The sequence below is a fragment of the Pelophylax lessonae genome (genome assembly GCF_965119305.1).
Source record: "Pelophylax lessonae genome assembly, chromosome: 4".
Lineage (NCBI taxonomy): Eukaryota > Metazoa > Chordata > Amphibia > Anura > Ranidae > Pelophylax > Pelophylax lessonae.
Window position 1 is genome coordinate 293,505,022 of NC_138771.1, and position 72,089 is coordinate 293,577,110.

Sequence of the window (72,089 nt, forward strand, 5' to 3'; positions counted from 1 at the left end):
GACTGGAACAGTGAAAACCTCCACCACACACAAGGTAGCCGCTTGGCCTCTTACCGAATAAATATGACCACTGCTCTCACAATGGTCATCAGACGCCTTATGCTCAAAATGGAAGATCAGCCCCGGAAATTGCCAATGGATAATCCCAAGGGATCCAGGTATCACATCCCAGAGACAGGAACAGTCATACAACACCTCTCCCGGATATTTGAGATGCAAAAAAGGGGGAAGACCATAGTAAAGGACGTTCCAACATATGAAAGTTTATTTAAAATGGATACACTCACCGAGTATATATATATATATATAAAAGACCTTCAGTAAAACATCAGATGCAAACAAAAACTGCTGTGAAGCGGCAAGTCCGTTCCGGCTTGTGACGTCGACGCTCGCTGGGAACTCCGTCAACTTTTACTTTCAAACATCGCCTTTTGTTTGAGATTGTATTTATTCTACATTTTTAATCAAGAGACACACTGTTATATTTGTTTTCTAATTTTTATTATTAATATTTTGCTTTGGCAGTGTTATACATGTATTTAATATTGTTGACAACTATATTGATGTAATTGCTGCTGTAATCCATAGTTACGTAAGCACAAACCATGCAAAATAAACCTTTGGCAGTTAGCAACTACTTTTCATGATAAAGTTAAAGCCAAGATGCATTACTCAGAAACTGTTACTTCCAAAGAAAAGAGTGCATCTGAGGTATATTAAATAGGTTATACCTCAGCCAAACAAATGTTCTCATACACTAAAAATTAGCAAAACGTTAGTCACATTGCTCTACATACATAACTCACTAACAAAGTTTCATGACCCCCGCTATTTGACATCACTGAGAATAGGAAAGGGAACTTTAACAATGCCAAATAAAGTCCACGCTTTGTTAGTAATAAGCATCCATCGGGAATTCTAGTGTGTTTCCAATTAATATTGTCTCGGAGTGTGTAAAATAGAACCCGGAGCTGCAAAGCTTTGATGTGTACAGTATTACGTCTCTTCGTTTTCAGTCCTTACCGCAGTAGAGTTTGAAAGGCCAGCATGCTGTGCCAGCCAAATTTTGCCTGGCCAAATATGAAAGCTGTTCAGATGAGGAGGATGAAGGCACTTTCAAGCCAAATGAAAGATATTGTTCCTGTAGAGTTTTGGGTCTTCATTTTGTTAAGATTTCCTGAAACAGATGAAATATATGTCTAATGGCTTCTTCAAAGATAGCAGTTTTAATTCAAGATGCTACTGAACCACAGAATGTCTTACTCTACAGCCAATGAGAATCTTGACAATCTTTTGTATCTTCTGTCTACTGCTGTCAACAAAAGACTCTTTCCACTTCCACCATTGGGATCTGTATATGCTGTGTGTTTATCTCCTGGCAGTTTACAGCTACAACATTCTTCACTAATTCAACCATGCATACGGGTACTAAAGCAGCTACAAACCGGAGAATGTAATTCATGTTGACTGATAAAATATTGTTAATATTTTGAATTGATCAAACATACAACTTATAAAGCTTGCCCATGGTTATTCAATAAAAGAAACCGTAACCCTGTTAGAATTTATTGTTTTCAGCAGTAACTATAAAGTTATTGAAAACCACAGAAATGCAGTGCTCTGAATTAATTTACCAATACTGTAATTATTCATTCAATTAACCACTTTACCACCGGAGGATTTTGCTGTCTTACGTATGGGCCACTTTTTGCGATTCGGCACTGTGCGAATTTAACTGACAATTGCGCGGTCATGCAACGCCGTACCCAAACAAAATTTACGTCCTTTTTTTCCCACAAACAGAGCTTTCTTTTGGTGGTATTTGATCACCTGTGCGATTTTTACTTTTTGCGCTATAAACAAAAAAATAGCGTAAATTTTGAAAAAATAACAATATTTTTCACATTTTTTTATATGAAATTCCCCCCCAAAAAATGTAAAAATCAAAATTTTTTTACATTTTTGGCCAATTTGTTTTATGCTACCTATTTTTGGTAAAAAAAAATCACAATAAGCGTATTTTGATTGGTTTGCGCAAAAGTTATTGCGTTTACTAACTAAGGGAAAGATTTCTGTCATTTTTGGTGTTTTTGTTTTTAACGAGTAATGGCGGCGATCTGCGATTTTTTTTGCGGGACTGCGACATTGCGGCGGACAGATCGGACCCTTGACTGACATTTTTGACACTTTTGGGGGTACCAGTGACATTACTACAGTAATCAGTGCTATACATATGCACTGTTACTGTAAAAATGACACTGGCAGGGAAGGGGTTAATTTTATTGGAGAGGGAGGGGTTAATGTATGCCTGGTGCTTACTGACATGTGTGGGGGGAGGTGACTGAGTGACACAAGGACAGGTCGCAGGTTCAGCTATGCTGAATCCTGCAATCTGACCCTGCCTGTCACTTAGGAGATCCGCCCACCCTGTTTACACAAGCGGGCGGATCTCCACACTCGACTCCCCTGGCCCGACTCCCGTTGTGACTGAATAAAGCGGGAGCGAGCCTCCGGCGGCGCGCGCGCGCCGCCGAGATAGGGGAGTGTCTGGCGACGTAGGTCTACGTCGCCAGACGATAATGATCCACTTTGCCGCAGTAGAGCTCTAGTGAGCAGTGGCAAAGTGGTTAAAAACCTGAAAAATGTGAATTATTGGCCAACTTTAGGAGAACATCTGGCATACAGCAGTAGGGGCTACCACTGCCACAATCTAAAGGTAGCTGCCACTTTTTATTTTATTTTTTTAAAACATAGAAGAACAAATTATACTTTTTAGGGAAAATACATTTGCCAATTCAATTAAAATGCACACTTCTTTTTGGTAAGTTTTCCAGGTTTCTTTATTGTTTTATAGAAGCTGGAACTATGGTAGTTCAGGAATAAAATGTTTTTGTTTTGTTTTGTTTTTTCCAAGAAAAAACATACACTATATTGTCAAAATTATTGGGACGTCTGCCTTTACACACACATGAACTTTAATGGCATCACAGTCTTAGTACCTCTTAGTACCTTAGTAACTCTAAGAACCTTGTAGGGTTCAATATTGAGTTGGCCAACCCTTTGCAGCTATAACAGCTTGAACTCCTCTGGGAAGGCTGGCCTTGAGGTTTAGGAGTGTGTCTATGGGAATGTTTGATCATTTTTCCAGAAGCGCATTTGTGAGGTCAGGCACGGATGTTGGATGAGAAGGCCTGGCTCTCAGTCTCTGCTCTAATTCATTCCAAAGGTGTTCTATTGCGTTGAGGTCAAGATTATGTGCAGGCCAGTCAAGTTCCCCCACCCTTAACTCGCTTATCCATGCCTATATGGACCTTGCTTTGTGCACTGGTGCGCAGTCATGTTGGAACAGGAAGGGGCCATTCCAAACTGTTCCCACAAAGTTGGGAACATGAAATTGTCCAAAATGTCTTGGTATGCTGATGCCTTAAGAGTTCCCTTTGGTGGAACTAAGTCCACCCACTGACTAAAAACCCCACACGATAATCCCCCCTCCACCAAATGATTTGGACCAGTGCACAAAGCAAGGTCCATAAAGACATGGATGAGCGAGTTTGGGGTGGGGGAACTTGATTGGCCTGTACAGAGTCCTGACCTCAACCCGATAGAACACTTTTGGGATGAATTAGAGCGGAGCCTGCGAGCCAGGCCTTCTCAGCCAACATCAGTGCCTCACCTCTCAAATGCGCTTCTGGAAGAATGATCAAACATTCCCATAGACACACTCCTAAACCTTGCGGACAGCATTTTCAGAAGAGTTGAAGCTGTTATAGCTGCAAAGGGTGGGCCAACTCAATATTAAACCCTATATACTAAGACTGGGATGCCATTAAAGCTCATGTGCATATAAAGGCAGGCATCCCAATAGTTTTGACAATGTAGCGTATGTTAGCTAATGTCAGCATAGATTTGTTTTAGCTTAATCTCCAATCAAAACCCTTATCTCTTTTATTGTCTACTGTCTGGATGGAAGAAATAATACGGTAAGCAATTTCCAGGGATAATAGGAAAAAAAGTAATTTCTCTCTGTAAAGTAAGCTAAGACTATCATGGCAACTTCCATACTTTGCACATTTTTGGATATATGCGCTGTGGCTTCATTATGGTTCTGTTGTTTTTAGGAAGAGTAAAATCCAAATCAACAGGATTTCAAAGTACATTATGTAAAACGTAATTTTTCTCTAAGCTAAACAGCCGCTTGAAAAGCCATTGTTGGAAGTTGCCACTGATTGACACTAATGCATTAACTCACCACACTCACCAGGATGCCAACCATATGCTTCACTACCCTGGAACTAATGTGAAACTTGTCAGTCATCTATTGGCTTAAATTAAGTGCTTCTTACTTATTTGTTGATGACAGCCTTTAATACAGTCTTTAATACAGCCACTGCAATACACAAAGTACAGCTTGCTATAAATTTTAATATTTAAATACATTGACATTCATTGGCTATGTGCCCATGCACTGTCTTGGCCATGTACTATCGTATTATTGATAAGATTGTTTATCTGCATGTTCGAAATATTTTTCATGCGATAAAAACATAATGCTTCATTCTCTATGCAATTCATCTTGTCCAATATTCTTCAATGAGTAAGGGATTAAAAATTGCTTAGGAGTTAGGATAATGAATGGCATATCTAAGGTGCAGGAATTAGCATGTATTGTTGTTGTAAAATAATAACATTTTGACAGTTAGGAGAAGTCTACAGTTCCCGTGTAATATACAATAATGCAGAAATTGATTTAAAACATTGACTAAGGAATTTAAACTGTGCTATTCTAGTTTGCTTAATGTCCATTAATAGCTCCAGAAATAAAATAATCAATATCATTTTTTCTGACATTTTAAGAATGATTTCCTTTCCAGGAGGTCTATTTTTAAAGACATCAATTAAAAGTTTCCTGTTTTATATTTTTTTCTTTTCCACCTATACAAAAAAAAGTTAACACTACTTTATATCCCTTGATTTTCACTGCTTTAGCTAAATATATTATTATTATTAATGTGAAATCATTTTTTTTTCATGTTTCCATTATATAAACTAATATTCATAAACAGGCGAACTGACTGTATGCTTGTTTGGCACCAGATATTTTTTTTTTTCACCACCACACTTGACCTAGCATATTTAAAATGTATATCTCCTACCCACTGATACCAACAGACCAAGCATACAGGCTTTGAATTGCCATTGATAAAAGTTGTAACCATGTAACTCCACAACAGTAGGGCTTAGAAAGGTGTTTTAAAGAGTGGAGCATTAAATTGTATGGTGCCCACAGAACTATAGGCAATCTGGTAGTGTTATGCTTGGAACTCTTTCCCTTATTAAAATTTAAGACGAAAAAAGCCAGACACTAGTTGAAAGACAATAAACAAAAACAGATCAAAGAATGTTTGTCAGATTACTTGACAATTCTAGTTGAAGTAACAAGCATACAATTTTGCTGTCACACACCTGTTCACAGGTCCTAAGATGGTGAGGGTGGCCTCTTGCACAATTCCCGTCTAAAAACCCCTGGAAGTTGAGACAGGGTGTGCAAGGACAATGAAAAGGCACAGGTGCCAAGGTGCAGAACCTGAAGACAGGAACATGGGAGCACTGATATCAGATGGGCAGAGGTACGGCCGGTAATGCACCAATAATACACCAAGTTTATTTAAAGCGTAACTCCACTTTTGTTGAGAAAAAAACATTCCCCTCTGGGTGATCTATGTACATTACAAGGTATTTAACAAACCTTGTTGCAGATTTCTACCTTTTATTATTCTGAAGAAATCCCTGTTTGTTCCTCTGTGCTGAGTGGGTCAAATGGGAGTGGTTTCATAATTATCTATCAGATGTGCAGCTGAAGGGCTCTAATAAGGAAAGCTGCTGGGCCTGCATCACTTTGGATGTGTTCCTATTGGGAGTATCTCACCAAAAATGAATTTTTTTGTTGTAGGGGATGCCTGAAATCTGACTTGTGTCTTAGTGCAGACTGCTGGGAAAATTGGTGAGCCAATCACACAAGCAGGACATGATGTTTCTGGGAGGTGGTCAGTTCACATTCTGTGTATAGAACAGCTCCAGGTAGTCACATTGCATTGCATTTTCAGAAAATTACAGCAGCTGCAGATTGAAAAGGAATTTTATTTTTAATAACAATATGATTTGTGTCGCAATTGTATACTGTATGTTATATTGTTTTTTCTTTATTTGCTTATTTTTTCCACCATGAAAGTGGAGTTACCCTTTAAGAGCGGATTCAAATCCCATGTCAGAGTCAGTTAGTGGGTGAGTGGGAAAGCACCAAATCAAAGGCCGGATCAAGGTCAGGAACAAGCAGAGGTTGGCAACATGCAGGCAGTGAGGTACCAAGTCGAAAAGCAGAATCTTAGACAGATGCCTAGGCATATGTCAGCAACAGATATGAATAACACTCAAATTCAAGCACAAGGATAATCCAAGAGCACACCAGGTGGATGCTGGGTCAGCAATAAGGTCAGTCACAAGTTCAGGGTCTGGAAATGCACTAACACAGACTGAAAGAGCATTCAGCAATATTCTTATGCAGAACTCAGATCTAAATAGACCGCTTGACACCGTTATCTAATGTGTGCATACTGATGCAAATATGTATCACCAAAGTTGCATGTCTAGTTGGACTGTATTTACAAGCATCAGTCATAAAACATGGTGACAATTTGAATTATTTCTCTGACTAAGGGCTGAACAACCTTTCAGACACTATCTATTGATGTTCCCTCTGCCTTCTTTCACCAAACCAACGGCCTTTTTACTAAATTCATCTGGCTCACAAACGACCTAGGCTTCGTAGACGCCTACTAATATTGTCTAAGCATCACAGCGGAGTAGCAGCTCTGGATGCTCTTAGTCTTAAGTATTATCAAGCCGCTCATCTAGGAAAGGTGATTGACTGGTGTAGACACGGGGACCTTAAACTTTGAGCAGAAGTATAGTGCCATTCCCCTGCATAGGGTGTTGTGGTGCTATGCAGCCTTGCTGGCTTCTCTCAAGATACATCCAAATATAGGCCCCACTCTCACGTCTGCTTTCTGGCCTGTGGGAATCCAGTGATTTCTTCTTCTCATTCACCGCTATTTCCCATTTTGGGAAACCCCATCTTCCCCCCAGGCATGGCGCCTAGCCCGTTGGTGACTTTCCCATTTTGCCCAGCCAATGACTGAATATCATACACCTTGTCCTGAAATCCTCAGGAAATCCTACAGGAAACTAATTACAAGTTACTTACAATGCTGGTATTGCATCCCCGACAGCTTTGCGCAAATACTTTGTGGGGGCCTTAGGTGCTGGAGATGCTAAGAGGAACAGGGGACTCTACTCTACATTTTTTGATCCTGTTAAAAACTAAATCAATACCGGTCGGAGGTGCAAAAGATCATTAATTCATCTTAAGACCTACAAAAAAATGGGTCCTTCTTCACATGCTTAATGCCCCTAAAGCTTGTATTACATTATGCTGGAAGAATTCTAAGCCCCCATTCATTGCCATGTGGTTCAACAAAGTCAGGAATAATAATTCCCTGGAGAATTTAGTACTCGCCACCAAAAACAGATTAGAGCAATACACAAAAATGTGGTCAAATTAGAACATGTTCGTATATTTAGATGAAGGCAAAGCTCTATTGGAAAACTGCTTTGGAAATTGAAGTCCTCCTGTCCTTCTTGATGACACACGTGCGCCTTCCCTCTTCCCTAATTCCCATCCTTTCCCCAATCCATTCCCATCTCTCTGGTGTTTGTAAGTATCTTCTGGTTCCCCCTTTTTACCCCTTCTTTTACAAAAATGGGAGTTTCCATCTGAGCAAGTACTGGGACAGGAGTCCCGCAACATTTTTTACGATTATCTCCTTGATCCTAGAAGAGATGTTTCACTTATTCATTCATTCATGGCTTTTTTTTTCTTATGTCTAGCACTATGTACTTTTCATTTTGGTGAAATGCTATCTTTAATCTGTCTTTTGTGAGATATCGCATTTATTTTGTATTGTACTGCTCTGATGGATGCTTTATTCTAATGAATATAGAATTTGAAAAAAAAAAAAAAAGGCTGAACAATCCACATAAGTGTTCAGTACTCAAGAAGAAGGTAGCTTCCACCAACTATAGAAACCTTTTTCTATAAAGATAAACCCTTGACATGTAGCAATCCAAAATGCTAACGCTCTACTTTGACAATATTAATAAAATAAAAAAGGAACAGCGTCTCCATTAGAAGTACCCCATCCTTCCACTTACAAATGACAAACCTATACCCTAGTAAATCTGTATACACATAATATGAAACAGGTATTTTTCTCAGCTTAAAGGAGAGGTTTGGGGTTCATAAAAGAACAACCCTGAATTCCGGTGACCCAGAAGAGAAGTACATTCCAAAAAACCTATTTAAAAGGATCATCTAGAAGTTTCTTTTGAACTCTAAACTCTCCACCCTTCATGGAGTGACGGTGAAAAAGAGCTAGACTTTACTTGAGCTATCCAGCAACAGCATTGCACAGTACATTGGCCTCCAGATGCATAATTCATTGGGAAATGTCTCAAAAAATACATAAGTGTTATTACCCCACAAAAGTTAGTACCAATTTCTTCCCTTTACTCACCACTAGGCTGAGGAGAATATGGTCTTATCTGATCCATGAAGCATATTTGATAGAACTGTGAAAAACTGACAACTTTTTCAAGTGAGGTCTTTCGGTTCATAAATACATTAGTCTGTACCTCCTCCTCTCCTGACCCTGTGTTTGCACTGTTGGGAATTGGGATTAATGGCCCTGAACTTTTTACTTCCACACATTGATTGTGGTCAGATTATTCATAGCAAGGCTATGGCGACAAAGTAACTTCCCCTCAATTAAAATGGTGATATAAACCTGGCATACTCATGCCCACCTTGAAGGTTTTTTTTTTTTTTTGTTATCACTCACTGTAAAGGACCTGTTTTCCATAAAACTGGCTCTGTTGTCCATTAGATAGCAGATGTGCAGTTACAGTTTAGGAACTGTCAACATTTTTTGATATTGGATTTTACATTTATGATACAGTTGCCACCTTTACTTGACCCAACTCCAGGGATCTCTTTTCTTTTATCCCTTGTTTTCTTGAAATGCATATTGTCAATCTTTGGACTCCCAGAAGAATATAGTAGGAAGATAATTACAAAATGGGAAGACTCTTTTCTGCTTGAAATTGCTATACTAACTTGCATATGTAACTATTCTGTACTGCCTACTTTTGTATTTCACTTTGTTTTTTTTATGTACAGTATATATAATAAAAGAGAAAAGTTAACAAAAAAAAAGCTTCACTCTTCCTGTCTTAAAATAAACAGTAGCAATGAGCCAAACATGCCTGGCTTTGTTTTGAACATGGCTAAAGTACAGGTGATGAATCCAAACCCTAATAGAATCAATTGGGAACTGAATGTTAAAAAACATCTATGGCCATTTTCTAGGCTAATAGGGAAGAGAATGTCAAACTAATGACATGGAGTCCTAGGCACGCCATGTACCAAAGTAAAATAGCATTTTTTTAAATTTTGCTTGGATAGAATAAGGGAATTTGGTTGTGCCTAAACTGAAACATTAAAAAATCAATACCCTATTAACCACTTGCCTGCTAGGCACTTTTACCCCCTTCATAAACAGGCCAATTTTCAGCTTTTAGCGCTGTTGCACTTTGAATGACCATTGCGCGGTCATGCAACACTTGACCCAAATTACATTTTTATAATTTTTTCACACAAATAGAGCTTTCTTTTGGTGGTATTTAATCACTACTGAGTTTTTATTTTTTACTAAATAAACCAATAAAGATTGAACATTTTGAAAAAAAAGCTTTTTCATAGTTTGTTAAAAAACCTTTTTCCAAACAGGTCATTTTTCTCCTTGATGTGTGCTGATGTGCGCTGAGGAGGTTGCACTGATGAGCACTGATAGGCTGCAGTGATGGGCACTGATGAGGCTACACTGATAGGTTGCACTGATTGGCACTGATAGGTGGCACTGATGGACACTAATAGGTGGTACTAATAGGGGACACTGATGGTCACTGATAGGCGGCACTGATGGGTACTGATTGGCAGCACTTAAGAGCACTTATTGGCAGCACTAGTGGGCACTGATTGGCAGCACTGGTGGCCACAGATTGGCAGCACTGGTGGCCACTGTTGGAAGTGCACTGATAATCAGGACGCTTAGGATAATTATTGCCCTGACTATCAGTGTACATGTCTCTTTTAGAGAAGTTGGTTTTCCGAAAAGGAGTGCCAATAATCGGCTTCTGTTTACATTCCTGATCAGCTGTAATTGGACACATCTGATCATGTAGTAAAGAGCCACTGATTGGCTCTTTACCTCAATCTGTGATCAGCAGTGCCTTCTGGACACTGTTGAGCATAGAGATCGCCACCCGTGCCCCGCAGAACTAATTGGCTGCGTTGTAGCCATCATTCGTCTATAGTGCAGTCGGCAAGTGGTTAAATAACATGCATGGAGGATGTGCTGATCCTGCCTGTGAAGTGGTGAATCAGAGCAATATATGAAACCCACTACAGCAACACTGACATTTACAAAGAAAAAAGTGGTTTTGAATAGCCAGCAAAATGACAGCTTCTGACCGCCTTATTTTTTTAATCAACAAATTAGCCAGGAATTCCCTTTATTTATATGAGACCATTATCCTAGATGGAGATTTGCTATAGATGTTAAAGCGGTTTTAAACCCAAAACCAAAAATGTAATATATTGCAACTTACCAATCATTAGATGTAGAGCCAGCATTCGTTTTCTTTTCTTAGGCTTGTTTTCTGTCTGTTTTCATCTAGGGATCTGACTAGTAGCACACCTCCTGTATTAGAGTGCTTTGGAGAAATGGGCACAAGGGGCACCTTTGGATAGCAGCATTTTCAGAATGGGGGGAGGGGAGTGTTAGATGTACTAGAATATTTAAATGCACTAACTAATTGAAGCCAGACTTCAGCTAATACTTTATAAGCAGTTAGAGCAAACAGCTTGTACTTTTGAAAAACAACAGACTTACTAGCCAGATTACCAGATGAATATAGAACAGGCATGTCCAAAGTCTGGCCCGCAGGCCCGCATTAATACGACCCCACAGGTAATTTGGAAAAATCTATTGTTGTGGCCCCTGTAAATCCTCGAGGACGCCTGGGATCTATGGATCTTTCAAAGCCGTGGGACTGAACATATGCCATGTTAATTCTTTTATCGTTAATTTTATACATCCTCTTATATATGCTACTGTTTTGAATGACTTATACTCAAAAATGATGGTCCGGCCCCCTGCATCCAATTCTGTTTTTTCCTGTTACTTGTGAATACACTATTGTTAACACCCACTGCCCGCCCCCGCCAGCTTTATATCCCTTGCTCAATATGGCTTCGGACTTAGCCTGATTAGGGGGCACTAAAAAACACAAATAAATCTGGCGCTAGTATGACAGGATTGTCATGATAATTGGCACCTGGGGGTCAAGTAGCAGCTGTTTTGGAACAAAACACACCAGGAGGGATGTGCAAAAGTATCAGTCACACAAGGGTTAACCACATATAAGCGCTATATGAACCCACCGATGATGATTACTGAGGGCAGCAATAATAGTCATGAATGATGCCAATGTAGTAAATAGAACTCTGAAAAGATGTCAGGACAACCATGTGAGAAGCAGGCACTCCTCACGCTCCCCTGGCTCCTCTGCATTGGGTTACCGCACATGCCACTCACCACCAGTGGCTCAATAGAGGTTCAAGCCTCATTTTGGTTCTCCTTTCCCCAGAGTCTAACTTCACTTCTGGGTCCCCTTCCCGGTTGTCACTCATCGTGGGTGATCGGAGCGGCCACAGATGGTGATCCTCCTTGCCTCCTATACTGGGCATTGTGTGACCCCTTTTCTACCCTTCCTTGTCCAGGAATGAGGCATTCCGTTATCAACTCCTCACAGCCCGAGCAAGGCACAACTGTCCACACTGCTGCATTGTTACTGGCTGGTTTTTATGCCTTCACACACACTGGATGGTTACCAAGCTGTGAGTTTTTAATCCCTTATTTTGGCTTCACCATTGCAGATCCAGCAGGGGTCATTGTACAAGATGTACTGCTGTTTTATACATACATGGAATGTATTGAATAAAACTTTTCAATGTTCTATTTACTACATTGGCATCATTCATGACTATTATTACTACCATCATTATTCATCATCGGTGGGATAATATAGCACTTATATGTGGTTAACCCTTGTGTGAGCTATTAGGGAGCATGCATGCTCCAAATTGAGATGAATACATTGAAAAATCTCAGTTAATGTCAGTTGGTCTAAATCAGTTTTAAATATATTGGGACACAACATATATATTTGGTGTTATGTTCCTGTTCATATTTTTATAACTTAAAAGTTGACAGACAACCTTTATTACTAATAACATGTAATGTACTTTACAATGTTCCTGACATATATTTCAGCTTCCTGGATTTTTTTTCACCTGGCCTTCAGATATGAAAGGCAGTGTGATTTAACACCTGTTTAGATTTGTCATCCATGAGACAAAATGAAAAGTATGCTTTTTGCAATAAACTTTGCATAAAATAGTTAATTCGCATTTCATTTTAATGGTCCAAAGAATGTCAGGCAAAATGGTCGGCCCTCATGCAGGTTCACTTCATCAAATTTGTTTCTCGTTGAAAAAAGTTTGGACACCCCTGATATAGAAGAAAGCCTAAAAAAATGTAATGCAGCCATCACATATAATAAATGGTAAGCTGCAATATAATAAATAAAGGTTTGCTTCTGGGTTAAATACCACATGAGATCCCCCACCAAAAACAAAACAAAACACGCACAACTGTAGGTTTCACTTCCATAGTTACATAGTTAGTCTGGTTGAAAAAAGACAGAAGTCCATCTAATAAATAATAAATTGGTTGGTTTGTACCCTTGCGTTATGAGGGCATGTGGCCTGGTGTGGTTCAGGAAGAGGGTGGTGCCACCCCCTGCCTTGCCTGGCCTGTCAGGCTGCATGCTTGAACAAGGGTCTGGTATGAATTTTTTTGGGGGCCTCAATCTTTTTTTTTCTCTAGGTTTGTGAGTGCTTCTCCTAACCTCAATACAAGACCCTTCAAAGGAACTTGGGTGGGACCTCATGCTGTTTTTTGAGAGTTTTTTTTTTTTGTATAGGGACCCCCTTTAAATTCATACCAGACCCAGCCAAGTATTCCGAGTAATGTAAGTGAATAGGGGCAGAGAAGTCACTGACTGTTAAGGTCCTAATGGTGCCTACAACCACCAGCATCCCAAACAGCCATTGACAATAGGAAGCTATAATAGCAGAAATAATGCTGTTACTTTACATGACAGTTGGCTGCCACCAAATGTATAAATGTTCAGGTGTTTGTCCAAATGCCTGAACAGCAAAGGCTCAATACACCCTAGTGCTTGGACAAAATCTTAAACTCATCCCTAAAAGTCAGTGCTAAACTTCTTTTAGTATAAAATCAAGATTAAATAAAGATAGGTGGCAACAGGTAAACTCCTCTAAGGAGAAGTACCGCCAAAGCTCTAAGGAGAAGTACCGCCAAAGCTCATGGATCACAGGAGTGCAGTTCCTTCTGCACTCCTGTGACCGCTTTTCTGCAGATAGTGGGCTGAAACCCACTGTCGGCTGATGTCACAAAGTCGTCCAGGCTCAGGAAATGTCTCGACCATATGGTTAGGACCAACCCACTTGCCTGGGCCAGCACCTGGCAGCCGGCTGCCCCCACCCCCTCCACAACCCCCTGCTTCAGTAATTATGGGGGGCAGAGCAGACTGCTCAAGGGCGATGAGAACCAAGTGATCTGCGGTGTTTAATCGCTAGATTCTCAGTCTAAAGTTTGGTTCTGCCTGAACTTCCTGACTAGCAGGCAGTTCACACTGCCATATGTGAAACGCTGGGAGTGTCAATACAAAGTTAATGACACCCCCAGATCAGTTTGCATATTGCAGTGCAAACTGTCAATTCAGGCAGGAATCGGAACACCCATGCAATCCAATTCTGGCCGCGGACCAAAAAAGGGTTCTGCATGAGTTTGTATGGCTGAATTTGAAATGTACGGACATCGCATGTGAGTTGCACAGCACTACGTTGCAAATCACATGTGATGTCTGGCATTGCTACAGTGTGAACTGACCCTTAGAGCCGGCGGGAGACAGATGTAGCATCAGATTGGTGCTGTATCCACCTAGGTAAGTACAATTCTGAAAAAAAAAAAATCACAATTCTCTTTTAATTTTACCCGAGTTTTCCTCCTTTGTGTCTTTAATTTTACTACTTATAATTTTGGCACCCATATTAATGTAAAAATTACTGTCAATATAAAGATAAATATTATTAATGTTCCTCTAAACAAGGAGCCATTATTTTAAGACTGTTATAAATAAGCCCCTAAGTATTAGTGTTATAATGGAAGGAAGCTTACAATTATTACTATTACACAAGAGGTTAGAACTTTTATTGCATATTGCGCTTAAGCAATTAAATGATTCGTAAACATAAATCAATGATCCAAGTTAATACTTTAAGCCTTTAAAGTGCTCTCAACATTTCTAATTGTTAAATGAATTTACAATAACTGCGCACACGATAAATGTGTTGCCCATTATCTCAACAGGGCTGTTAAATTAATCATCATTTTTGAATGGAGGGTAAAAACAAAATAATACATCCCAAGACTATTCAAAAGCGACACGTGATAATAAGGACATATACTCTATTCAGCTCTACAAGGGAATCTGTAAATGTATGTATTTGTTAAAGACTTGCTTTTAGGGTATATAGTAAGAAAATAAAAGACTGTAATCTCAAGCAATACAATTTGTATTTGTTTGAAATAGCAGTATTTTGTGTTTTAACATTCAGCTTCATAATAGGCATGTTGTACTTTTATTTGACTATTATTTGAGTGGATGATTATAATTCATGTTAAATTACATGATTACATAGTAGTTCCCTGATATCGTAAAAACACACATTAATAATGAAGTGGTAGCTGAAATTACTTTTGATTTCCCTGCTGGATATTGTGTATTTTTCCCAGCCAGGCTACAAATTCCAACAATTCCTCATTTTTATCCAAAGAAAGCAAGCAGAGAGAGCTAAAACATTCAAACCTTCACTGCAGTGATATTGTGTGGTGTGATCATTATGTCCAAACCCATACCTCAATTACTTCTAAAAGAGAATTTTGTGGATGTAGTGATATGTGATGGCATCATATCCTCCCTCCAGTCCACAGCATGGTGATTTTGATAGAATCATGACTTGCCTCCAGCAAAGAGCATAGTGATATGTGATGGTAGTATGTTCTCTTGATGTGATGTGAGATAATTTCATGTCCTTTATTTAGTGCTTAACACAGTTATATGTGATAACATAATGTCTTTTAATCTGAATACGGCATAGTGATATTTATTGACATCATGGCAAACAGAGGCAGATAACAGTTTTGCTAATGACTTGATTTGAAAATAAATTATCAAAATCATTTGTAAAAGGGACCTGAAACTTGATTCAAGGGGGCATATTATGTACCTTATATGCCCTATCTGTAGGGGAGTTCCCTAAATAAGGAAAATACACACAATGTCTAAAAGTCACAGTCCCTCTCTATCACCCTTCGACTAGCCAGTGGAGTGGTAAAAATGTAGCTTTTGTAATTTCAACAGAAAAGGGGGAATACTCATCAGAACAAGTTTCTGGGGGGGGGGGGGGGGGGGGGGCAAAAATGTGCGGTGCTGTCTCTTTAAATAGTAGTATAGAAAATATGGTACCCAAATGCTTCTCAACACTCTGACACCTGTTGCAAATTCTCCTCCCTTTGATGGGCATCTGGAAAACTGTAAACACAAGCAAGTTACTTCTTCTAGTCTCTGAGGGGGATGACAGCAACCTTGGATGCAGTAGCAATGATCCTGGACTAAGCAGCAGGTGTGCCGGGTGAAGATGTTTTCTCTTGCAGTGTCTGGGCATTGTAATCCTATAGCAATGCAGATCTGGAAACTATAGAAACATGGATATTAATCGCGCTAGGCTCCTAAAAAATGAGCAGCAACTTAAAGTGTAACAAACACGTGATGGAAATAATAAAAAGTAAGTTGCGCTAAATGTTAGATATCACCCTTATGACCAGTGAAAAATAGTGCTACATATATGAATATGGTGATTCATGAATCGTATACCAATAAAGTCCAAAAAAGAAGAAACTTATATAAATATAAGCAACAAGTCCAAAAAATCTCTGTATAAGCAATCCTTAGGTGAATAGAGATGTGCCTCTATTGGATCTGGGAGAAGACCATTAGCTATACAAACTTCTTACCAGAATGTATAACATCAAGTGCCCAATTCAAGAGTAAACTTCCTTCACAGCAGGACCAATTGGGAAGCTCCTTTGGACCAGGAAACTCAGCAAACTCGGCCCAAATGCATGAAAAATAAAATGACAGATCCCATAGCATAATACTGTATATAAAGATGTGAATATACACCCATGTGCAGTTCCTCTAGAAAAAGTGCTGTCAGAGAAACCTCCACCAAAAATACAGGCTGCTACCAAAAAAGGGGGGATGGTCTTCAATTCCTCTTCACACACCCCTTCTCTTTTTGGCTGAATACATTTTTTTAGTATTTACTGCATGTGTTCCTCTCCTGCATCCTACGTGTTCATCATGGTCGCATTTTCCCCGCTATGGGCCGTGACCCCAGCTATTTTGGCTGTTAGGTCGTTATTATGGGCTATGCTATGCCATTTCCTATCTCTGGAGGCCTAGCTTGGAGAGCTGCGCTCCTTGGTGTACACATGCGGAAAAAAGAGAAGTCTATGCTGTGTTATTATTACGTTTCATGGTATATTTTTTGTTGGTTTCATCCTGTTTTCCAGTCTATTCCTTCCCCTTCCCAGCCCTCTTGGGAGTCCGGTCTGCCTCGGGATAATTGGGTTCTTGGGTCTTCACTTGCGGGTCAATCGGGACCCATCCTGTCCGGCGAATGCTGTTCTCATCCCAGGGTTCTGGTAGGTGATACATGTACATGTCCTATCCTAGCTCTCCTTATTTTCATCGTATGACTATAGTGACATGGAACGTTAGGGGTCTGTGATCCCCGGCTAAGAGGATGAAAGTCTTGCGTCATCTTAAATGACTTAAGGTGGACATCGCTCTTATTCAGGAATCTCATCTCTCTGCGGAAGATATACAATGTATGAAAAAATTATAGGTGGGACAGGTCTTTGGCGCTGCGGCTTCCGGCCAAAAGGCTGGGGTGTTGATTTTATTTCACAAACGCCTCCCCGTAGACATTCTTTCTACTGACGCGGATCCCCACGGCCGCTACGTGTCGGTGCATTTGCGTTTACACAATAAAGAGCTTATTATCTCCAATGTCTATGCCCCTAATGTATTCGATAATTCTTTTTACGCGGCGGTTACGGCGCATCTCCTCACCTCTCCTAATGTCCCCCGCCTGGTAGGCGGCGATTTCAATGCTGTATTGGATCCTGTCTTGGACAGGTCCTCCCCCTCGGGCCTCGCCGCGCCCTCGTGTCCAGGACGGCCCCACTCCTTTGGCGACGGTTATTGAATCGCTTGCGTTAACGGACGTTTGGCGACTTTCCCATCCCACGGACCGGGAATACTCCTACTCTCACCCCCATAAAGTATTCACCAGAATTGACTACCTCTTCTGCTCCGACTCCCTTCTCCCCTTTCTACATGATGCCACTATTCATGATATTGTAATCTCGGATCACTCCCCAGTTTCCGTTTCCTTAACTTTCTCTTATACCCCTGCAGCCCCCCCTTATTTGGAGGTTTCCCTCCTACCTCAAAAAGAACGCTGACTTTACATCCCACTTGCTAAGGGCGTGGGATGAATATTCTGCATCTAACTCCCAACACTGCACATCCCCTCACCTCTTTTGGGAAGCGGGCAAAGCTTTTCTGAGAGGGCGCATCATCTCCTACGCAGCGGCCTTTAAACGCCACACCAACCACGGGTACAAAACAGCTGCGGGCAGCACAGCGTACACTTATCCAGTCGGACACTCCTGATGCTCGCACTTCCTGGCTGGCGGCCAAACAAACCTTTGACACTTGGGCTGACAAGTTAGAGAACATTCATAAGGCACACTTATCTGCGACTTTGCACCGGTTCGGGAACAAAGCGGGTAAATTGTTGGCGAGGCTGTGCAAAGGACCGTTGTCCCCCACTCACATAGGCTCATTACGTGACAAATCAGGAGCGGTTGTGTCCACCCCACAAGGGGTTCAAAAAATTATGCGGGACTTCTATTCTACTTTATATGCTCCTGACGAGGTGGACGACTCTGTTGCTGACCTCTTTTTGTCCGGCACTGGACTTCCCTCGATTTCTGAGGAACATCTCGAGGCGTTGAACGCCCTTGTTACAGCGGAAGAGGTCACTCTCATAATTAAACAACTCGCTTCAAGCAAGGCCTCGGGCCCTGATGGTCTTTCTGGGGAATTTTATAAGGCCATGGCACCTAGCATAGTCCCTACACTCATTGAAGTATATTCCTCCATCTGGCGCGGCGGTTCCTATCTCCCGACGGGCAACCAAGCCATTAGCAAAAAAAGGGAAGGACCCTCTGTAACCGGGCTCGTACCGACCTATTTCGTTGTTAAATTTAGATGTGAAAATACTCTCGAAAATAGCGGCATCCCGTCTAGCCAACATCATGCCACACCTCATACATCCTGCTCAATTGGGGTTCACCAAGGGTCGCTCAGCTACCGCAAAGATCAGGAAAGTGTTGGTAGCCCTAGAACAAGCTCAGGCACATCCGGGCCGGGACATGGCCATAGTGACCCTTGATGCCGAAAAGGCGTTTGATAATGTGAATTTTGCCTGGTTACGTAAAGTCTTGTCAGCCATAGGCTTTTGCGGACCCTTCGTGAACCTCATTAACTCGATGTATGCCACTCCGACTGCTAGCCTATGTGTGGGGGGTTCCCTCACTGCCGCCTTTTGTTTATTTAAGGGCACTCGTCAGGGGTGCCCTCTATCACCGCTCATGTTCAACCTGGCGATTGAACCCCTCTCCCGTTATCTCTTGACTAAAGCCCCCCTCCACGGAATAGGTGTGGGATCGCAAGAGCTGCGCCTATCCTTATTTGCCGACGATGTTTTGCTGTTCACTTCCAATCCCTCAGCCGATATACCTGTGATAGTTGCCACTTTTGACAATTTCAGAAAATGCTCGGGCTTGAAAATCAACCACACTAAAAGTGAGATACCCCCACTGGGGGGTACCGTTACTCGTCCATGGGAGGGAGACTCCCCATTTATGATAGCATCCAAACATATCACTTATCTAGGCATTAAGATAGGGAGGACTCTGGGATCTATCTATACTCTGAATTATCCTCCTCTATTCTCCAAAATAATGAGGGAACTGGAAAACTGGATGGAACTGCCATTGTCGCTTTTGGGGAGATGCCACCTAGTCAAGATGGTAAGCTTTGCTCGACTGCTGTACTTTCTTCAAACTCTCCCCCTGTTGATCAGGCACAAGGACGTCCAAATGCTCGAGAAGGCCTTTTCTCATTTTCTTTGGAGGGGGAAGAGACCCTGTATCTCTCTCAAAAAATTGCATCTCCCCAGGAGCGACGCGGATATTAATTTCCCTAATCTGAGATTGTATAATTTATCCTGTTTACTTAGAGTGGCTTTAGACTGGATATCTCGGACCTCACAATATTCCAACTTCGACCTGGAGTCCCAGATGTCCAGTCCTTACTCCCTATCGGATATTTGGCATACTAAGTGGGTCCATCTGGGCCCTGATCTCCGACATAATCTGCTCCTTAGAGACACTGCCATCGCATGGAGGGAGGTTCGGAAGCTCCTGAAACTGCCCTTACACTTCTCCAAATACCTCCCGATCCATGGTAATCCTAATTTCCCTCCAGGACTAGAGCACACAGCGTATCAATCCTGGGAAGGTAGGGGTCTGGTAACCTTTGCACACCTATGCGACCTGCAAACTGGTATCCCTTATCCTCTCCGCACCACTATTGTCAAATATGGCCTCCAGGACCCGGACCTCTTTTACCTGTCCCAATGCCTTCATTTCATTGCTACTGTCGCCAAGGGACCGGCCGACAGATTCAAGCCATCCATCTTAGATAACTTACTTGAGTCTGCTGTCTTTACGATTTCGGGTATTTACAAACAACTGCTGAAGATGTGCCCCCCTGCTGTGTTCACCTCTACTGCTTCCAATTAGCTCAAGGACTTTCCTGGGGAGGACACCCTACCCAATATGATCAGTGGTCTCCGCACTACCCTTGGGCTCACCCCCAACGTGGTCTGGAAAGAGACGCAGTTGAAAATTTTTCATCGGGCCCATATCCCATTCCTCTCTAACAAGACTGATGCTCATAGATGTCCACAATGTTCAGCTGAGAAGCCTTCTCTTTTCCACAAATTTTGGTCATGTCCGTCCATCTCTCTGTTCTGGGATCAAGTCTTAGCACTCATCAAGGATGTGACAAGCCTCCTAGTACCCAAAGACCCTCTGTTGCTGTTGTTTGGATATTGGGACAAACGCCTACAAAAGTGGTCGGGCCCCTCGGCCCCTACAGTTCGGTTGTGGATTCTGACCTGCCTTCTTGTAGCCAGACGATCCATCCTTGCCCAGTGGATATCTACAACACCTCCCTCAGTCTCCCGGGTTAGATCAGAGCTTACCACACTTCTATCTATTGCTCGCCTCAATACGGACTTCACCGCCCCTGCTTCATGTAAGTCCTTTCATCTGAAATGGGACCCCTACCTCTTTTTCATCCCGCAACCCTCAGACCCATCTACGGACGGTTACACGTTTACTTTTCAAGATTCATTCAAGAATACTTCCTGTTGACCCACTTCCTTTCTCCAGCTATAAACCTCGGACCCCGTCTCTCCCCCTACCCCTCCTGCCCTATCCTTCCCCAGTTCGGTTTACTCTTTATCAGAATGATTATTATTGTACTAAGACGATATGTACATTACCTGTACCTATTACTGGTTTGTTATACTGTAAAATTTTAAATAAAAAAAATAAAAAAAGCCTTAAAAAAAAAATTAAAATAAAAATTAAAAGGTAAAAAAAAAAAAAGTAGACTAAAATTGATTTTGGTCAAGTAAATAAACAAATTTCTTAAAAGGGAGCCAATCATTTCTCATTTGTTTACCTTTTTGGTTAACTAAAAACTCTTCAGGGTCCATATTAGCTAACAAGGGGGTGTCTACCCTGTGATCCACATATAAACATATATGTTTGCCAGCACACCATGGATCTTGCACAGCAGCCAAAATAAACTTTTTATTGCAAAGGGATCATATTACATCAGGATACAGTATCTCACAAAAGTGAGTACACCCCTCACATTTTTGTAATTCTTTTATTCAGGGCTTTTTTTCTCAGAAAATAGGTGCAGGAACTCAACCATGACCCCCCACCCTGAATTCAAATTTCACTAACAGTGGGAGGGTCTTAAAGGGGCACTTAATATCAGGAGTGTGTGGGAGGGGGGTTAACACACAGAGTGCAGAGTTCTGGGTGCCTTATGTACAAAGTTCAGGGGTGCGCTGAATACAGAGTGTAGAGTTCACTTCTTCCACAGGCGCTTACCACTGCATCCCCCATTCAGATCTCACTTCCACCCCTCTTCAGCTCTGACCTTTGCATGCAGATCCCCCCCACTGGCCCCACCCCCCCTCCTTAAAAGCTCCTTCACCTTCCACATGTCTTACTTCTGTTGCTGTATTAAACTGAAGCACCCAGCTAGCTCTAGTACTTCCCTGCACACTGTAGGTGGCTTGGCCTCTCTCACTTGCAGGAAGTAGGGATGATCGAACTTTTGAAAAGTTCGGTTCGACCAGAACACCCGAATTTCCCAAAAGTTCGGTTCGGATTTCAGAACCCCATTGAAATCAATGGGACCCGAACTTCGGTAATCAAAAAACACAATTTTTAAGCCCTAAAACCCAATAAATGCCCCTAAAAAGTGCCTAGGGTTCTGGGTCATGCCCCATTAACTATTAATCACACAAAAAAAGTTCTTAGAAATTGTCATTTTTGATAAAAAAAGCCAATTATTGAAAAAAAAAAAAGAGAGATTTTTTTATTTTGACTTTGGATTTAGTATCTGGGGGGTCTAAAAGGTGTACATGTGAAGTTTCAGCTCTGTAGCATGTCCAAAACCATGAAAAAAAAAAAGATAATTTTTCAGTAGAACAGGGATGTGGGACCCTCCTTTAACACCTATATGATCTTTTTTTCTGGTTCTGGACATGCTACAGAGCTGAAACTTCACAGGTACACCTTTTAGACCCCCAGACACAAAATCACACAAAAAAAGTTCTTAAACATTGTAATTTTTGATAAAAAAGCCAATTATTGAAAAATTAAAAAAAAAAGAAGAGATTTTTTGATTTTTATTTATTAGTGTGAGGAAAGGGATATCTAGTGTAGTTAGAGTGCTCCTTTACACTTAAGTTAGCTTCAAAAATTTAGTTTCTGTAGGGAAAGTGTTAAGTGTAAGGGGACCGTAGTGTAGTGTAGGGTTAACTGGCAGTGACTGCTATGGCAGGGTGACAAAACCCTTCCATAGCAGGGTGACCGCTATAGAGAAATGATCATTTCTCTGAATTGCTTCGGCACACCCATATGGCTTCTCACCAGCCAAGCATTTTTTATGCTGCAGGGGCTGCCACTGCCAGTGCTTTTTTGAGGACATGTTTGATGTCAGACATGACATCTGAACATGTGTATAGGGGGTATATATAGACATATATGTCTGAATATATACCCCTAGACATATATAGGTGTGATAGTAGCAGAAATAAATGCTTGCGCTAATGAAATCATTTACAGTAATATATTTCTGCTACTATCACACCTATATATGTCTAGGGGTATATATTCAGATATATATGTGTATATATACCCCCTATACACATGTTCAGATGTTTTGCCTGCCTCAAAAGAACCCAAAAAAATGCCAAAAAAACGCTAGCGTCAAAAAAAAATGCCCAGGTGTGTTTTTGCTGGCATTTTTTGGGGGGTTTTGGAGGCAGGCAAAACATCTGAACTTGTGTATAGTGGTGTATATACACACATCCATATATTTATATACACACCTAGACATATATAGGTGTGATAGTAGCAGAAATATATGCTTGCGCTAATGAAATCATTTACAGTAATATATTTCAGCTACTATCACACCTATATATGTCTAGGTGTGTATATAAATATATGTATGTGTGTATATATACCACTATACACAAGTTCAGATGTTTTGCCTGCCTCAAAAGAACCCAAAAAAATGCCAAAAAAACGCTAGCATCAAAAAAAAAAATGCCCAGGTGTGTTTTTGCTGGCATTTTTTGGGGGGTTTTGGAGGCAGGCAAAACATCTGAACTTGTGTATAGTGATGTATATACACACATCCATATATTTATATACACAAAAACACAGAAATAGAGAGAGGGAAGGTACCCTCTCTGGAAGGTTGCTAAAGAAGAGCTCACAGGGATTGGTTTGTGCAAAAACAAAATATAACCTTTATTAAATTTGGGTGCAGTACATACAAAAAATAATATGGAAATCAATAAGATAGATACAAAAAATAAATAAAAAACTACCTAGTTACAGATTGAGACTCGGTAGCTGATGGCCGACCCCTCGGGTCGGTGTCGGTTGTGCATGAAATGCAAATGCATCAACCTTGCCTGGCACCTGTGGCACCTACTGGGGTTCTGTTTTAGGAGCTTACTATGGGGAGCGTGTGACGTATGATAAATTCATTTGAGTCACCAATTTACTCAACCCTATGTGTAGAGGTGTCTACTGCTCTGTATCCAGTTTATGTAAAAATGGTGTGTACCTTGGAAAAACTTAATGGTGAGTATGGTAATGACCGGCAGAGGGCAAACGGACCTGCTTAAGGTAAGCAAGGACTGTCTTTCTCACCAAGTGAGAAAATGGACCACTTCGAGGTCTATAAAGATGTCTGCCTATACCTAAGGAAAGTATACTACAAATTGCTTTACTCTGTTGAGGGAAGCAAGAGTGAAAGTAACCATATCACTGACCCAGTGGATCTAGAAGCCCTTGAGATACTGAACTCCCTATTAGAAGAATCTGAACCAGGGGAGGAACCACCCCAAGAAAACCTACCAGGCCTACGCAAAGCAAATATCACCATTCGCTCCACATCCATGCCCAAGTTCAGTAGTAATAAGTGGCTGGGAATTTTTCTCTCCTTGGTAGAGGAGGACCTCAAAAAGGTCAGATGGGATTGGTCACCCCCAGATAATATCTCTAAGGAAGAAAGGAGGGCCCTCTACGAACTGAAACATGCCACCAATTTAGTAATCAAGAAGAGCGATAAAGGTGGGAATGTTGTACTACTATCCGAGGAGATGTATGAGAGTGAGATAAGGAGATTACTCTCTGACACACAAACCTACAAGAAAACACCACAAGATCCTTTCCCAAGTATAGTAAAGAGACTTAATGAAAAACTTGATTTCGCCAAGGAGGCAAATTTGATTACGGGTAAAGAAAAAACTTTCCTGAAGATTGTAGATTACAGCATTCCCACCTTCTACGCCATTCCCAAGATCCACAAAAACCCACTACGACCACCAGGGAGGCCCATAGTGTCAGCTATTGGAGGCCCACTTGAAAGGATAGGGAAATATTTAGATTCCCTAATTAAGGAGCTGGTATGGGATTTGCCATCCTATGTAAAAGACACTGGTGATGTCTTGAATAAAATCAAGGACCTATATTTTGAAGAAGAGGTATTACTAGTAGGGATCGACGTTGAATCACTTTATACGTCGATCCCCAACGAGTGGGGGATTCTTGCGGTATACCACTTTCTGGAAAAAAACTTTCCCCTCAATGGAGCACAAAATGAGTTCCTCTTGGAAATTCTGGAATTCGCGCTTGGAAATAACTATTTCCAATTCCTAGGCCACTTCTACCAGCAGGTCAGGGGCACAGCCATGGGAGCACCATGGGCACCCTCCTATGCTTGCCTCCATTTAGGCATGTGGGAGGAAGAGATAGTCAGGGCCTCATCTATATACCACAGCCATGCCTTAACGTGGCTGAGGTATATAGATGACGTCCTGATGGTCTGGAAAGGCACGGAATTGCACCTTGAAGAGTTTATGGATGAGCTAAACACCAATAATCGCAACATCCGCCTGACATATACAGTAGATAAAAAGCAGATCTCATTCCTTGATCTCAACATCCGCCTGCATGAGGGCAGATTGCTGACATCTACATTCAGGAAAACTACTGCAGCAAATACCCTACTAATGGCTGATAGTTCTCACCCTGAGCCTCTGAAAAGAGGTATACCGGTGGGACAATTCATTAGACTCAAGAGAAATTGCTCTGAACATGGTGACTACTTAGCGGAATCCCGTGAATTATACAACAGGTTCAGGGAACGTGGGTATTCCCACAGGACTCTTCGGAGGGCCAAAAGAAAGGCGGGTCTAAAAACTAGGGAACAACTCCTAAAACCCAAGGACACCAACATGACTGATCAGAACCCGGCAACACAGCCTCGACTGATCACGAGATTCGGTAGCCAATGGCAAGAGGTCCGGACAGTGCTGGAGAGACACTGGCATGTCCTACAAAAAACCGATAGGTTGAAAGATATAGTAGGCCCTAGACCATCATTAGTTGCAAGAAGGGCAAAAAACCTAGGGGACCATCTCATGCACTCTGAGTTTACCAAAGACAATACTCAGAGAAGCTGGCTCACTGATCTCCCCAAAATGAAGGGCATGTTCCCGTGTGGACACTGCCATATCTGCCGCTTTGTCGAGAAAACGGATGTTTTCACGGATGCATTTAGCTCTAAGGAGTACAACATCACCTCCTTTATAAATTGCAGTACCTCACGAGTACTGTACCAAATCATATGCCCATGCAAGAAAATATACGTAGGGAAGACCAAAAGAACCCTTAGGATAAGAATAGGCGAACATCTTAAGAGCATTAGGCTCAAGGAGGAAACCCCCATTGCCCAGCATTTTCTTGAAACACATGGAGGTGATGCAAGAGGGCTCAAGGTGAAAGGGTTCTGGACCCTTAACATCTCGGCACGTAGGGGTGACTTCGATAGAATACTCCTACGTGAAGAGAAAGCCTGGATCTTTAGGCTAGGCACCCTAACACCGTCTGGACTGAACAATGAGCTCAGTCTTAAGGTATTCCTAGATCCTTAGTTCACCCATTTCATGGAGTAATCAGATGGTTAAGCCACTAGGACCTCATCAAACTCTAAGAGGAGGAACACTGGCCCAGTCTGCTACAAAATTACATCCATCCCCAACCTGGCCCAATGGGCTAATATCCAGATACTTTGGTTAGCCCCTATGTGTCCTCTAACAATTCCTTCCTCTATGGTGTTGTATGAGGATATATAGGGGCTATATATAAGAACCTCCCACAAAGAATATAGGGAATTTCGCAAAATAATAAATTTCCTTAATAATATATATATTTTTTACAAAAACAGAGACTCGATCCACCGATCCTCCATGCTAATGTCAAGCATTTGATCTCCTCCGGGGGACAGCACTTTATCAGCTTATCAATGACGGCATACGTAGTACATAAATAGCTATGTTGCCATCTTTGTAAATTGACAAGCCACAAAGTCAGATACTTCGGTTAGTCCCTATATATCCTCTAACAATTCCTTCCTCTATGGTATATTTTCCTCAGGCTGTTTTCCATGTATGTATAAGTACCTCCCACAAAGAATATAGGGAATTTCGCAAAATAATAAATTTCCTTAATAAAATATATATATTTTTTACAAAAACAGAGACTCGATCCACCGATCCTCCATGCTAATGTCAAGCATTTGATCTCCTCTGGGGGACTGCACTTTATTAGCTTATCAATGACGGCATACGTAGTACATAAATAGCTATGTTACCATCTTTGTAAATTGACAAGCCACAAAGTCAGATACTTTGGTTAGCCCCTATATATCCTCTAACAATTCCTTCCTCTATGGTATATTTTCCTCAGGCTGTTTTCCATGTATGTATAAGTACCTCCCACAAAGAATATCGGGAATTTTGCAAAATAATAAATTTCCTTAATAATATATATATTTTTTACAAAAACAGAGACTCGATCCACCGATCCTCCATGCTAATGTCAAGCATTTGATCCCCTCTGGGGGACTGCACTTTATCAGCTTATCAATGACGGCATACGTAGTACATAAATAGCTATGTTACCATCTTTGTAAATTGACAAGCCACAAAGTAGGAATACTCTCATCAAGATCTGTACATATGTTTTTATATGTTCGTTTTGTTTTTAAATATTCTTTGCCACTGAGCACTTACAAATGTGATATCATTGTCTGACCACAAGATGGCGATAGTCTGCATTATGGGACAGCTGAAATCAATTGCCAAAAAAATCAGGACTACTATTTATTCTGCCCAAAGAGACTACACCATTTTAAGTTCTGAAGAAGCGTGCGCAGGGCACGCGAAACTAGTCAACTGGTCGACGCCAGCACCTGACAGGCACAGTAGGAAGCTTACCTACCTTCTAGAGGACCAGCACGGCCAGCACGGCACACCCACGTGGGACGCCAGAAGCAAGCAGCGCCGCAGGAGCGGCGGCATCTTACTGCCTGATACAGAGCATCGGAGTGAGAGAGCTTTCCGGCTGCACTTCCGGAGGTCTGAGCACCGGCCAGGGTGAGCATCCCATTGCAAGGGACAAGAGGAGACACACCATCCACTGTGAGTAGATGACTGATCAGAGGTACTGGACTTCTTCATCCCACATTTGAGTCAATCAGAGAGGTAAGGTGAGCGATACGATCCCCACACACAGACACTGTATGTTACTTATCCTTGATGGACTGACCCAGGATTATGGATGGATCACCGCTATTAAACCCTTTTTCCTCTGACTAGGTGGGCCCCATCCCTGATCAGTATCACTACACACACTTTAAGACCGATATATCCTGTATCCCTATCTTTGCTTTGGTAATACCTCCCCAGTTCCGGATTGGCCTGCTCCCTCCGTGCACCACGGGCTGAGACTGAAATCCCATCAATACTTCATTGCCCCCGCCAACTGTAGATCCAGTAAGATCTTGTCCGTGTCCCATATCTACCGGGTGATACATACACCACCCCCATCACATGATTGGACTCTCTGTCCCTATGACTATGGAAGTGCCGAACAGTCCCTGAGATCTCCACAGGGAATCAGCAACTGTTTACATGTCGGGTGGCCACCCTTTTTATGTGTATATTTAGATTTGTGATATACCATATACTTCCTTAAATCTTAGATTGGTTGCAACTATGTGCATTCTATATCACCCGAACATGGACAGTCCTTGCTTACCTTAAGCAGGTCCGTTTGCCCTCTGCCGGTCATTACCATACTCACCATTAAGTTTTTCCAAGGTACACACCATTTTTACATAAACTGGATACAGAGCAGTAGACACCTCTACACATAGGGTTGAGTAAATTGGTGACTCAAATGAATTTATCATACGTCACACGCTCCCCATAGTAAGCTCCTAAAACAGAACCCCAGTAGGTGCCACAGGTGCCAGGCAAGGTTGATGCATTTGCATTTCATGCACAACCGACACCGACCCGAGGGGTCGGCCATCAGCTACCGAGTCTCAATCTGTAACTAGGTAGTTTTTTATTTATTTTTTGTATCTATCTTATTGATTTCCATATTATTTTTTGTATGTACTGCACCCAAATTTAATAAAGGTTATATTTTGTTTTTGCACAAACCAATCCCTGTGAGCTCTTCTTTAGCAACCTTCCAGAGAGGGTACCTTCCCTCTCTCTATTTCTGTGTTTTTGGTTACATGCCTGGTTGCGTAGGGTTCCCGGATCAAATTATCCGTATGGGTATGCTTCAATAAGGTCAGAATTTACTGACCTTAAGGCGACTGGATCCCATCCACAGCACAGCTTTTTATACGTAGGTATATTTATATACACACCTAGACATATATAGGTGTGATAGTAGCAGAAATATATGCTTGCGCTAATGAAATCATTTACAGTAATATATTTCTGCTACTATCACACCTATATATGTCTAGGTGTGTATATAAATATATGTATGTGTGTATATATACCACTATACACAAGTTCAGATGTTTTGCCTGCCTCAAAAGAACCCAAAAAAATGCCAAAAAAACGCTAGCGTCAAAAAAAAAATGCCCAGGTGTGTTTTTGATGGCATTTTTTGGGGGGGGTTTGGAGGCAGGCAAAACATCTGAACTTGTGTATAGTGGTGTATATACACACATCCATATATTTATATACACACCTAGACATATATAGGTGTGATAGTAGCAGAAATATATGCTTGCGCTAATGAAATCATTTACAGTAATATATTTCTGCTACTATCACACCTATATATGTCTAGGTGTGTATATAAATATATGTATGTGTGTATATATACCACTATACACAAGTTCAGATGTTTTGCCTGCCTCAAAAGAACCCAAAAAAAAATGCCAAAAAAACGCTAGCGTCAAAAAAAAAATGCCCAGGTGTGTTTTTGCTGGCATTTTTTGGGGGGTTTTGGAGGCAGGCAAAACATCTGAACTTGTGCACAGTACCACTATACACAAGTTCAGATGTTTTTCCTGATTGCAAAGAACCCAAAAAAATGCCTGCTTTGAAACCGGCAAGGTGTGGAGAGAAGCTAACCCCCTGAGCTGAAAGTTTTCTAATACATACAATCCTTTTTTTTTTCTGGTTCTGGACATGCTACAGAGCTGAAACTTCACAGGTACACCTTTTAGACCCCCCAGACACAAAATCAAACAATAAAGTTCTTAAAAATTGTCATTTTTGATCAAAAAGCCAATTATTGAAAAAATTAAAAAAAAAAAAGAGATTTTTTTATTTTTACTTTGGATTTAGTATCTGGGGGGTCTAAAAAGTGTACATGTGAAGTTTCAGCTCTGTAGCATGTCCAGAACCATAAAAAAAAGATTGTTTGTATTAGAAAACTTTCAGCTCAGGGGGTTGGCTTCGCTGCTGTAACACCTTGCCGGTTTAATAGCAGGCATTTTTTTGGGTTCTTTGCAGTCAGGAAAAACATCTGAACTTGTGTATAGTGGTACTGTGCACAAGTTCTGATGTTTTGCCTGCCTCCAAAAACCCCCAAAAAATGCCAGCAAAAACACATCTGGGCATTTTTTTTGACGCTAGCGTTTTTTTTGGCATTTTTTGGGGTTCTTTTGAGGCAGGCAAAACATCTGAACTTGTGTATAGTGGTGTATATACACACATAATTATATGTATATAGACACCTAGCCATATATAGGTGTGATAGTAGCAGAAACCAAATATGTTTATCTTGGTCTCATCAGACCACAGGACATGGTTCTAGTAATCCATGTCCTTAGTCTGCTTGTCTTTCCTCACACTAAAAATAGCTAAATGACACTTTTAAAGTAAAATTAACAGAACTGCTTCCACTCTCTTCAATGTCCAGTAAACAAAGCTAGGAATATGGCGGGGGCGATCTTATATACTGGGGGGCGTATTCACTAATGATTGGTCTAGGGACCCCCTAGTCACTCCAATCACATTCCTAGCATTCTCCTGCCCCCTCAATTGGCTTTTGCTAATGGTTCTGGTCCAATCACGGGCTTTTAAAGCCCATTTCCTGAAGCATTTGATTTTGGGCGGTTCTGGTTGCCGAATTCCGAACTTTTTGGGCAAAAAGTTCTAAATTCGGCCGAACCTCGAACACCCAATGTTCGGGCCGAACCGATGGTCGACCCGAACCGATGGTCGACCCGAACCGTTCGATCATCCCTAGCAGGAAGATCATTCAGTGGGTGTGTCAGTATCCGCACTGCACCCTAGGCACCTGCATCTCCTTCGTACCCATCCTGCACTCAGTGAGAGCCACTCAGGAGATCAGAACTGTGGGAGTCATTGAGAGACAAGCTGTCACTTGTAAGCACAGAAGCTAGACTTTTGTGTGTACAAGTGATAGTGGTGAGCAGGGAGCAGGGGGCCTAAACCAAAGGTGGTGGAACTAAGTTCCACCAATTTCCAGCTGAAAAAAGCCCTGTTTTTATTATATCTTTTCATGTGACAACACTGAAGAAATAACACTTTGCTACAATTTAAGGTAGTAAGTGTACAGCTTGTATAATAGTGTGCATTTGCTGTCCCCTTAAAATTACTCAACACACAGCCATTAATGTCTAAACAGCTGGCAACAAAAGTACACCCCTAAGTGCCCTAAGTGAAAATGTCCAAATTTGGCCCAAAGTGTCAATATTTTGTGTGGCCACCATTATTTTACAGCACTGCCTTAACCCTCTTGGGCATGGAATTCACCAGAGCTTCACAGATTGCCCCTGGAGTCCTCTTCCACTCCTCCATGGCGACATCACGTAGCTGATGGATGTTAGAGACCTTGCGCTCCTCCACCTTCCGTTTGAGGATGCCCACAGATGCTCAATAGGGTTTATGTCTGGAGACATGCTTGGCCAGTCCATCACCTTTACCCTCAGCTTTTTTAGCAAGGCAGTGGTCATCTTGGAGGTGTGTTTGGGGTCGTTATCATGTAGGAAAACTGCCCTGCAGCCCAGTCTCCGAAGGGAGGGGATCATGCTCTGCTTCAGTATGTCACAGTACATGTTGGCATTCATGGTTCCTTTAATAAACAGTAGCTCCCCAGTGCTGGCAGCACTCATGCAGCCCCAGCCTATGACAATCCCACCACCATGCTTGACTGTAGGCAAGACACACTTTTCTTTGTACTCCTCACCTGGTTGCCGCCACACACGTTTGACACCATCTGAACCAAATATGTTTATCTTGGTCTCATCAGACCACAGGACATGGTTCTAGTAATCCATGTCCTTAGTCTGCTTGTCTTCAGCAAACTGTTTGCGAGCTTTCTTGTGCATCATCTTAAGAAGAGGCTTACTTCTGGGACAACAGCCATGCAGACTAATTTGATGCAGTGTGCGGCATATGGTCTGAGCACTGACAGGCTGACCCCCAGCCCTTCAACCTCTGCAGCAATGCTGGCAGCACTCATACGTCTATTTCTCAAGGGTAACCTCTGGATATGAAGCTGAGCATATGCACTCAACTTCTATGGTCGACCATGGCGAGGCCAGTTCTAAGTGGAACTTGTTCTGTTAAATCGCTGTATGGTCTTGGCCACAGTGCTGCAGCTCAGTTTCAGGGTCTTGACAATCTTCTTATAGCCTAGGCCATCTTTATGTAGAGCAAAAATTCTTTTTTTCAGATCCTCAGAGAATTCCTTGCCATGAGGTGCAGTGTTGAATTTCCAGTGACCAGTATGAGAGAGTGAGGGCGATAACACCAAATTTAACACACCTGTTCCCGATTCACATCTAAGACCTTGTAACACTAACGAGTCACATGACATCGGGGAAGGTAAAATGGCTATTTGGGCCCAATTTGGACATTTTCAATTAGGGGTGTACTCACTTTTGTTGCCAGTGGTTTAGACATTAATGGCTGTGTGTTGAGCTATTTTCAGGGGCGAGCAAATTTACACTGTTATACAAGCTTTACACTCACTACTTTACATTGTAACAAAGTGTAATTTCTTCAGTGTTGTGACACGAAAAGATATAATAAAATATTTACAAAAATGTGAGGGATGTACTCACTATTGTAAGATACTGTAAGTGTAAGGTTTCAGAGTCACACAGGACCCCTTCGTCAGGCATGTGAAGGGGTCCTGCGTGACTCCGAAACATTGCACTTACAGTATCCTGATGTGATGTGCTCCCTTTGCAATAAAACATTTCTTTGGACTGCTGTGCAAGATCCATGGTGTGCTGGCGAACATGTATGTTTATCTGTGATAGATCCAGTGTCCAGCTGGTAATCGCTGCAGCACCTACAACAGATGTGCCTATACCCAGGAAGGTGTGTGATGGGAATATGAACTACCCTTTGATCCATTCACCTGTGTATGTGTACATTTTAAATAGTTCTGAATAACAGGAGAAAAGGCTATTTATAATTTAGTACTAAATTACTGAGAAGAAAATATGGAAAACAGCCTTAAGCACACCACTTGCTGGTGTGTATATATATGTATGCACTATATATATATATATATATATATATATATATATATATATATATATATATGTATATGTGGGTGTTTTTATGCCCTTTTTATATTTATCAGCCTAATATATACTTTAGATAATGTATATATGAAATTGTTGTTTTATTTAAATCATGAACATATTAAAATAAAATCCATTCAAAAATGTATTTTTCTAAATTATATCTGTGCTTTCAATGCTCAATGATGCTTATATTTATTGACATGATTTCACATACCTGATATTTCTACAGGTATGTGCTACCTAATATTGCTACAGGTATGTGCTACTTGATATTTGATTTGACCATAGTCTGAAACCATGTAATGAGATCATTATCACCTGGATTAATCCTTGATGAAGCCACCATTTTATGTTTATGTCAAGTGTGATGTCTACAACTCAGCTGACATGATGTTGACCTTCTCCAGAATGCAGTGACTGGAACAGCTCAAAGCTCAAGAGGATTTATACTGTCAATTCATTTTTTTTCTTCACAAACAACATAAGTGTCTCTGGAGAGGAGGTTCCCTCATTACAAAAGAAAAAAACAATAAGACGATAGCCAGAGTGATAAAAAAAAGGACTCCTATCAAGTCCTACCAGATTTACTGAAATATGCTGTGAGTTGGGTATTCAAAATAATGCACATTCCAAAAGAAAAAAATAATAAAATGTGTAAATATATATACTGCCTAATAAGTAAAGGCATGGATTACTAAAAGAAAAAGTAAGAGTGAATTTTTCGTAACCACAGCAGGTGCACAAGTTGCCAAAGTTCCCAGAGATAAAGTAAGCATGCAAAACTGCTATTACCCTTTACTTACCGGATAAGTCCTTTCATTATCTTCTGTACAGAATTCATTGACATTTCCTATTTACTTTCATAATCTGCTGTTTGTACTCTAGTAGGTACAATAGCTTATGTGTACCACCACTTGAGGTACCACCAAAAAAAGCTGATGGCATGTGTTTGCAGGCATCAGTCAAAAATATTGTTTATCAATGTTGATCCATTGTATTGGGTTTAGTGATTATGTGCATTTTAAAAGCTTTGTTCTTTAATCTGCACATAATATGAGCTCAAGCAAAGCTGCAAATGTAATAAAAGTAATAATAAAAAAAATTGTCTCAATTTAACCTTTTTGTTAGTTTAACCCTTCCCATCCTCCATTTTTTTCTTATCTATTTTCTATGTTATGTTTTTAACAACTTGTAGATACATTTTTGTTTGCTTTGTTCATTTAATTGTATTGTCCTGAAAAATACACAATTAAAAGAAAAAAGATTTTATGTTCATTTATGTGTAAATAACTAACAAATCATAGAATAAAATGTTTTCAGTTTTTTTTTTTTTTTTTTTACAAAAACACAAGCCTTGTCTGATGCAAAAAAATCATAAATATAAAACAATAAAAAACAATTAAAAACAATATCCTGACCAAGCCTTTTCTGGCACTTTTTGTTTTCAAGTTTAAATCAGTATGTTTTGTTATAAAATTACTTAAAAACCCCGAACATTATATATATATTTTTTTTAGCAGAGACCCTAGGGAATAAAATGGCGAATGTTACAATATTTTATGTCACATGGTATTTGCGCAGCCATTTCTCAAATGCAATTGTTTGGGGAAAAATAGACTTAAAGGAATTTTAATGCAAAAAAAAAACCCACCCCTTTTTCAGATCACATTAAATAGTGGGTGTATTCAAATTTTACTAACAGTGGGAGGGTCTTAAAGGGGCACTTAATATCAGGAGTGTGGCAGGGGGGGGTTAACACACAGAGTGCAGAGTTCTGGGTGCCTTATGTACAAAGTTCAGGGGCGCACTGAATACAGAGTGCACAGTTCAGCCTTCTTCCACAGATGCTTACCACTGCACCCCCCATTCACATCTCACTTCCACCCCTCTTCAGCTCTGACCTTTGCATCTAGCTCCCCTCTACTGGCCCCATCCCCCCCCCTCCCCCTCCCCCCTCTTAAAAGCTCCATCACCTTCCACATGTCTTACTTCTGTTGCTGTATTAAACTGAAGCACCCAGCTAGCTCTAGTACTTCCCTGCACACTGTAGGTGGCTCGGCCTCTCTCACTTGCAGGAAGATCATTCAGTGGGTGTGTCAGTATCCGCACTGCACCCTAGGCACCTGCATCTCCATCGTCCCCATCCTGCTCTCAGTGAGAGCCACTGAGGAGATCAAAACTATGGGAGCCATTGAGAGACAAGCTGTCACTTGTAAGCACAGAAGCTAGACTTTTGTGTTTACAAGTGATAGTGGTGAGCAGGGAGCAGGGGGCCTGAGCCAAAGATGGTGGAACTGAGTTCCACCACATTCTAGCTGAAAAAAAAGCTCTGTTTTTAGTATATCTTTTCATGTGACAACACTGAACAAATACCACTTTGCTACAATGTAAGGTAGTAAGTGTACAGCTTGTATAACAGTGTGCATTTGCTGTCCCCTTAAAATTACTCAACACACAGCCATTAATGTTTAAACCGCTAGCAACAAAAGTACACCCCTAAGTGGAAATGTCCAAATTGGGCCCAAAGTGTCAATATTTTGTGCGCTCCTCCACCTTCCAAGCCTTGTCTGATGCAAAAAAAATCATAAATATAAAACTGTAAAAAACAATATCCACTTGCTGACCAAGCCTTTTCTGGCACTTTTTGTTTTCAAGTTTAAATCAGTATTTTTTCTTATAAAATTACATAAAACCCCCGAACATGATATATTTTTTTTTTAGCAGAGACCCTAGGGAATAAAATGGCAAATGTTACAATATTTTTTATGTCACATGGTATTTGCGCAGCCATTTTTCAAATGCAATTGTTTGGGGGAAATAGACTTTAAGGAATTTTAATGCAAAAAAAAAACACTTTTTTTTTTTTTTGGTCTCAGTATATGGAACACAGCTTACCCATACTACTTGTACATAGTGACTGCATCCTACACATCATATGACCACCACAAAACAGCACAACAATTTAAAAAAAAGACAATATATAAACCAATTGTTTGGTAACATATAAAAAACACTGAGTAAATGATCCCTAACATGTCATGCTTTAATATTGCACACAGTCATGGAATGGGAACAAACTACGAACTACGAACAAACTACGAACAAACTACGATACTTAAAAATCTCCATAGGTGATGCTTTAAACATTTTTACAGGTTACCTTAGACTTTCAGAGGAGATCTGGAGCTAGAATTATTTCTCTCCCTCTAATTCTTGCGGCGATACCTCGCATGTCTGGTGAGAACACCATTTACATATGCGTGCATGACTTATGTATGCGTTCGCTTCTGCGCATGAGCATGGAGAGATAGGGACACTTTAATTTTTTTTCTTTTTTTCTATTTATTTTACTTTTTCTTTTTACACTGTCTTTTTTTAATCACTTTTATTATACTTTTACATGTAAACATCCCTTGTAGCAGAAACAAGGGATGACAGGTCCTCTTTATGGTGAGATCTCTGGTCAATAGGACCCAAATCTCTCTTCTACCTATAAAAGCAAAAGATCCAAAAAAAATGTGATGTTTTGCTTTAAAAAAAAAAAAAAAGTTTATTTCAGCCCTGGACTGGGAGTGACATCATGCTCCCTGCCCACAGCTTGTCCTCTGTTGTCTTGTCTGCTTGCTTATTGACTTTATTTTGGCATGATAGCTCTGCCCACGATCCACTTAAATAACAGTTGGTACCTCTCCTAATCTGTCTAAAAAATTATAGAAAAATAAAATGGAAGTGTATTATCTTTTATATTTTAATTATTATTGCTACTCATGGACAAGTACTATGTGTTAATATATAATTATTGTATTTGATTTTAACCAGCTTAATTATTTTGGATTGCGGCCAAATGCCTTTTTACTTGTCCCATTTAGTACTGCAGAGCATTAACACAATTAAGTCATTAGTTTATGCAAATAAAATGATCACTGGACCCTTTTTTAATCACTAAATTATTTAATATTTTGCACTGAGACAAATCTTGAATATAAGTTTAAAGACCATGTCAGTGGTTTCATAAGATCTTGTGTGGCTTTATTTAGGTTTTAGAAAATTTTCCAACGAAAATAAGTCAAAGCTCATTAGTGGTGATTTAATGCAGTTCTCAAAAGAATGTTACTAACTCTGAGAGCCTACGCTACAGCTGTGCCAACCATAAATTTGTTTTTTTTATTTATGGCTCTGGGTGATGTGGTCTGTAAATGTATTGCAAAACATAGTATTTTAACAGTCATTGCTAAAGTATAATGAGAAAAGTGGTAAACATTTCCCAAGCCCTTACTTCTCACATAACTAATCCTTTAGCTGAAGCCTTTGGTTCACCCCAAAACTTTTGCTTTGAGTAAAATTTATTTAACATGACCCTGAAATATTCCTATCACCAGCAAAGTAGCAGTATGGCTGTACAGCAGGCATTATGAGGTTTCTGCTACGGCCTTTCCCATGACTCCAGTTCCCTAAAATTAATTAAAAATACCAACTTTCAAAAAGTCAAGATTTTCCTAGGACTAGACATGACCCCATGTAACGGTACTTGGGCTTGTGAATATGTTGTAGAAGAAAAAAGCACTACATTGTAGGACATAAGTGGGAGTGTGTACATGCACAGATTTTATGGTAACAAACTGTTTTGATGGAGCTGCAGCTGCTATCTGGGAAGTTATTTATTATTATTATTATTTCAGGTACTTATATAGCACTGTCAATTTGCGCAGCGCTTTACATATACATTGTACATTCACATCAGTCCCTGCCCTCAAGGAGCTTACAATCTAAGGTCCCTAACTCACATACATACACAGTAGAGACATTTTTTTTTTTATACAGGATCCAATTAACCTACCAGCGTGTCTTTGGAGTTTGGCAGCACTCAGATAATTGCATAGATACATTGTGATTGCCTTTGTCCTCTAGTTGGGCACATCAGTAAAATTAGCAGGTTTTGGATGTGTTATGTGTAATATCCAGCTAACTGGAAACTGAGGGATTGTAAAGTCTTGTTATGTTATACTTACCTGCTCTGTGCAGTGGATTTGCACAGAGCAGCCCAGATTCTTCTCTTCTCTTTTCCCTCTTCTGTGATCCTGGCCCTTCCCTCCCTCCCTCTCTCCCCTCCTGTTAAGTGCCCCCCACAGCAAGGAGCCAAGTCAAGTCACAGCTCCCTGTTTCCATTCAAACATGAAGCCCCTACCCGACCCGGCCCATGCCCCCTTCACCGCCTGATTGGCTAGCTGAATTAGATTGACAGCAGCGGGAGCCAATGGCACCACTGCTGTGTCTCAGCCAAACAGGAGGGAGAATCTCGGATGGCTGAGACACTCATGGACAACACTGGACATAGAGGCAGTGGTGTATTTAGGTTTTGTGCTGCCCTAGGCCTGACTAAACTTGGGCACCCCTAATTTAAATATGACCCACCCCGTCCTATAAAGGCCACACCCTTTCCTGTTTATGACCCACCCTGTCATCTGTAAACCACAGACCACAACCAGTATATAAGTGCCCATCAGTGAAGCCTCATCAGTTCCCATAAGTTCAGCTACATCAGTGCCCATCAGTACAGCCTTATCAGTGCTCATCAGTGCAGCCTCATTACTGCCCATCAGTGCAGTCTCATCAGTGCAGCATATCAGTGCAGCCTCATTAGTGGCCATCATTACAGCCCCATCAGTGGCCACCAGTGCATCATATCAGTGCCCATCAGTGCTGCCTTATCAGTGCAGCCCTATCAGTGCAGCTTATCAGTCCTGCCTCATCAGTGGCCATCAGTGCAGTCTATTAGTGCCCATCAGGGCAACATATCAGTGCAGCCCAATCAGCTTTTTTGCTGCCCCCCAGCAAAGTGCTGCCCTAGGCCTGGGCCTTGTTGGCCTAGGCCAAGATACAGCACTGCATAGATGGACCTCAGGTAAGTATTAGGGAGGCTGCTGCACACATAAGGCTTTTTATCTTAATGCATAGAATGCATCAAGATAAAAAACTGTCTGATTTTACAATTCCTTGAAGCTTGATACACAACCAAAATTAACAAAGATATATTTTTGTCAGTTAAACAATATACAGGTGGATGAAAAAGAATGTTATCAGCCTTGTAAACCATTGGAAAAAACACATACACAGCATTGCATTTATTTTTTCCATTAAACACAGCACAGTAAAAAAAAGCATATATAACTCATCTTACTACATGGACGTGTATTTCTGGAGTGCAGTTTATAAACGTCACTCAAAAAATAGCCCTCTGGTGGCTAGAGCACCTGTTAATGTCTGTGAATCGATCCATCCTCAGAGGGTTTTGTTCATGGTCATGGACACTGTAACAATGGTGGGAACAAAATCTATATTGAAGGTATACTGGTCAGCCACTGAAATATCTAGTGAATATTTAAAATGAACAAAGACCCCAAGAGCAGTTTTGATAAAAAACATAAATCACAACTTTACTGGACATCAAAATACATAAAGCTTCTTAAACATAAAAATTACCTTAAACATTAACAAGACTTAAACATATACTCCTATTCCCAATATCCTAAAGAAAGGTCAAATAATACTTAACTCTGGCAACAGCTTGCACTCGATATCTGGAACAGGACAGTGAGGAGTTTTTTTGCTTCATGCTTTCCTTCCACAGCTCCCAACAAACCTCTCTCCCCCACCCCATCCCATCCCAGAGACTCTATTTATAGTCCTGTATACCAGAGACCACCCCCAGGATGTGGTCATTCCTTTTGACCACTCACAGGTCATTTTGTGAGTGATGTCAGCAAGACATGGTTGCACTTCCCCCAAAACCACATGGTCAATTGGATATGCGGCAGCCATCTTTACACACGACATCAAAGCTCACTAAACCACCTGTGGGTGAGAAATATTACACATGTGTAGCAACATTTGTCATGAATCAGTTAAAAAATATCCACAATTGATACAGACACTGTGTACAGAGCTAATAAGAGCAGCTCTGTACCACAGTATTGCTGTGGTGGCAAATCGCAGTAATCACATAATGTAAACAGTGTTGTGTTTACATCTGTGAGTCCTCCACTTTACAGTGGGTGAAGGAGAGAGAGCAGGAAATAATGAATGAATAACTCATTTAATCAAGTTCCACATCAGTGGCTGCAGTTGTTCTCTGCTGTGACCTCTGTGTTAACCCCTTCACTTCCCTTATCCTGCACATCCAATTTTTAACCCCTTCATTCCCATACTCCCATTGTATATGACATGTTCAATAACCCCTTCATCTTCTACTCTCTCTGTGTATGACTTATAGATTTATTATATCTAGTGCATCATTTCCAAGCTCCTTGTTTTGACCCCCTCAATGGCAAAATAAATTGTGGCAAAAATAAATTCACATGGGATGCCTTCTTTTTAAAAAAGGAGTCAATTTGGTGGTGGAGAAGGCCTGGCTCACAGTCTCCACTCTAATTCATCCCAAAGGTGTTTAGGCCAGGACTCTGTGCAGGATAGGTCAAGTTCCTCCACCCCAAACTCGCTCATCCATGTCTTTATGGACCTTGCTTTGTGCATTGGTGCGCAGTCATATTGGAACAGGAAGGGCAAACCCCAAACTGTTCCCACAAAGTTGGGAGCATGAAAGTGTCCAAAATTTCTTGGTATGCTGTCTTAAGAGTTCCCTTCACTGAAACTAAGGGGTCAAGTTCAATCCCTAAAAAACAACCCCACACCATAATCCCCCCTCCACCAAATGATTTAGACCAGTGCACATAACAAGGACCATGAAGATATAGATGAGTGAGTTTGGGGTGGAGGAACTTGACTGGCATGCACAGAATCCTATCCTCAACCCAATAGAACACATTTGGGATGAATTAGAGCAGAGACTCCGAGCCAGGCCTTCTTGTCCAACATCAGTGCCTGACCTCACAATTGCGCTTCTGGAAAAATGGTCAAACATTCCTAAACCTTGTGGATAGCCTTCCCAGAAGAGTTAAAGCTGTTATAGCTGCAAAGGGTGGGACAAATTAATATTGAACCCTACGGACTAAGATTGGGATGCCATTAGACTTCATGTGCGAGTAAAGGCAGGCGTCCCAATACTTTTGACAATATAGTGTACAGCGGGGATCGAAAGTTTGGGCACCCCAGATAAAAATTTGTATTAATGTGCATAAAGAAGCCAAGGAAAGATGGAAAAATCTCCAAAAGGCATCAAATTACAGATTAGACATTCTTATAATATGTCAACAAAACATAGATTTTATTTCCATCATTGACACTTTCAAAAACAAAAAAATGGCGTCTGCAAAAGTTTGGGCACCCTGCAGAATTTATAGCATACACTGCCCCCTTTACAAGGCTGAGACCTGCCAGTGCATGGATTGTTCTCAATCATCGTCTGGGAAGACCAGGTGATGTCAATCTCAAAGGTTTTAAATGCCCAGACTCATCTGACCTTGCCCCAACAATCAGCACCATGGGATCTTCTAAGCAGTTGTCTAGGAAACTGAAACTAAAAATAGTTGATGCTCACAAAGCTGGAGAAGGTTATAAGAAGATAGCAAAGTGTTTTCAGATGTCAATATCCTCTGTTCGGAATGTAATTAAGAAATGTCAGCCATCAGGAACAGTGGAAGTTAAAGCAAGATCTGGAAGACCAAGAAAAATATCAGACAGAACAGCTCGCAGGATTGTAAGAAAAACAATTCAAAACCCACGTTTGACTGCACGATCCCTCCAGAAAGATCTGGCAGACACTGGAGTTGTGGTACACTATTCCACTATAAAGAGATACTTGTACAAATATGGTCTTCATGGAAGAGTCATCAGAAGAAAACCTCTTCTACGTCCTAACCACAAAAATCAGCATTTGAACTTTGCAAATGAACATATTGTTACGACACCCCAAAGTATGAAAGGGGTTACAGTCGTCTAGGATAATCCACTCCCAAACACCCGGACAGCTATCGACCACTCCAATCCGCCATACATGAAGCACATCAATAATTCCCCCCCAAGTACGAGACAAGGCTCTGTAGTGAGGTTCGATCAAGAGTAACTCTCTTCTCTTTTATTGAAAGAAACACAACACTTATATATACTTTGAGAATACCACATGAACAATGACTGTGTAATTACAGCCAGGTGAGCTCATTAACATGCTTATCAATAGTCTCAGACCCTATTAACATACTGTCCTATTTTAGACAAAAGCACTGAGTTAATCAGTAGACATTCTTTAGCAGGGGGCTGCTGGAAACAATCCCCCCCCCCTCAATCTTCAGCTAATACACATTGAATTTGCAGACATAGTGACAACCTCTTCAAAGTAATTTGGAGCATAGCAGCTAAAACATAGGGGAACAAAGGGGGGCTGTACGGGCCGTGGAACAGCCGAACAAACAGACGAAAGGAGGCAGCAACAATATAATACAAAGTCAGATGGTTCTGTCACATGGCTCCCTCCTTGTGGGACACTCCGGCAGACCCGGCTTGACCCTTGCGGGTCAACGTGGGGATGACCAGGACTAGGAAGCCGGAGTGATGTCTGTTTGTCAGGACAACCCATCAGCATTGCCATTGTACTTACCGGGTCTGTAAGTGATGGTAAAGTTATACGGTTGCAGGGCTAGACTCCAGCGTAGCAACCTGCCATTGTCCCCAGAGACCCGGTTAAGCCAAACCAATGGGTTGTGATCAGTCACGAGGGAGAACTCCTGCCCGTACAGATAGGGACTCAACTTTTTCAGGGCCCAGACCAGGGCCAAACACTCCTTCTTCACTGCCGCATAACTCACTTCCCGGGGTAACAGCTTTCTGCTGAGATATGCGACAGGGTGCTCTCCTCCATCCTCCCCGACTTGGCTCAGCACAGCCCCCAGTCCATACATGGAAGCATCTGTGTGGACAAGAAAGCGTTTGTTAGGGACTGGGGCAGCCAAGACAGGGGCATTTACAAGAGCTTGTTTTAATGCCTGGAACGCGGCTTCACAAGCTGGAGACCACAGGACCTGCTTAGGGAGGTTCTTTTTAGTCAGGTCAGTCAGGGGTTTAGCAATAGCGCTGTAGTCAGGGACAAAACGTCGGTAGTACCCTGCTGTCCCCAAGAAGGCTAGCACCTGGGTCTTAGTGATAGGTGTGGGCCAGTTAGCCACTGCCTCTACCTTGGCTGGCTCTGGTCTCTGGCTCCCACACCCCACTCGGTGACCCAAGTACTGTACCTCTGCCATACCTAGATGGCACTTCTCTGGCTTCAATGTCAGGCCAGCGGCCCGAATCTTATCCAGCATCACCCCTACATGAACCAGGTGTTCCTCCCAGGACTCACTGAATATCGCAATGTCATCCAGGTATGCGCAAGCAAATTCCTGGAAGCCATCGAGGAGTTCATCCACCATACGTTGGAAGGTAGCCGGGGCATTTTTCATCCCGAATGGCATGAACTTAAATTGGTACAGGCCAAACGGGGTGATAAATGCCGACTTGGGGATAGCATCCTCGGCCAGGGGAATCTGCCAGTAGCCTTTACACAGGTCTATGGTGGTCAGATAACGTCCCCTAGCAATACGATCAAGTAAGTCGTCTACCCTGGGCATCGGATAGGCGTCAGTGGTGGTCCGCTCGTTGAGTCGCTGTAATGTTCTGGTACCTTTGGTACCCTAATTCCACTTTTCCTAAGTGTATGCGCCCCACCATTCTCTTTTGGTAAGGTGCGCATACACCTTTAAGACCGATGCTGTCATCACTGAGCGCCGCTGGAGCGGCTATTTCAACCTCCGGCGGTCTCACTCACATGTTCGTTCAACGCCGCATAATCTGCCTTGAAGCTCTCATGCTTGCAAGCATACCTCGCTATCGGAACCACGCTGCTGATCCCTGTATCCCGTTACCGGATCATCCGCTCTTGCCGAACCTCTCCTCTACTACATTGCTACTAGTGATAAGTACCCCACAGGGGAAACCTCTATAACCTTCATACTAAAGCTTACACTATCTAGCTCTGCATACTAAGGACTATTACTACATCTGCATTAACTAAGATTGCTAGCTCTTGAGCCTAATACCATCTGCTCTTGCACTGGGTTGGTCTATCCTGTATGTTCACCTGCTACTCTATCATCTGCTACCATACATGATTGCTAAACCTATCTGCATCCCATCTGCTACTATCTTACTTTCAAGAACATTCCTTTCAAGTGTCTGTCATCTACCATCTCTACCCAACCTGTCTCTTCAGCCTATCATCACTATATTACTATACATATAAGTCACTCTAGGAACATCTATTTGAGTGTGTGTATCTACTTGCTGAATTGAGACTATCCACACATGATGAGTCTTGGGAGTTGGGATTGGTGTCTCAGCGTTTCTCTACATGACTACTGAAGTGGAATATTTCTGCAGCTGTAAATCCACATTATACATAAAATGCAGGAGCGTTACAGATTGAACGAACCCCAAATGGATTCAGCAGAAATAACCACTCAGGTGACACAATTAAAACAGCAAGTAACTGCGTTAATACACGCACTTGCTGAATTAAGAGAAGAAAATCAGGCTCTGACGCAGCAGGTAACCAGACTGACACAACTTACCACTGCTCAGTCCCCTGAACCCAAAATAAATCCTCCTTTGGTATTTACAGGCGATCGCAAAAAATTTCGCGAATTTAAAAACGCATGTGAGTTACTTTTCTTGCTAAAACCCCGTACCTACCTTACTGATCACATTAAGGTTTGTACTATTATTTCTTACCTAACAGGCAATCCTCGGGCCTGGGCAGACTCTCTTTTTGAGAAAAACGATCAGCTTCTCAAATCCTATGCCTTATTTCTAGCAGAACCTCACTAGCCTATATGATGATCCCAATAGGCAGAGTACTGCCGATCTTCAATTAAGGTCCTTGAAACAAGGTAGGAGACCTGTGGAAGACTTTGTCGCAGAATTCAAGAGATGGACCCTTGATTCAGAATGGAATGATGCATCTCTGAAAACTCAATTTAGGCTTGGCCTATCAGAGGCCGTTAAAGACGAGCTCGCCCGAGCGGATCTGCCAAAAACCCTGGATGCATTGATACAACTCAGTATCACCATAGATAGAAGACTACGAGAAAGAAAGGCTGAAAAAATGGGAATGCCATTATCCAGTTCTTCTCGGATTTCGGCCGATGACCCCACTCCTATGGAGGTAGGAACCATACGCCCACCTCTATCAACTATGGAAAGAGCCAGAAGACGATCTGGTAATCTCTGCTTGTACTGTGCATCCCCGGATCACAAGATAAACGTCTGTCCCCTAGTCTACAAAAAGAAGGGTGAGTGTTCACATGTCCTCCTAGGGGGATTGACAACTTCAATTACTAACCCTTACCTTTTTGTTTGCTTAACATTACAGTGGGACCAGAACAGGATTACTACTAAGGCCATGATTGACACAGGATCTTGTGGAAATTATATTGACATACGTTTTGCTGCTTTAAATAAAGTCCCTATTATTTCTAAACCTAAACCTGTCTCAGTGAGTCTTATTAACGGTGTTCCTTTATCCTCTGGTCCGATCACTGATCAGACACAGGCACTCCTAGTCACTACTAACGGGTCTCATATGGAGACCACTACCTTCGATCTAATACCTTCACCCCACTTTCCCATTGTTTTGGGACTTCCCTGGTTACACACACATCAACCAACCATAGATTGGAAGGAACGGACCCTGGCCTTCCTCTCTTGCTATTGCGAGGGTACGTGTAACTTCCCGTCTTCCGGGAAGATCCTGTCTGTGGTGACAGATGAGATTGCACCACTATGTTATCAGGATCTCTCTGAGGTTTTTCTTGAGAAAAATGCTCAAGCACTACCTCCCCATCGAGACTATGATTGTAGTATTGATCTACTCCCAAATAGCAAATTGCCGTTCAGTCATGTTTATCCTCTTTCACAGGGTGAACTTTCCCATCTCAAAGAATATTTGGATGAGAATTTGAAAAAAGGTTTTATTAGACCTTCCACTTCTTCCACAGCAGCAGGACTCTTTTTTGTCCGCAATAAGGACTCAAGTCTCAGGCCTATCATCGACTATAGGCAATTGAATGCTATTACAATAAAAGATCGCTATCCTCTACCGCTTATCCCTGAGCTCATTGAGCAGGTGCGTGGAGCTACCTATTTTTCAAAATTGTACCTGAAAGGGGCATACAATCTCATTCGAATCCGTGATGGACACGAGTGGAAGACTGCATTCAGAACCAGATACGGATTGTTCGAATATCTTGTAATGCCATTCGGGCTATGCAACGCCCCTGCAGCCTTTCAACGATTTATAAACGATATTTTCAGAGACTTACTAGATGTCTGTGTTGTGGTATATCTGGACGATATACTTATATATTCACGATCCTTGTCTGAACACATAAGACATGTAAGACTAGTATTATCGAGATTGCTTGCACACAAGCTATACGTGAAACTGAAAAAATGCTTGTTTCATAAAGAAGAGGTACTGTTTCTAGGCTACATCATATCCAAAACAGGAATCAAGATGGACATGAGTAAGATATCCTGCATTCAGGATTGGCCTACACCAACCACCCGCAAGGCGCTACAGCGATTCCTTGGATTTTCTAATTTCTACAGGAAATTCATCAGGAACTTCTCTGCCATTGTGAGACCCCTCACACAGCTCACTAGCATTAAGAGACCATTCAAATGGTCAGATGAAGCAAATAAAGCTTTTCACCTGTTAAAGACAAGGTTTACTTCTGCTCCCATACTACGCCATCCAGACCCATCCCTCCAATACATTCTGGAAGTAGATGCGTCAAACATGGCAGTAGGAGCAATACTCTCCCAACGACCAACTAACACTTCACCACTCCATCCAGTCGCCTTCTTTTCTAAATCCTTAAGCAGTCCAGAGGTAAATTACCCCGTGGGTGAAAAGGAACTGCTTGCTATAAAATTGGCTCTGGAGAATTGGCGACATCTACTCGAAGGCACCCGATTACCAATACTTATATACACGGACCATAAAAATCTTCAATATCTTCAGACTAACAAAACTCTCTCTCACCGACAGGTACGATGGTCACTATTCTTTCTAAGGTTTAACTTCCTAGTGACCTACACACCTGCAGATAAGAACAAAAAGGCGGATGCACTATCACGACTAACTGAAGAAAACTACTTCGAAATCCCTTCCGTTCCTATAATACCTCACAAGCGTATTATTGGAGTTGCCCGTTCTTTGAAGGAAGAGGTTTTGCATGGTATAAGTTTGGATTCACCCCCACCACAACTAAATACCGATGCAGAGGGCTTCCTCTACTACAACGACAAACTTTACATACCACCTACCATGCGCACCAAGATCTTGGAATTATCGCATGATGTGCCTATGGCAGGACATATGGGTATGACAAAGACTCTTAATCTGATTACCAGACAATTCTGGTGGCCTGACATGAAAACATCTATACAAAAATTCGTCTCTTCATGCAATGTCTGTGCCAGGTCCAAAATTGACACTACGAGACCATCCGGTCTACTATGCAGTCTACCAATACCCCAAACTCCATGGGAAGTTGTGTCCTTGGACTTTATAGTAGAACTACCTCCTTCCAAAGGATTTAATACCATCTTGGTGTCAGTGGACCATCTGACAAAGATGGCACATTTCATTGCTATTCGCAGACTACCTTCGTCCAAACAAACGGCAGAACTCCTGATGAAACATGTCTTTAAGTTACATGGTATCCCAAAAACTCTTCTGTCTGACCGTGGATCACAATTTATTTCCAAGTTCTGGCAAGAACTATGTCACATACTACGAATTGAGCGGAAGCTCACTTCTCCTTACCATCCGCAGACCAACGGACAGACTGAAAGAGTCAACCAATGCATCGAGCAATATTTACGTTGTTACACTTCTTACCAACAGGATGATTGGGTGGATCTTCTCCCTCTGGCAGAATTTGCCTACAACAACGCAACCCACAGTACGACCAAGCAGAGTCCGTTCTACTTGAACTATGGGTTTCATCCCTCTATTCTTCCACCACGCATCCTTCCTTCAAATAACCCAGTAGCCTCAGACTATCTTACCCAAATAAAGGACTCTCTGGGTTTGCTTAATACTACCATTGCACACGCTCATAGTCAACAAAAGAAGTACTATGATCTTCGCAGAAGACCTTCTCCTCAGTATGCTATTGGGGACCTCGTTTGGCTCTCAACAAAAAATTTAAGACTGAAAATCCCTAGCAAAAAGCTTGGACCTCTGTTCTTGGGACCTTTCCCAATCAAGAAACTTATTGGAAAAGCTGCAGTACAGCTTACATTGCCAATAGACCTCAAAATACATCCCATTTTCCATGTGTCGCTACTAAAGCCCCATGTTCCTGACCAAGGAATAAGGCCTACTATCCCACTTCCTCCTCCTGTACAAGTTGAAGGTGGAGAAGAATATGAGATAAAAGAGATTCTGGATTCTCGTATCCACAGAAGAAAACTTCAATACTTAGTTTGATGGAAGAACTATGGGCCCCAAGACGACACCTGGCTAAACACCTCTGACATACATGCCCCTAGATTAATCCGCAACTTTCATGCAAAATACCCAGACAAACCAGCTCCAGAGGCCTTCAGGAGCCGGCCTTAAGGGGGGGGGTACTGTAATGTTCTGGTACCTTTGGTACCCTAATTCCACTTTTCCTAAGTGCATGCGCCCCACCATTCTCTTTTGGTAAGGTGCGCATACACCTTTAAGACCGATGCTGTCATCACTGAGCGCCGCTGGAGCGGCTATTTCAACCTCCGGCGGTCTCACTCACATGTTCGTTCAACGCCGCATAATCTGCCTTGAAGCTCTCATGCTTGCAAGCATACCTCGCTATCGGAACCACGCTGCTGATCCCTGTATCCCGTTACCGGATCATCCGCTCTTGCCGAACCTCTCCTCTACTACATTGCTACTAGTGATAAGTACCCCACAGGGGAAACCTCTATAACCTTCATACTAAAGCTTACACTATCTAGCTCTGCATACTAAGGACTATTACTACATCTGCATTAACTAAGATTGCTAGCTCTTGAGCCTAATACCATCTGCTCTTGCACTGGGTTGGTCTATCCTGTATGTTCACCTGCTACTCTATCATCTGCTACCATACATGATTGCTAAACCTATCTGCATCCCATCTGCTACTATCTTACTTTCAAGAACATTCCATTCAAGTGTCTGTCATCTACCATCTCTACCCAACCTGTCTCTTCAGCCTATCATCACTATATTACTATACATATAAGTCACTCTAGGAACATCTATTTGAGTGTGTGTATCTACTTGCTGAATTGAGACTATCCACACATGATGAGTCTTGGGAGTTGGGATTGGTGTCTTAGCGTTTCTCTACATGACTACTGAAGTGGAATATTTCTGCAGCTGTAAATCCACATTATACATAAAATGCAGGAGCGTTACAGTCGCCTGTAGTCCACACAAAACCGTGTAGTTCCATCTTTCTTAGGCACTAGGACTACAGGCGAGGCCCAAGGACTATTGGAGGGCTCGATAACCCCAAGCTTGGTCATCTCCTGTATTTCCTTCCGCATTCCTTCTCGGACTGCTTCTGGGATGCGGTAGGGGGGCTGTCATAGGGGGTTCTGTCCGGGGGTCTCTACCTTATGTACAGCTAGAGTAGTGTAACCCGGTTCTTGGGAGAACGTCGCCTGTTTCTCCCACAGAAGCTGTTGAGCCTGAGCCCTTTCCGTGGGGTTTAACCGGTCCCCCAGCGGTACTAAGGCAGTAAGGTCAGTCTGGGGGTCCCTTTCTAACAAGTCTGGTAGGGGTAGATTCTCTGGGTCGTCTGCAGCAGGAGCGCATATTGCAGCGACATCCTCTGGTCTCTCCTGATACTGTTTACATGAAAGGATCGCTGAATCCTTTCATCTGCACAGCTGGCTATGACATAGGTAGTATCACACATCTGAGCTAACACTTTATACGGTCCCTGCCAAGCTGCTTGCATCTTATCTGTCTTCACAGGCTTGAGCACTAGCACTTTCTGCCCAACCTGGAAGACTCGCTGCTGGGCACCCCGATCGTACCATCTCTTCTGTCTCCCCTGGGCCGCCTGGAGGCTCTCCCTTGCCATCAGAGACAGACTCTCCATGCAGTCCCGGATTCCAGAACATACGGCACTATGGGGGTCCCCTCCTGCTCTGTCTCTCCCTCCCAGTGTCCTCGGATGAGATCAAGAGGTCCACGGACCCTTCTCCCATAGAGTAACTCAAAAGGAGAGAACCCAGTAGATTCCTGGGGCACCTCTCTGTACGCAAACAACAGATGGGGCAGGAACCCCTACCAGTCCCTGCAAGCGTCAGTAAAGGTCCTCAGCATTTGCTTGAGGGTGCCGTTAAAGCGCTCGCAGAGACCGTTAGTCTGGGGGTGATAAGGTGAGCTAAGTAGCGGTTTGATGCCACACACCTTCCACAGCTGCTGGGTAAGCACAGCGGTAAACTGGGTCCCCTGATCGGAGAGAATCTCCTTAGGGAACCCCACTCTAGTGAAAACCTTAACCAGGGCATCAGCAACCGTCTCTGCCTCTATATTAGACAGCGCTACTGCCTCTGGATAGCGTGTGGCGTAATCCACCACGGTAAGAATATATTTCTTACCGGATGGGCTAGCCCTGGCCAGTGGACCCACTATGTCAACGGCTATGCGGGCAAAGGGCTCCCCAATGATAGGCATAGACATAAGCCTAGCTTTTGGGTGGTCCCCCCGCTTCCCTACCCGTTGACAAGTGTCACACGTATTACAATATACCCGCACAGCCTGATTAAGACTGGGCCAAAAGAAATTCTGCGTAATTCTATGGGCTGTGCGGAGGGACCCTAGATGTCCAGCTAACGGTACATCATGACCAATTCGCAGAATCTCCTGACGGTACTTAGCAGGTACCACCAGTTGTCGATTCGGAGAAGGGGCCAAACTTTTCTGGGACAGTTTAGGGATCCTGTATAACCTATCCCCCACCCACTCATACCGCTCCCCATCTGGTCCTTCCTCTCTAGCATCTGCCTTAGCTCTATACTTCTGTAGGGTTGGATCTGCCCGGGTTTCCCTCCCAAACTCCTCTGGGGTATCCCAACTCAAAGGGGCCTGATCTGAGGGAATCGTCGGGGAACAAGGTCTTACCTGGGTCTCAGTAGCAGGTGGGTCGGTTCCGGCAGCGCGGGTCTGGGCACGAGTGGTCACAGCATTAACTTCATTGGGGCCCATGGGAGCATATGCAGAAACAAGGGGGGCCAAGTCATTCCCAAGAAGAACATCCGCAGGCAAGTCTTTCATAACCCCCAAATTAACATGTCTAGCCCCCACTCCCCAATCCAAGTGTACTCGGGCAACAGGTAGGCGAAAAACAGCACCCCCTGCTACCCTCACAGCCACAGCGTCTCCGGTGTGTTGATGTTCAGACACCAAATCTTTCTGCAGCAAAGTCATAGTGGCACCAGTGTCTCGTAACCCACTGACTTCCCTTCCGTTCAGCTTAACCATCTGCCGGTGCTGCTGCCTGTTGTCTTGATGAGCGGCTTGGACCGGGTCTGCTTCATGGAGGACGCCCCAACATTCCTCCTGCTCAATGCAGTGAGCAGCAGGCGGGGAGTTGCGTGGATTTCCGCCGGCTGGCCGTCTCCATGACTGTGCATGGTTAGCTGTGTTCAACGGGCACTCCGGCCTTTTGTGCTCAAGCTGTTTGCATCCAAAGCACCGGATGGGTTGCAAATAATCCCTGGAGTTAAAACGGGGTGGCTGGGCATAGCTGTTGGTTGCAGGCAAAGCCGGGGTGCGGTGTGCTGGAGCCTGGTAAATAGTAGTACTGGTGGGTGTTGCTTGTCGGTACTCCACCCTGGCAGGGGCTTTGGGCACATTATCATCCAGCTTACGAGCGTCGGTATATTCATCTGCCAATCGAACGGCTTCCGGGAAAGTGGAGGGTTTACGGTCCCGGACCCATTCTCTGACCCCGGCAGGTAACTTGTTGAAGCAATGTTCCAACAAAAACACTTGTAAGATCTCCTCCCCAGATACAGCTTGGCATCCTGCCATCCAGTGGGTTGCTGCACGGTGTACTCTGCATGCCCACTCCATATAGGAGTCACTCACTTGCTTGGGGGTCTCTCTGAACCTCCGCCGGTATACTTCTGGTGTTACTGTATACCTGGCCAACAGGGCATCTTTAACGGCCTGGTAATCTATAATTTCCTCCTCCGGGATGGCCCGAAAATCATCACTTTCCCGGCCGGACAATTTCCCAGAGAGGATGGTGACCCATTCATCCGTGGGCACCCTGTGTAAGGTACACTGCCTTTCAAAGTCTGCCAAGAATCCATCAATCTCCTCCTCAGATTCCACAAAAGTTTTAAACGCAGCAAAAGGTACCTTCTTTCTTCCCACATTATTATGGGGTACCTCCGCTGCTGCCGCTCCTCTTCCTTGCAGTTGGGCTGTTACCGCTGCTTGCACTCGTTCCACAATGTCAGCTGTAGGGTTGGGGCCAAAATGTGCCAGCCTTATTTGCACTGCCCGGTTAAATTGTATTTCCTCGGGTGTTAAATCCAAGATGCCGGTCACATTAGCTCTCTCCCTTTCTTGTGCTGCATCCATCTCCAACAATTGAGCAATAATCTCTCGTTTCTTTAAATTACCTGCTGGTCGTCCTCTACGTTGCAATAACTTTTTGAGGGTAATCCGTTTCAGCTCCTCATACTGCATCGGTAACTGTTCTGGGCGGTGGGACTCATCCCGTCGCTTGCCACCAATTGTTATGACACCCCAAAGTATGAAAGGGGTTACAGTCGTCTAGGATAATCCACTCCCAAACACCCGGACACCTATCGACCACTCCAATCCGCCATACATGAAGCACATCAATAATTCCCCCCCAAGTACGAGACAAGGCTCTGTAGTGAGGTTCGATCAAGAGTAACTCTCATCTCTTTAATTGCAAGAAACACAACACTTATATATACTTTGAGAATACCACATGAATAGGGTTGAGCGGACACCTAGATGTCCGTGTTCGACGGGTTCGGCCGAACTTTAAAAAAAAGTCCGGGTCCGTGTCCCGGACTTTTACCGAACTTTTCCCGGACACCGAACCCCATTAAAGTCAATGGGGACCCGAACTTTAAGGCACTAAAATGGCTCTAAAACACCAAAGGAAAGGGCTAGAGTGCTGCAAATGGCAGCAAAACGTAATTAAGAGCATGGCAAGTGCTCTGCAAACAAATGTGGATAGGGAAATAACTTAAAACAACAAAAAAAAACAGAAAAATAAAACAATGTTCTTCTTCATCTCTGAAGGACGAGGCCCATATGGAGTAGGAGGGAAGTTGAGGTGGTGGTGGATGTGGCGGTGACATAGGCGTGCGCACAGGGTGTGCCGGGTGTGCCTGGGCACACCCTAATCACCTAGGGCACATAGCATTGCCAGTAAGGAGATGGGAAAGATCTCCCTCGGACCTGCTCTGCTCTATTTCTCTTTGCCAGCAGGGAGAGTAATGTATCGGGGCCATGTACCTGTAGGCAAACACATGCATGTGTATTTCAACTTTGGGGTGCACACCTTAATGCAATAGGCTGCGCACACCTATGGGCGGTGTAGGTGGAAGCGGCGGTGGAGGAGGACCAGGGCCGGATTAAGAGCATCATGGGCTTGGTGCTGAGGATTTTGAAGGGCCTTAAGGGCCGTGCCTTGGCATGCACCCAGAGGAGGAAGGGTGCAGCCATGTATGCCTAATTCAACATGGGATGCTGTCTCTGAAGCCCATAAACACATCCATGCATCGGCAACTGTCCCTCCTTGTCCGGCCTTCGCGCTGTGTGGGGAGGTTCTGAGGGTGCTGCCTGGGGAAGCGAGCATAGAAGCCAGACTTCTGTGTTTACAAGTGACAGAAGAGCGGTAACAGTGAATATGGCCAACCCGGGGCCTATATAAAAGGTAGGGGCCTGGAGCTGCAGCTCCAATAGCCCCTACGTTAATCTGGCCCTGAGGAGGAGGACGAGGTAGCCAACACTGCTTCTTTTCACAAATTTTAAATGAGGGTACACCCCAAAAGAGTAAGAAAGAGCAAAAATGGAACAATGGGTGGGTAAGGTCGGTATCCATTGCTATTCTGCATAAGGTACGGAAAAGTCCCGTGGGATCCATGCCTGGTTCATTTTAATGAACGTGAGCTTGTCCACATTGTCTCTGGACAGGCGGCTGCGCTTGTCTGTTATAACGCCCCCAGCCGTGCTAAATACACGTTCAGATAATACACTGGCTGCAGGGCACGCCAGCACCTCCAAGGCGTAAAGGGCAAGCTCAGGCCATGTGCCCAATTTGGAGACCCAGAAGTTGAAGGGGGCAGACCCGTCATTCACTACATGTAGGCGTGTGCACACATACTGCTCCACCATGTTGGTAAAATGCTGCCTCCTGCTAAGACGTTCCATCTGAGCTGCTGGTGCTGCTGTTTGTTGTGGCGTGCTGACAAAGCTTTTCCACATTTCGGCCATGCTAACCCTGCCTTCTGAGGTGCTGGCGGTGCCCTGGTTGCGTTGGCGACCTCCTCCTCCTTCACCCCTGCCCTCCTTGTCGGTCTCCACAATGCTGAACGCCGCAGCAGTTGGCACCTGCGTTTCGTCATCATCGGAGACGTGCTGCGATGGTCCTTGCATGTACTCATCTTGAGAAATAAGTGGTTGGGCATCGCTGCACTCAATCTCTTCCACTTCTGGGGCAGGGCTAGGTGGATGGCCCTGGGAAACCCTGCTGACAGAGTCATCAAAAAGAAGAAGAGACTGCTGTATGGCTTGGGGCTCAGACTGCTTGCCTGATTTGCAAGGGGGTGAGGTGAAAGACGGTTGGACATCGGCTGCAGGTGCCAACTGTGACCTTTCTGCAGTAGACTGGGTGGGAGACAATGTGAAGGAACTGGAGGCACTGTCAGCAGCAAACCAATCTACTATCGCCTCCACTTGTTCTGGCCTCTTCACTTCTAGAGGCGTATGATGCCCTACCAAATACTGATGCAGGTTCTGTCGCCTACTCACACTTGAGGAAGGTGTTTCACTTGTGCGTGTAGCTGGCACAGATCGACCACGTCCTCTCCTTGCAACAGGAGCTCTACCAGCAGCACCACGGCCCAGGCCACGGCCCTTATTTGACGGTCTCCTCATATTTCTGTAATTTAAGATCTTGCCCTAGAAAGGTTTTTATTGAATTGCGGAATAGGAAATATGATCCAAAAAAGTGTATGTATCTCACACGTACACAACCACACTAGGCCCCAATTACTATTGTTTCTACCCCTAAAAGGATGGATGAGGAGTAGGAGGAGTATGGAACAGACAGCACCCTCAAATCTTCAGAAGTATGAGATGAACCTCAAAAACTTGGAAAGGTGGATCTCACACGTACCGACACAGACTATCACGCAATTTAATTGATCCCCAAAGGTTTTAATTGAATAGCGGAATAGAAAATATGATCAAAAAGAAAGTGTATGTATCTCACACGTACACCACCACACTAGGCCCCAATTACTATTGTTTGTACCCCTAAAAGGATGGATGAGGAGTAGGAGGAGGAGTATGGAACAGGCAGCACCCTCTAATCTTCAGAAGTATGAGATGAACCCCAAAAACTTGGAAAGGTGGATCTCACACGTACCGACACAGACTATCACGCAATTTAATTGATCCCCAAAGGTTTTAATTGAATAGCGGAATAGAAAATATGATCAAAAAGAAAGTGTATGTATCTCACACGTACACCACCACACTAGGCCCCAATTACTATTGTTTGTACCCCTAAAAGGATGGATGAGGAGTAGGAGGAGGAGTATGGAACAGGCAGCACCCTCAAATCTTCAGAAGTATGAGATGAACCCCAAAAACTTGGAAAGGTGGATCTCACACGTACCGACACAGACTATCACGCAATTTAATTGATTCCCAAAGGTTTTAATTGAATAGCGGAATAGAAAATATGATCAAAAAGAAAGTGTATGCATCTCACACGTACACCACCACACTAGGCCCCAATTACTATTGTTTGTACCCCTAAAAGGCTGGTTGAGCAGTAGGAGGAGGAGTATGGAACAGGCAGCACCCTCAAATCTTCAGAAGTATGAGATGAACCCCAAAAACTTGGAAAGGTGGATCTCACACGTACCGACACAGACTATCACGCAATTTAATTGATCCCCAAAGGTTTTAATTGAATAGCGGAATAGAAAATATGACCAAAAAGAAAGTGTATGTATCTCACACATACACCACCACACTAGGCCCCAATTACTATTGTTTGTACCCCTAAAAGGATGGTTGAGCAGTAGGAGGAGGAGTATGGAACAGGCAGCACCCTCAAATCTTCAGAAGTATGAGATGAACCCCAAAAACTTGGAAAGGTGGATCTCACACGTACCGACACAGACTATCACGCAATTTAATTGATCCCCAAAGGTTTTAATTGAATAGCGGAATAGAAAATATGATCAAAAAGAAAGTGTATGTATCTCACACGTACACCACCACACTAGGCCCCAATTACTATTGTTTGTACCCCTAAAAGGATGGTTGAGGAGTAGGAGGAGGAGTATGGAACAGGCAGCACCCTCAAATCTTCAGAAGTATGAGATGAACCCCAAAAACTTGGAAAGGTGGATCTCACACGTACCGACACAGACTATCACGCAATTTAATTGTTCCCCGAAAGGTTTTTATTGAATAGCGGAATAGGAAATATGATCAAAAAAAGTGTATGTATCTCGCACGTACACCACCACACTAGGCCCCAATTACTATTGTTTGTACCCCTAAAAGGATGGATGAGGAGTAGGAAGAGTAGGAGGAGTATGGAACAGGCAGCACCCTCAAATCTTCAGAAGTATGAGATGAACCTCAAAAACTTGGAAAGGTGGATCTCACACGTACCGACACAGACTATCACGCAATTTAATTGTTTATACCCAAAGGTTTTAATTAAATAGCGGAATAGAAAATATGATCAAAAAAAAAGTGTATGTATCTCACATGTACACCACCACACTAGGCCCCAATTACTATTGTTTGTACTCCTAAAAGGATGGATGAGGAGTAGGAGGAGGAGTATGGAACAGGCAGCACCCTCAAATCTTCAGAAGTATGAGATTGTGTTCACTGTACCCCACAAAGATTGTGTTCACTGCACCCCACAAAGATTGTGTTCACTGTACCCCACAAAGATTGTGTTCACTGCACCCTAAAAGGATTTTGTTCACTGCATCCCGAAAAGGATGTTGTTCACTGCACCCCACAAAGGATTTTGTTCACTGCACCCCAAAAAGATTGTGTTCACTGCACCCCAAAAATGATTTTGTTCACTGCACCCCACAAAGATTGTGTTCACTGCACCCTAAAAGGATTTTGTTCACTGTACCCCAAAAAGATTGTGTTCACTGTACCCCCCCAAAGATTGTGTTCACTGCACCCCACAAAGATTCTGTTCACTGTACCCCACAAAGATTGTGTTCACTGCACCCTAAAAGGATGTTGTTCACTGCACCCCACAAAGATTGTGTTCACTGCACCCTAAAAGGATGTTGTTCACTGCACCCCACAAAGATTGTGTTCACTGCACCCTAAAAGGATGTTGTTCACTGCACCCCAAAAAGGATGTTGTTCACTGCACCCCACAAAGATTGTGTTCACTGCACCCCACAAAGATTGTGTTCACTGCACCCCACAAAGGATTTTGTTCACTGCACCCCAAAAAGATTGTGTTCACTGCACCCCAAAAAGGATGTTCACTGCACCCCAAAAAGGATTTTGTTCACTGCACCCCAAAAAGATTGTGTTCACTGCACCCCACAAAGATTGTGTTCACTGCACCCCACAAAGGATTTTGTTCACTGCACCCCAAAAAGATTGTGTTCACTGCACCCCAAAAAGGATGTTCACTGCACCCCAAAAAGGATGTTGTTCACTGCACCCCAAAAAGATTGTGTTCACTGCACCCCACAAAGATTGTGTTCACTGCACCCCACAAAGGATTTTGTTCACTGCACCCCTAAAAGATTGTGTTCACTGCACCCCAAAAAGGATGTTGTTCACTGCACCCCAAAAAGGATTTTGTTCACTGCACCCCAAAAAGATTGTGTTCACTGCACCCCACAAAGATTGTGTTCACTGCACCCTAAAAGGATGTTGTTCACTGCACCCCACAAAGATTGTGTTCACTGCACCCTAAAAGGATGTTGTTCACTGCACCCCACAAAGATTGTGTTCACTGCACCCCACAAAGGATTTTGTTCACTGCACCCCAAAAAGATTGTGTTCACTGCACCCCAAAAAGGATGTTCACTGCACCCCAAAAAGGATGTTGTTCACTGCACCCCAAAAAGGATTTTGTTCACTGCACCCCAAAAAGATTGTGTTCACTGCACCCCACAAAGATTGTGTTCACTGCACCCCACAAAGGATTTTGTTCACTGCACCCCAAAAAGATTGTGTTCACTGCACCCCAAAAAGGATGTTGTTCACTGCACCCCAAAAATGATTTTGTTCACTGCACCCCAAAAAGATTGTGTTCACTGCACCCTAAAAGGATGTTGTTCACTGCACCCCACAAAGATTGTGTTCACTGCACCCTAAAAGGATGTTGTTCACTGCACCCCACAAAGATTGTGTTCACTGCACCCTAAAAGGATGTTGTTCACTGCACCCCAAAAAGATTGTGTTCACTGCAGCCCAAAAAGATTGTGTTCACTGCAGCTCACACACAGAAAAATGGATGTGGATCACTGACACCTGCCTATCTCCTATCCCACACCACACAGCAATATCGATTGTAGTTTGTAGAACACAGTTTCCCTAAAATTCAGCAGCAGCCTCTCCCTAACAGGATTGAGAAGAGATCGTAGATCGGGACTAAGTGCAGACCCCACACAGCAATATCGATTGTAGTTTGTAGAACACTCTGACCCTAAAATTCAGCAGCAGCCTCTCCCTAACAGGATTGAGAAGAGATCGTAGATCAGGATTGAGTGCAGACCCCACCCCCCACACAGCAATATCGATTGTAGTTTGTAGAAGACACTGACCCTATAATTCAGCAGACTCTATCCCTAAAATGCCTACAACTCGCCCTGCCTAAACACTCCGACCTGTCCCTCAATTCTATCCGGACACCAATTCATTTTCCCTGCCTGTCTTTCCCTAATCAGCAGCCAGCACGTATGTGTGCTCTGTCCCTGATCTAAGCAGCAGAATGAAGCCGCTGCGGCTGCCTGGAACTTATAAAGACTTGGTCACATGCTTCAGACGGCCAATCACAGCTACTGAGACATTTGCAGGCATGGCTGGGATGGCTTAAGGCACACCAGTTAAACGATTGTTGATTGGCTGTTGAAAGCCCGCTATGAAAAGAGCGCCAAAGCATGCAAAACCCGGAAATAAAACGACCGAACACGGATTTTTACCCGAACATACAGTAAAGTGTCCGTGTCCGTGTTCGGGTACAAAAAATCCAATTATTCGGTACGAACACGAATAATACAGTCCGTGTTCGCTCAACACTACACATGAACAATGACTGTGTAATTACAGCCAGGTGAGCTCATTAACATGCTTATCAATAGTCTCAGACCCTATTAACATACTGTCCTATTTTAGACAAAAGCACTGAGTTAATCAATAGACATTCTTTAGGAGGGGGCTGCTGGAAACAATCCCCCCCCCCTCAATCTGCAGCTAATACACATTGAATTTGCAGACATAGTGACAACCTCTTTAAAGGAATTTGGAGCGTAGCAGCTAAAACATAGGGGAACAAAGGGGGGCTGTACGGGCCGTGGAACAGCCGAACAAACAGACGAAAGGAGGCAGCAACAATATAATACAAAGTCAGATGGTTCTGTCACACATATAGACAAGCCTGATGCATTTTGGAAACAAGTTCTGTGGACCGATGAGGTTAAAATGGAACTTTTTGGCCGGAATAAGCACAGGTACGTTTGGAGAAGAAGGGGCGCAGAATTTAATGAAAAGAACCTCTGTCCAACTGTTAAGCATGGGAGTGGATCAATCATGCTTTGGGGTTGTATTGCAGCCAGTGGCACAGGGAACATCTCACGAGTAGAAGGAAAAATGGATTCAATAAAATGTCAGCAAATTTTGGATGGTAACTTGATGCCATCTGTGAAAAAGCTGAAGTTAAAGAGAGGATGGCTTCTACAAATGGATAATGATCCTAAACACACCTCGAAATCCACGGGGGATTACATCAAGAGGCGTAAACTGAAGGTTTTGCCATGGCCTTCACAATCTCCTGACCTAACATAATTGAAAATCTATGGATAGACCTTAAAAGAGCAGTGCGTGACAGACAGCCCAGAAATCTCAAAGAACTGGAAGACTTTTGTAAGGAAGAATGGGCAAAGATACCTCAAACAAGAATTGAAAGACTCTTGGCTGGCTACAAAAAGCGTTTACAAGCTGGGGTACTTGCCAAAGGGGGCAGTACAAGATATTAACTCTGCAGGGTGCCCAAACTTTTGCAGACGCCATTTTTTTGTTTTTTGTTATTTTGAAAGTGTAAATTATGGAAATAAAATCTAACTTTTGTTGACATATTATAGGAATGTCTAATCTGTAATTTGATGCCTTTTGGAGATTTTTCCATCTTTCCTTTGCTTCTTTATGCACATTAATACAAATCTTTACCTGGGGTGCACAAACTTTCGATCCCCACTGTATATATTTGCTAGGTTATTAACAGAAAGCAAGGAAAACAGATTTATTTTTCAAATAATTTAGTCCATTTTCTTTTCTACAGTAGAATATGAAAAAAAAAAAAACGACAACAACTAAATACCGCAATAAGATCTGTATATCTCTCTAAAAAATATATTTATAAAATTATTTTGGGTACAGTGTTCCATGACCAAGTCATTTTCAGTCAAACTATCACAGTACTGAAAACTGAAAAATGGCCCAGTAATGAAGGGATATTATAGACTGCTAACATTTATTGCTTTAAAAAAAAAAAGAGATTGTGTGTATCAGCTCTGTGCAATGGTTTTGCACAAAGTAGTCCCTCCTCTTTGGTGGTCCCTCCCTGGCGCTGTCCACTCATTTTTTATACAAGTGCCCCCTTAGTACGCTGCTTGCTATAGAGCACCCATGCAGGAGTGCTCCTGGTCTGGGATTGATATAGACACACACAGCTCTGGTAAGGCCTGCCTCCACTCCCTGCTTACAGGAGTTTGACTGACAGTAGCAAGAGCCTATGGTGCTGCCTGTGTTTCCTTACCAGGAAGTGAAGGAGAAATGCTGCAGCTGGGACAACACTGGAGCAATTAGATTACCGAAGAAGACTTGATTGGACCATACCATAAAGGGTTGAACCCTAATGACATCATCATGCTCATGGACATGTCTGAGTGATCCCCATAGAGAGAAGTGGCAGCCTTAAAGTGGTTGTAAACTTGGTTACACCACTTGTACCTACAGGTAAGCTTATTATAAGGCTTTCCTGTAGGTACTGTGAATATCTCCTAAACTTGCACCGTGCCAAACCTTCAGAGCCCGTGCCGCAAACAGGTGACTTCCGCGTGCATGCGCCAGAGTGACGTCATAGAGGCTCCGGCCACTCACAGCGCTGGAGCCTGCAAACCCGGAAGAGACACCGTGGAAGATGTCAGCCGTCTCAGCGGTGAGCCTGCGCTGCTGGAAGGGCTTCGTTCTAAGGTAAGTATTTCATAATGAGCTTGTATGCGATGCATACTATGCCTTTGTCTTACAGGTTTTTTGTTTTTTTTTTCGTCTGGGGGTTTACAACCTCTTTAAGTCTTGAGCTGTCTGATACCCCCCCCCCCCCCAGCTGTATCCTCTATGCTTTCTTGCTCATTGTATAAGTGCCTTATTTAGAGCAATTGGCGCCTTAATAAATATGCAGTGAACACTATGATTTCTGGCTTTTGTGCTTTCTAACATGGGTTTCAATGCTGCAAGGAGTGAAAAAGAATTAACCCTTTCCTAATATTGTGCCTACCTTCATGGAGCTGGATGTGAGGAGTGCATCTCTCTTTATAACAAAGAGCAGTTAAAACTTTTATAATTTTAGGGATCTAACTAGAAGGTGAGCAGGGTGTGCATCTGTTTCATGAGGTGGATTTGGAAGAGCACAGTTCTTTACAAGGAGTTTGTATGCTAACACCACCATCGGTCAGTGGGTGCATAAGGGTTATTGTTTCCATTGCTCAGCAACAGAGCAGAGAGTGGGTGGTGAGCTGTAGAGTAGAAGTAGAAGGGTGTGTCTAAAGCTCCGAACAGTCCCTATATATATAAGTGTCCTATTATCACCTCTGTTTCCTTATACTGTCAATTATTCAGCTCACCTATAGAAATACAGTAAATGTACTATACTATCCATTAACCATAAAATACAATAGGAAAAGGAACACTCCCTAACCACTTAAGCCCCGGAAGATTTTACCCCCTTCCTGACCAGGGTTTTTTTTGCGATTTTTTTACTGCGTGACTTTAACGGACAATTGCGCGGTCGTGCGACGCTGTACCTAAACGAATTTGACGTCCTTTTTTTCCCACAAACAGAGCTTTCTTTTGGTGGTATTTGATCACCTGTGCGATTTTTTGATCATGCGCTATAAACAAAAAAAGAGCGTAAATTTTGCATAAATAACAACATTTTTCACATTTTTTTATATGAAATTCCCAAAAAAAATTAAAAATCAAAAATTTTTAAAATTTTCGGCCAATTTGTTTTATGCTACATATGTTTGGTAAAAAAAAATCGCAAAAAGCGTATTTTGATTGGTTTGCGCAAAAGTTATCGCGTTTACTAACAAAGGTAAAGATTTTTGTCATTTTTGGTGGGTTTTTTTAAACGAGTAATGGCGGTGATCTGCGATTTTTTTTGCGGGACTGCGACATTGCGGCGGATAGATTGGACCCTTGACTGACATTTTTTACACTTTTGGGGTTACCAGTGACATTACTGCAGTAATCAGTGCTATACATATGCACTGTTACTGTAAAAATGACACTGGCAGGGAAGGGGTTAACTGTATTGGAGAGGGAGAGGTTAAGTGTGTCCTAGGGGCATGTTTCTAACTGTGATGGGACATGTCTACTATTGTAAAAACAGAGATCAACGGTTCTACATAGTAGAACCGTCTGATCTCCATTTTTACACAGGGGAGAGTGACAGGCGGCTTGTTTACATTAGCCACCTGCCTTTCTCCTTCTCTACCGACGATCGCTGAGTGACCGGCGGACATCGGGTCCGACGGTCACACACACTGACTGCTTAGTGAACGAGCCGCGGCCGGCGCGCGCCTCAGCGGGCGCGCGCTCGCTCGCTATTGGCTCACAAGCCAGTCACAGGCTAGTGACGTATATATACGTCACTTTGCCTGGCCGGGGCTGACCGCCGCAGTATATTTACTTGCGGCGGTCGGCAAGTGGTTAAACATGTTTTGCACACCTATGCTTCCTCAGTAGGGATAGGATGAATATCAGAAGTAAAAGATCCAATGTCTAATAAAAAGAAAATACAGTAGCCACTACATAAAACATTTTCCATAAGGAGGGAGATTATATAGAGTCTCCTCCCTTCTTTTAGGGTGAATTCACACATTGTAAAGCGCCTGTCAACCCCAAGGACATACAGAAAACAATTGTTTCCTGTGTGTCCCATTCACACCGCAACACAGTCTCAAGCTTTGCTGCAGGATGCTATGAAAAATGTAGACGTGCAGCATTTTATAGCAGCGCACTGTACAGAACTGCATTGCACCGTGCTGCAGCGCAGAGCGCTGCCTGTCTGCTTTACCCTGCCATTTTGGATTCACCTGTTACTGACCCTTTGCCTGGAATTTGAACTGCTTTTTGGATTGTCTTATTCATGAACATGAATAAAGTGTACAATTGTATACTTCAAATAAAGTTCAGTGAGAAAAAAAAGGAGCTTTGTGCTCTGAATCACGCACTATACCGCCCATTACCACAACCAGAATGGGCAGCTATCGGAGGGGAAATCACTACGGCAGCTCTCCATTGTGTGTGAGCTGGCCCTCAGACATCTTCTGACATATTTCTGATATGAATTTATACTGTACATATATGGTATTTTTAACTTGTATCAATAAAATATTTTATATTATTTATGTGACCTCAATTTCAGTCCCTTCTTCTTGTAATATTTTGGGTCTTTCATAAAATTTAGGGATGTGGAATTTTAAGCGGGACGTTCTTATCACTACGTTCTAAAAAGCTAACTATAGGCAAAATTGCAGTAGTACTATAGTATAGTATAGTATAGTATAGTATAAATAGTATATATACAGTGTGTGTGTGTGTATATATATATATATATATATATATATATAGTTTTAGTATTTATGGTATTATAGTGTCGTCAGAAGGTTTTTTTTACCTTGGTGCATTCTATGCATTAGGATAAAAAGCCTTCTGTGTGCAGCAGCCCCCCTCAGCACCCCTAATACTTACCTGTACCCCATCTCTATCCAGCAATGTCCAAGAGTGCCTCAGCTGTCCGCATTCCCATTCCTGACCAGGCCCTATTTGTTTTCTGTAACATATGTTTGGTAAAAAAAATCGCAATAAGCGTATTTTGATTGGTTTGCGCAAAAGGTATTGCGTCTACTGCACTGTTACTGTAAAAATGATACTGGCAGGGAAGGGGTTAACTTTTTTAGACATCCAGGGGTTAAGTGTGTCCCTAGGGGCGTGCTTCTAACTGTAAAGGGGCGTGGCTAGTGGTGTAACAACAGAGACATACGATCCTACATAGCAGGACCGTATGATCTCTGTTCTTACACAGGGAAGAATGACAGGCGGCTTTGTTTACATCAGCCGCCAGCCTTTCTCCCTCTGCACCGGACGATCTCGCGAGTGACACACACGCGGGGATGTGCAGGAGCGAGCGGGGGCGGGAGCGCGCCTCCGGCGGCGCGCGCTCGCCCCCTAGAGCCTCACAGGCTAGCGACGTAGTCCTACGTCGCTTTGCCTGTGAGGGGCTGACTGCCGCAGTAAATATACTGTGGGCGGTCGGCAAGTGGTTAAGAATTACATGCAAAATAATGGTACCGCTTTCAGCACCTAAAATCGGAAAGAATCATACCGCCAGGGAGGTTAAACATGAAATATCTTTCATGTTTGTCAGGATTTAACAAGAAACAAAATATTTGCGGCATGAGTATAAAAGACTGGTGTTCTTGCTCCACCTTGTGGCTATTACTATAACTATTACTATTACTATAACTGTTACTTAGTAAAAGTTATTTTACTTGTAAAAACTAAAACATGCAGATAATACTACTTCTAATCCATAAATCATGTCATTGTTTTCTAACTTTGTCTATTTTTTCTAATAGTGTGAAATCTAATGCTGAGCAAAGGGTACCTAATAACTGGATAATGTATGGAATCTAAGGTTAGTTTAACATCAGCCATATAAATGCTGTGTTTTTTTACGTAAGTTATACTATTGTTTTGTTTTCCCCTGATAAAAAGGAATGTTTCTTTGTCTGTACATATGTTATATAAATTGTCACTCAAGCCAAGAAAAAGATATTCCAGTTTTTTTATTTTTTTATTTCTGAGAATAGGATACGCTTATTACAGAATGGGAGGAGGGAGGTTGCTTACCTGCCTACCTGCTTTACAGGTTAAAGGTGACCAATTGAATTCACAGCCATACATATGTACAGAAGGTATAACCAATAGGGATGATCGAACGGTTTGGGTCGACCGTCGTTTCGACCCGAACATTGACTGTTCGAAATTCGGCCGAATTCCAAACTTTTTGCGCTAAAAGTTCGGAATTCGGCACCAGAACCGCCCAAAATGCAATGGGACAGGAACTGGGCTTTAAAAGCCTGTGATTGGACCAGAAACGTGAGTAAAAGCCAATTGAGGGGGCAGGAGGATGCTAGGAATGTGATTTGAGTGACTAGGGGGTCCAGAGGCCAATCAGTAGTGAATATGCCCCCTAGTATATAACATAGCCCCGCCAAATCTCTAGCACTGTAATACAGGGGCTGTGGAAGAGAGTGGAAGCAGTTCTGTTACTCCTGCTGCAAAAGTGTCATTTAGCAATTATTAGTGTGTGTTTTACGCTCAGCGCTCTGGGCCCCCTGCTGGCCTCGAAGCGCTCACAGCGCACCGGGACTCTTAGATCTAAAGGACCAGTGCACAGGTGATTGGTACCTGGCCCAGACTGGTTATTAAGGGTTAAGGTTTGTGAAAGGCAGTGCTGACTTAATTAGGCTTCACCTGTGCACTGCTCATTAATACCTTCTCCTCACACAGCTTCCTGCCGGATCTTTGTGCCTTGTGCCTCTGTGAAAGTGTTCCCTTCTGTGTTTGTTTGCTTTGCCTGTTGCCGAATCCTTGCTACCGACATCTCGCCTTTGAACCTCTGCTGCCTGCCCTGACCTCTGCTACGTCCGACTACGCTCTTGCCTACTCCCTGTGTACCACGCCATATCAGCTGCCAGAGAGATCGAGTTGTTACTAGGGGACACGACCTGGTAGTTACCGCCGCAGCAAATCCATCCCGCCTTGCAGCGGGCTCTGGTGAAGACCAGTAACTGCTTAGAACCGGTCCTCTAGTACAACCCGCGCCATCGTCTCTCTGGTCCAGAGGATCCACTACCAGTCCTGCCGGTTCGTGACAGTGTGAGGAAAGGGATATGAAGTGTAGTTAGGGTACTATATACCACTATAGTTAGATTCAAAAATATAGTTTCTGTAGGGAAAGTGTTAAGTTTCAGGGTGACCGTAGTGTAGTTTAGGGTGAACTGACTCTGACTGCTATGCCAGGGTGACCGAACTCATCCATGTCAGGGTGACCGCAAGAAGAAAAAGATAATTTTTCTTAGAATTTTTAGTAGAGCAGGGATGGGGTTCCGCTCCTTTCACACCTATATGTGTGTATGTGTATATATATATATATATATATATATATGTGTGTGTGTGTATATATACCCCTATACAGAAGTTCAGATGTCATGCCTGCCTCCAAAGATGCCCAAAAAATGCCCAATAAACGCCTGAAACAACACACCTGGGCGTTTTTGTTGCAGGCGTTTATTGGGCATTTTTTGGGCGTCTTTGGAGGCAGGCATGACATCTGAACTTCTGTGTAGGGGTATATATACACACACACACATATATGTATATATACACATACACACATATAGGTGTGAAAGGAGCGGAACCCCATCCCTGCGCTAATGAAATTATTTGCAGGGATGGGGTTCCGCTCCTTTCACACCTATATGTGTGTATGTGTATATATATATATATATATATATATATATATATATATATATATATATATATGTGTGTGTGTGTATATACCCCTATACAGAAGTTCAGATGTCATGCCTGCCTCCAAAGACACTCAAAAAATGCCCAATAAACGCCTGCAACAACACACCTGGGCGTTTTTGTTGCAGGCGTTTATTGGGCATTTTTTGGGCGTCTTTGGCGGCAGGCATGACATCTGAACTTCTGTGTAGGGGTATATATACACACACATATATGTATATATATACACATACACACATATAGGTGTGAAAGGAGCGGAACCCCATCCCTGCGCTAATGACATTATTTGCAGGGATGGGGTTCCGCTCCTTTCACACCTATGTGTGTGTATGTGTGTACATATATATATATATATATATATATATATATATATATATATATATATGTGTGTGTGTGTGTATATATACCCCTATACAGAAGTTCAGATGTCATGCCTGCCTCCAAAGACGTCCAAAAAATGCCCAATAAACGCCTGAAACAAAAATGCCCAGGTGTGAAAGGAGCGGAACCTCATCCCTGCGCTAATAAAAATTCTAAGAAAATTTTTTTTTTTTTTCTGGTTCTGGACATGCTACAGAGCTGAAACTTCACAGGTACACTTTGTAGACCCCCCAGACACTAAATCCAAAGAAATCTCTTTTTTCTTTTTTCAATAATTTTTTCAATAATTGACTCTCTATCAAAAACGAAAATTTTTAAGAACTTTTTTTTGTGTGATTAATAGTCCCTGGGGCATGACCCAGAACCCTAAGCAATTTTTAGGGGCATTTATTGGGTGTTAGGGCTTCAAAATGTTTTTTTTTTATTCTATATATATATATATATATATATATATATATATATATATATATATATATATATCAGTGGCGGCCCGCCCATAGAGGGCGCAGGGGCGCCCCCCCAAATTAAGCAGAAAAAAAAAGATTAAATAAAAAAAAAAAGTCAAGTTTTCGCCCACTAGGGGCGCTGGACTGTGTGCTGGGTATGGGGGGGTGGGGTTTTTGACCCCACCCTCACCCGGCAGAGGCGCCGATTGGCGCTCTTCTGGGGGTGTGTCGGGGCGCAGAGCAATGCGCCCCGACACACCCCACTTTAACGTTGTCCGGGCTGTGATTGGTCCAGAGTCCAGCCTGGACCAATCACAGGAGGACATCGGACCTGGTGACGTGACGCCTGGGAGCGGTGCACCGCCCCGGCGTCACGTTCACCTTCAGTTCCCGCCCACCAGAGAAGAGGAGACATGAGAGCCGCCGCCGCGCGTGAGGAAGAAGAAGATCGTGTCACCACTTCGCACCGCATCCCGCCGCTGCCCCGGGCCGACTCAAAGCAGTACGCCGTCCATGACTAGTGAGGTAAGTGTCTGCTTTGAAGGGGGCACGCAAGCTGATCTCTGCATTGGGGACATCGCATGTACGCTGGTCACTGGCTGCATTGGAAGCACGCACGCTGATCTCTGCATTGGGGACATGTATACTGGTCACTGGCTGCATTGGAGGCGCACACGTTGATCTCTGCATTGGGGACAAGTACACTGGTCACTGGTTGCATAGGAAGCACGCATGCTGATCTCTGCATTGGGGACATTTACACTGGTCACTGGCTGCATTGGAAGCATGCACGCTCATCTCTGCATTGGGGACATGTACACTGGTCACTGGCTGCATTGGAGGCACGCACGCTGATCTCTGCATTGGGGACATGTACACTGGTCACTGGCTGCATTGGAAGCACGCACGCTGATCTCTGCATTGGGGACATATACACTGGTCACTGGCTGCATTGGAGGTACGCACGCTGATCTCTGCATTGGGGACATATACACTGGTCACTGGCTGCATTGGAGGCACGCACGCTGATCTCTGCATTGGGGACATGTACACTGGTCACTGGCTGCATTGGAAGCACACACACTGATCTCTGCATTGGGGACATGTACACTGGTCACTGCATTGGAAGCACGCATGCTGATCTCTGCATTGGGGACATGTATGCTGGTCACTGCATTGGAAGCACACACGCTGATCTCTGCATTGGGGACATGTATGCAGGTCACTGCATTGGGGACATGTACGCTGGTCACTGCATTTGGGGCATGTATGCTGGTCACTGCATTGGGGGCATGTATGCTGGTCACTGCATCGGGGACATGTATGCTGGTCACTGCATTGGAGGCACGCACGCTGATCTCTGCATTGGGGACATGTACACTGGTCACTGCATTGGGGACATGTATGCTGGTCACTGCATTGGGGACATGTACGCTGGTCACTGCATTGGTGACATGTACGCTGGTCACTGCATTGGGGACATGTACGCTGGGTCACTGCATTGGGGACATGTACGCTGGTCACTGCATTGGGGACATGTGTGCTGGTCACTGCATTGAAAGGGGGCATATATACTGGTCCCTACATTGAAGGGGGCATGTACTGTGGGGTTTGTGCTAGGGGATCTGTACTGTGGGATTAGTGCTAGGGGGTCTGTACTGTGGGGTTTGTGCTAGGGGGTCTGTACTGTAGGATTAGTGCTAGGGGGTCTGTACTGTGGGGTTTGTGCTAGGGGGTCTGTACTGTGGGGTTTGTGCTAGGGGGTCTGTACTGTGAGGTTTGTGCTTGAGGGGTTTGTGCTGGGGGGGGTCTGTACTGTGGGGTTTGTGCCACTCTCAGTCAGTGTATCCCAGAATAGGGTGTCTCTCACAGTATATCCCATAATAGGGCCCCTGCTCCCTATTATGGGATATACTAGTACTGATGGACCCCTTAATATGTGATACATTGGGAGAATTTTTTCACACAAGCAAAATACAGGGGACAAAATGGGTGGAGTCTATAAGGGGTGGTGCCTCTGAGAAATGGGAGGGGTCCAAATGGAAGGGCGGGGTCTTGCGCCCCCCATCTTAAAACTTCACCAGCCACCACTGATATATATATATATATATATATACCCCTATACAGAAGTTCAGATATCATGCCTGCCTCCAAAGACGCCCAAAAATGCCCAATAAACGCCTGAGACAAAAACGCCCAGATGTGAAAGGAGCGTAGCTCCATCCCTGCGCTATTGAAATTCTAAGAAAAATTATCTTTTTTTCTGGTTCTGGACATGCTACAGAGCTGAAACTTCACAGGTACACTTTTTAGACCCCCCAGACACTAAATCCAAAGAAATCTCTTTTTTTTTTTCAATAATTTTTTCAATAATTGGCTCTCTATCAAAAACGACAATTTTTAAGAACTTTTTTTGTGTGATTAATAGTAAATGGTGATTACCGAAGTTCGGGTCCCATTGATTTTCGGGAAGTTCGGGTGTTCTGGCCGAACCAAACTTTTCAAAAGTTCGATCATCTCTAATAACCAAGTTGCGCAGGACTTCTGTATTTCATCTAGGCATAGGTGTAATACATCATGGCAAACCAATGTTTTAAATCACCCTGTCACTAATTTACTGCTCTGGGAACACCAATCAAAGAGTAATGAATGTGCAGGTCAGATATTTCTAAGTTTCTATGTTTTCCTTTGTATCTTTCTTTCTATCTTCAACTCCCCAACAAAGAAAATATAGCAAGAGAGAGGTGAAAGGAGAAAGGAGGTCTCTGAATGTTATGTGACTGTAAACCAAGTGACCTTCAACACTATCCTACATTAGATGTTATCTAAAAAAGGATGGACACTGATTTATTTAATTGTTGTATGCAGCTTCTCTTTAATATGAGAACATCCATAATTAGTTTGTTTTCCATTTCAAGACCCCATTATTGTCCTTAATCTAATAAACACACTGTTTTTTACATAAAAGGCCTTTTATAGCCTCTATTTCAGTCACTAGAAGATATAAATAGTCACATAACTAGCAAAAAAAAAAAGAAAAACAAGGTCTAATCTTAGACATGCAGTGATGTATAATATGCAATGAAAATGTGTATCCCTGCTTACTGTCCTTTTTATATTTTTAAACAGATATATTGCTTAGGGAGCAGGACAGACTCCAATAGAATGTTCAGTTTTTTTACTTCTCACATTCATCAGCGTAGTTTCTTTCATTATGCAGAACTGTATTGATAATAGGGCATTGTTGCCTTTCCAGCATTTGAAAAAAATCACCATGACCTTCTTCTGCTCTAAAGCCTAAAATATATTTAACATTCTCTTCAAGGAAAGCTTTCAACCAACCACAAGAAAATATACATCTATTATCATTGGTTTAGCTTAACTGAGAATCTATTTGGATTGGGAATAATCATAAATATTGTTCAATCAGGGAGCGTGTCTGGCTGGCAGAGGGGACAACTGCTTTCTAGACGAGCTCCGGCTCTAAAGACTGTCTAGCGACTGATCCCAGTGACATAGTGGCCCCTTTTCCCTAGCCTCGAGCACCCCAGAAAGCGCTGCACCTGGCAAGATGCGCAAACGAGGAGCCC